The 72,089-nt window shown below is 42.2% G+C and overlaps 1 long non-coding RNA gene and 1 pseudogene across 2 annotated transcripts; both read left to right on the top strand.

The window, feature by feature from the left end:
• The first annotated feature begins 1,206 nt into the window (after window positions 1-1,206).
• Window positions 1,207-35,630, top strand: LOC135529091 (zinc finger CCCH domain-containing protein 11A-like; annotated as a pseudogene).
• A 1,674-nt stretch (window positions 35,631-37,304) lies between these two features.
• Window positions 37,305-47,399, top strand: LOC135539625 (uncharacterized). Of its 2 annotated transcripts, none has more exons than XR_010455650.1 (3): window positions 37,305-37,600; window positions 38,343-38,501; window positions 38,793-47,399. It is a non-coding gene; the product is annotated as an uncharacterized LOC135539625 (long non-coding RNA). The 2 variants fall into 2 exon arrangements; XR_010455649.1 differs by having other exon boundaries at window positions 38,388-38,501.
• The last annotated feature ends 24,690 nt before the right edge of the window (window positions 47,400-72,089 follow it).

Raw genomic sequence — 72,089 nt, forward strand, 5'->3', positions numbered from 1 at the left:
AAGCCATAAAATGAGCGTTATTCCCGTCAAGCTACAACCAGCACTGCAGCTGCAATGAATGAGTGTGGCAAAGGGTTCCCGTAAGCTTGCGTTGTTATTATTAGCGGAATGAATTGGTGCACAAGGCAGAAATAATGCAGTGCAACCTAAGCCAATAGCTGGAAGCCTGTCCCCTTTTCTCAGCGGAGGGAGGGAGAGCAGAGGGACGGACGGTGAGCCGGGTGAGAGGCAGCCTCGCCACTGCTTCCTTCCCTCCCCTCAGACTGACCATCAGATGCAGGTCATTAGTCCAGTAAAAAAAAACAAATGATTATGCTCACTCAGCTGCGCCTCAAGTAATACAACATATTATCTATTACCAGTGTGATCATATTCAATTTTTTTTATTTTTTTTATATATAATTTCAAAATGGTCTGAGAACAGCAATATTGGCAAGGCAATTCAATCATAGCCAACATGCAGTGGTAATATATGTGGCCTGCACAAATATCGCTACAGAACTGTTTTTGAGTCATTGAAATTTGGAGCCTTTGGAATTTTTGCATATTGTTCCATGTACATTTAGTAATTTGACGGATAGTCTCTAACGAGCCCTATAGGGATATCCTCCATTAACCCACATTTACCACCAACATTACGATTGGGCCCCTTGCAGCTGCATTCCGAATTGATGATTACCTGTGTGTTGCAGGCTGTGGGCATGTGGGCAGGTTTGAAACAAACCCAACCTTCATCTACATTGTGTCACGACCATAAGTCTCACAAAACTCTGTTTTGGAAGAGACTGACTTCATCACCAAAATGATCCTATTTACACTTTGTAGTAAATTTCGACAGTAAAAAAAAAAAATCTGACTCATACTGATACCAAATGTGTTGTTTTCTAAATGAGGAGTTGTGTTTACGGGGCAGTTACTCTTTAAGTGAGCTTTTACAATGTTGCTTCATGTTTTACAATGTCTGCCTCTTTGGCTCTTGTAGAAAAATAGGAAGGAGATCGCGCGTCACTTTAAGACTCCGAATTCTCACTGTGCCTTCCAACGCAAGAAACCCTGCTCCATAGATGGCGTATACATCCCGCCCGACAAAAGTGAGTAGTCTCTCTGAAGAGACAGATTGTGACCAAACCACCATTAGCTTACTGATCTTCATCTCCTTAAGTAAGAGGAAGAGAGGCTCCACGGGAAGTGCCAGTTCTAATAAAAATGGCTGCCTTAACAGCAGCTGCCTCCCCTGGACCCTCTGTGGACGAAGCTCCGCTTGAGAAGGCTCAAGATGGAGCCCAGAAGAAATCCCCCTGGGCAAGTTATTGAAGGTACATGTCTGCAGAGAAACATCTCTCAAAGCTCTCTCCTGAATTTGTTTAGCGAAAACCCATGCAAAGTAGCCTGGTCCCAGATCTCTTTGTGCTTTTGCCTGCTCAATTGTCATTGTCAAGCCAAATAGTCTGGCCTTTCAGCAATCACCCACATGAAACACTATTATTTTATGAGCTCGAGAAGAACAGAGGACTTGAGCCTGATTGGATAACCCCCACAGCTAAGCAATCACAAGGGTTATACAAATACTGGAATTGTACCGTTTCTTTTCTTCCCTTTTCTCTATTTTAGCTCCGTGCTAAAACACATACAAGCTCAGATTCCAATCCCGTTTCATGCTAACAGTTCCTAGCATCAGAGCATGGATTTTTTTTTTCTTCATTACTCAGCCAACTAGCCTTGGAAATCCCTCCAAACCAACCTAAAACTACAGGACCCTGTGTCCCTGGAGGAGTTTAAAAGACAAATAGATGAACAGGTTGTTGAGGCATGTAGCTGTTTCTAGTTGTCATTAGTCATTTTGCTTGAATGTGTGTCTGATACTGTAATGGCAATGTGATTTATTCCAGGCTCTAATAATGCTTGATGTATTTGCACTCAGATGTTTTTCTTGCTCGTACATGTTTGTTACTGTATCCTCGTTTGTTACTGTATCCTCGTCTGGCTGATGTCATGTGTCTGTTTGTCTGAAACGTACGTGTTGATGCTCTTGGTCCATGGTCTCTCTTGAAAAGGAGATTTTTTCTTATCTCAACAAGACTAACCTGGTAAAATAAATAAAAGAGATTGCACTGCTGTCTGGTTGCTAAGCAATTGTTTTTTGTTTGTCCTGATGTAACCCCTCTTGCTGCTAGCGCATGTCAAACTTCTCCAACTAAATACACTGCAATTTCAACCGCAAAACTTCTTAGCTGTGATTTTAAACGACAAAATGCAAAATGCTTTGCCTAGCAAAGGTATTACTGTTTGTTGTTGACTTCAAATTCAAAATTGACTTCAACACATGCTTTCATGGAATTTTGTTCATCAAACAATCAGTGACCTTGCACAACATCAGTCTGCATACTGTACTGTTGAGAAGAGCTTGCAAGTAATTATACAATGGGTGGGTCTAATCCTGAATTGTATGAACCTTGCTGTCTATCTCTGACATTTGCAACATTGTTTTGATATTCAAATTCGATCTCCAGCTGTCCCATAGTAATGAACGTGTCGGGAGACAGAAAGGCTACATAGGGCAATGTCCGTAATCACTGCCCTGGGACATTGGGATATTTTTTTAGACCAGAAGACAGTGCCTCTTACTGGCCCTCCAACACCACTTCCAGCAGCATGTGTTCTCCCAGCAGATCAACCCAGCTTAGATTCAGAGGTAAGCCAGCAGTGGAATGCAGGGTGGTATGCTGCTGTGTTGATAACATTTGTTATTGTTATCTCCAGGTGTCCTTGATCTCTTGTCAAGGACCAGATGTTCCCAGGAGTTCACCCACTGTCCCTGGGCCTGGCCACCAGCTCTAGCCCCCTGAGAGAGCAGCTCCAAGCAGTCTCTGTCACCCAGCCTGCCTCCACCACAGCAGACCCAGAGACCTGCATAGTCCCACAGAGGTAACATTGGCCAACTGCTACTGTTACAACCAATAACTGTATCACCTGTCATATGGTTAAACATAGCATGAACCCAAACTTGCATGGCTAAATGAGGTTCAATTTACTATCTAGTTCCTCTCGCTCCTCTCCAGCCCTGTGGTGATGTCTCGCTCAGCCATGGGAGCCGCCCTCGACCACCTCCTCCACCATGGATGACTTTGACGAGCTGATGAAGGAGTTCATAGGCTACTATCGTGAGCTGTGAGCTGGACCCCAGCAAGGGATTTAACGACCACCTGCTGGAGCTGAATGAGGTGATTGGCAGCAAGACTGGCCACCTGATACTCTGTTCACGACCTTGAACCGACCCTTGTTCTAGAGTAAAGCCTATGTTCATCATCACCCTCAGATACGCAAAAAGTTATACAGCTGCCCCATCGAGAGCATCTTGCCTGGCTGCATCACCGCATGGTATAGCAACTGCTTGGAATCCGACCACAAGGTGCTACTGAGGGTAGTGTGTTCAGCCCAGTACATCACTGGGGCCTTGCTTCCTGCCATCCAGGACCTCTATACCAGGTGGTGTCATAGGAAGGCCCACATTCTTTTGAAAAACTCCAGCCATCCAAGCCACAGACTGTTTTCTCTGCTACCGCATGGAAAGCGGTACGAATGCACCAGGTCTGGAATCAACAGGACACTGAACAGCTTACACCCCCAAGCCATAAGACTTATAAAGAAGACTGCTAAATAGCTGATTCTATGCACACACTCTGGACTCTACCTACACAATCACAAATGCTTACACTGACACACACACACACACACACACACACACACACGCACACGCACACAGCACATTATTTTCTATTCCCTGTACAGTGGCAAGACAAAGCATGTGAACCCTTTGGAATTACCTGGATTTCGGCATAAATTGGTCATCAAATTTGATCTGATTTTCATCTTTAACAAAAATAGACGGGGGAGGAGGGGGAGGAATGAGCCAATTGTAAGCTGTGGATGATTAGATGGCCATGATGGTATGAGGGCCAGATTAGGAATTTAGCCAGGACACCAGGGTTAACACCCCTACTCTTACGATAAGTGCCATAGGATCTTTACATTTACATTTACATTTAAGTCATTTAGCAGACGCTCTTATCCAGAGCGACTTACAAATTGGTGAATTCACCTTCTGACATCCAGTGGAACAGCCACTTTACAATAGTGCATCTAGTGACCACAGAGAGTCAGGTCACCAGTTTAATGTCCCATCTGAAAGACGGCACTCTACTCAGGGCAATGTAGAGTGGAATTACCTGGATTTCTGCATAAATTGGTCATCAAATTTGATCTGATTTTCATCTGTTACAATAATAGACAAACATAGTGTGCTTAAACTAATAACGCACAAATGAGGGTACTTTTCTTGTCTATATTGAATACATAATTTAAGCATTCACAGTGTAGGTTGGAAAAAGTATGTGAACCCCTAGGCTAATGACTTCTCCAAAAGGTAATTGGAGTCAGGAGTCAGCTCACCTGGAGTCCAATCAATGAGATAAGATTGGAGATTTTGGTTAGAGCTGCCTCGCCCTATAAAAAACACTCTCAAAATTTGAGTTTGCTAAGAAGCATTGCCTGATCCATGCCTCGATCTAAAGAGATCTCAGAAGACCTAAGATTAAGAATTGTTTACTTGCATAAAACTGTAAAGGGTTACAAAAGTATTTCTAAAAGCCTTCATGTGCATCAGTCCAAGGAAAGACAACTTGTCTATAAATGGAGAAAGTTCAGCACTGTTGCTACTCTCCCTAGGAGTGGCCGTCCTGCAAAGATGACTGCAAGAGCACAGCGCAGAATGCTAAGAGGTTAAGAAGAATTCTAGAGTGTCAGCTGAAGACGTACAGAAATCTCTGGAACATGCTAACATCTCTGTTGACGAGTCTACGATACGTAAAACACAAAACAAGAATGGTGTTCATGGGAGGACACCACGGAAGAAGCCAATGCAGTCCAAAAACAACTTTGCTGCACGTCTGAAGTTCGCAAAAGAGCACCTGGATGTTTCACAGCGCTACTGGCAAAATATTCTGTGGACAGATGAAACTACAGTTGAGTTGTTTGGAAAGAACACACAACACTATGTGTGGAGAAAAAAAGGCACAGCACACCAACATCAAAACCTCATCCCAACTGTAAAGTATGGTGGAGGGAGCATCATGGTTTGGGGCTGCTTTGCTGCCTCAGGGCCTGGACAACTTGCTATCATTGACGGAAAAATGAATTCCTGAGTTTATCAAGACATTTTGCATGAGAATGTAAGGCTATCTGTCCGCCAATTGAAGCTCAACAGTAGTTGGGTGATGCAACAGGACAATGACTCAAAACACGGAAGTAAATCAACAACAGAATAGCTTCAAAGGAAGAAATACGCCTTCTGGAGTGGCCCAGTCAGAGTCCTGACCTCAACCCAATTGAGATGCTGTGGCATGCCCTCAAAAGAGCAGTTCACACCAGACATCCCAAGAATATTGCTGAACTGAAACAGTTTTGTAAAGGAATGGTTCACGACCTTGAACCAACCTGGTTGAGGTTATTGCTGCCAAAGGAGGGTCAGCCATTTATTAAATCCAAGGGTTCACATACTTTTCCCACCATGCACTGTGAATGTTTACACAGTGTGTTCAATAAAGACATGAAAACGTATAATTGTTTGTGCGTTATTAGTTTAAGCAGATTGTGACCAATTTATGCAGAAATCCAAGTATTTCCAACTTTTTCTTGCCACTGTATACATAGCCATGCTATTTTTACTTGTTATTTTTTATTAGTTTTTCACTGTGTATTTATTCCTCGTGTCACTATTTGTATTTTTTTATTCTCTTTATTAACGCTGCATTGTTGGGAAAGGATCCATAAGTATGTATTTCACGGTTTGTCTACACCTGTTGTCTATGAAGCATGTGACAAATATTTGTTTATTTATTGGACCAGTAGGATTTCAAGTGACCACAACTAATCATCAACCCTCAGTCAACCACCAGAACTAAAAAAAAACAGTGGAACTTCAACTTACTGTACCGCCAGTGCGACATGCAAGGCATCACCTGTCACTGCCATAGAGGAGGGTTGATTTGACACATTTCCTCATTTATTTTTTGGGGAAAATATGATTTTATGTTACTGAAAATCCCCAACCACCTCCATCATCTATCTGCGCGTGCCATCTGAGTAGAGACTGGGGTTGCTACAACATGTCAACAGAGGACTCTGGAGGGCTTATTTTCTATTCTAATTTTCTATTATTTTCAATTTCTTCAATAAATAATGTAATCTTATTTATATTTTATTGTTTTTACTCTGTCCTTCTCTTTTCACTGTTTCTCATGGTAAAACAATCCCTTGTGTCTTTTAACATCTGCACATTTTATGATTATTTGATAGTGAAATACTTGGGTAATGATATTTCTTTAATGGAAATGAACAGAATTGTAGTTTTTTCAAACATCCTCAGGTAATTCCCCATCTTGCGTTGTGAAGGGCTTGTGGTTCAGTCATGTATCATTGTTGATGCAGAAAGAGTGAATCTGTATACTGTCTATGACACCTTTAAACAATGACTAACAGGGCAAAGCAGGGTGTCACAAACTGCCTTCTGTATCTACCTTGTGCCGCAGTCTGACTGACACCAAACAATTGTTTAGAGGAACTCTAGTTCTCAACCGATATAATGGTAAACATAGATTGGTTGTGGGAACTTTCATTTAAAATTCCAATTAAATTCTTGAATTCAAATCAAACCAATTTGTATTTGTCACATGCGCCGAATACAACAGGTGTAGCTTACTTACAGGCCCTAAACCAACAATACAGTTTCAAAAAGAAGAAAAATAAATAACAACAATACAAGAAATAAAGTAACAAATAATTAAGTAGCAGCAGTAAAATAACAATAGTGAGGCTATATACAGGTGGGTACAGGTACAGAGTCAATGTGTGGGGGCACCGGTTAGTTGAGGTAATTGAGGTCATTTGTACACCATATATAGACTTAAACTGACTATGCATAGATAATTAACAGAGAAGAGCAGCAGCGTAAAAGGGGAAGGGGGGGCAATGCAAATAGTCTGGGTAGCCATTTAATTAGCTGTTCAGGAGTCTTATGGCTTGGGGGTAGAAGATGTTGAGAAGCCTTTTTGTCCTAGACTTGGCGCTCCAGTAACACTTGCTGTGCGTAGCAGAGAGAACAGCGTATGACTGGGGTGGCTGGAGGGTTTGACAATTTTTAGGGCCTTCCTCTGACACCACCTGGTATAGAGGTCCTGGATGGCAGGAAGCTTGGCCCCAGTGATGTATTTGGCCGTACGCACTACCCTCTGTAGTGCCTTGCGGTTGGAGTCTGAGCAGTTGCCATACCAACAGTGATGCAATCAGTCAGGATGCTCTCGATGGTGCAGCTGTAGAGCCGGAAAGCGGTACTCAGTGATGTGTTGTGTTGGATTTGCCCCAAACATAACGCTTTGTATTCTGGACATACAACTAATTTATTTGCCACGTTTTTAGCAGTTTTACTTTATTTCCTTATTGCAAACAGGATGCTTATTTGGAATATTTGTATTCTGTTCAAGCTTACTTCTTTTCACTGTCATTTAGGTTAGTAATGTGGAGTAACTACAATGTTGTTGATCCATCTTCAGTTTTCTCCTATCGCAGCCATTAAACTCTGTAACTGTTTTAAAGTCACCATTGGTCTCATGGTGAAATCCCTGAGTGGTTGATATTTCTGTATAACAAAAAAATTGACGACAAAGTTGCCTTTTTTACAATGGGGGTCAATAGGAAATAATGTTGGTTTTCCCCAATTTGTGGGCGTGGTCGATGGTCGATGGGAATTCCTTATTATTACGTGAATACCGACTGGGACTATGGAATACACAGGCCCATTATTACATGTTCACCAATCTGTCATGGACGTATTTCACAATGGACCACAAAGCAATTCAAAATCCTTTGAGAACGTAGAACTCAACTCTGTTCAGTTCTTTTGCCTCCACAGTGAAGAAATGGAATCCATTCACACCAGAGAAATGGCCATGGCTCACTTGTTTCCTTGTTGCCAGCCCAGGAAGAGTCCTGTTGGCTCTGAAGGGAACATTGATTGGAAGTGAATCCAATCAACAAGCCGGAACATAACTAACCATGGAGATGGCTGCTATTTCTTCTTCAACACCACATGTGCTAAAGTAGGGGCCATGAGAAATAAGGGCATTCACAGTGTTCTATTGTAATAGTATCACACAGTGACACAGTCACAGTTTTGGAGGTATGCACAGTTTTGGAGGTATGCACATGAGGTATATGTCAGTATTCTGTATTGACTTTGTTGTGTCTGTGTCTCCTGGTGCAGGGCGACAGCTGCCCCTTCAGACACTGTGAAGCCGCCAAGGGCAGTAATTTCGTCTGCAGCCTGTGGCAGGAGAGACGCTGCTCCCAAACAGGTCTCCATGTTCTGCCACATGCAGATCAAGGTAAGGATAGGGCACACTCTCTCTTTCAGGGACCATCTTTGTTAATCATTTCCTTTGTAAACCCAAACAAATAAGCATTTCAGTAATATCCCATTAAAGCTTTGCCAACTTGAGGCTGTGCGTGTCTCAAGTGGTCATTATAGAGGGGAAGAGAAAGACCATGTCTTAAAACCAGGTTCGTGGGCTGTTGCTCTGTTCCGGAAATGTCGAGTGGGACATTTTGGGCTGTTTTGTCTTATTCAACAAAATTCTCCGATTTCTATCGTGGGTTTTAAGTAGGGTTGAAAAATTCCAGGAACTTTCAATACATTCCCTGGTTTTCCACAAATCCTGGTTGGAGGATTCCGAGTTTCCTGCTTATTCCCTCCTGATTCCGGGAATCCCCTAACTGCGATTTCGGGAAAACCATGGAATTTATTGAAAGTTCCGGAATATGAAAACCTTAGTTTTGAGTCATTACCATAAAAATATCTGTGTTTCATTGGATTTTTTTCTTAAATTCAGAATCCTTAATTGAAAAAAATAACAAATGGTAACCCACCTCTGTTTTGGTAAAAAGGTTGAGGGATGGGCCTGGAGAAATGTAACCACTCTCAAATTCATACAGGTTTGGATGCAAGGACAGACCAAAATAATAGTTTTAACCATGTTTTGAGTATATACAGTGTTTGTTTACATATACATGGTTTACAAACATTGGAGTAAAACAAGCTTATATTTTGGGTTCTGATGGGGCACGACAGTTGAACTAAGATCATGAGGCATTTATAAGTCACATTCTTCAACGATCAATGGGTATATATCATACATTTATAAGTCCAAAAATGTATGTAGCAAATAAGGATTCTAGCTTGAAATTAGCTGTCACAGTGTTGCTACATGTTCTGACCTGCCCTCGCTCTCCCTCTTTCCTTCTTGTAGAAAAATGCTATAGAAAGGAGATTGCATGTTACTTTGAGACCCAGCCTGCTGGCTGCCAGAAGCCGCACTGTGCCTTCCACCATGACAAACCCCACTTCATAGAAGGCCAATACATACCACCTTACAAAAGTGAGTAGTCGCTCTCAAGAGGCCGATCCTGACCAAGACACCATTAGCTTACTGATCTTTATCTCCTTAGCATCAAAGGAAGCATTGGAGTCAACATGGCGGCCAGCATCCCTATGGGAAGCTTTTGACAGCTTGTGGAGACCATGCCCTTGACGATTACAGGCTGTTTTGTGGGCAAAAGGGGTTGCAACTCAATATTAGGGAGGTGTTCCTAATGTTTTGTACACTCAGTTTCGTACATTCAGGATTGAGATAAATAACATATTTGGGCTCACTTATGAACCTTCATCAGAACCAGAGATGATCTGTAGTTACTGAACTGGATGGTTTTATCACTCAGATTTGGCCCTAAAAGAAAAGGAGGAGCCTCATGAGAATCCTGTTCCTCTTGTCTCTGCCCCATTCCCCAGCCCAGCCAATCCACAGCTCCGTGGGGTCATCAAGGCGGAGACTCAGGTGAATGTTCCCAGACCCACAAACCTGCCTGTGGTCATCAACCGAGCAGATGATGTTGAGGACGAAGATGGTAAGAAACACACCAAGACACTTTGATTCCTATGTAGTGTACTTACTGTTATGTGAAGTTTATTTAAAGAGCAATTTATAAAGGTCACAGAACACTTTACATGACTGAAATGGAAGACCAAACAATGTAGAGAGAAATATAATATAAACAACAATTAAAAGCCACATATTAATTAAGTAGCATATAGTCCATAGTGCAGGAAGGAGCTGTAAAGCGGAAAGATACCCAGCACAAAGCTACAGCTCAAAGATCCCCAGCTCAAAGATCCCCAGCTCAAAGATCCCCAGCTCAAAGATCCCCAGCACAAAGCTACAGCTCAAAGATACCCAGCACAAAGCTACAGCTCAAAGATACCCAGCACAAAGCTACAGCTCAAAGATCCCCAGCTCAAAGATACCCAGCACAAAGATCCCCAGCTCAAAGATACCCAGCACAAAGCTACAGCTCAAAGATACCCAGCACAAATATACCCAGCTCAAGGAACAATGGAGCAACCCTTCAAGGTGATTTGAGCGCTAGGTTAAAATTATATAGGGAGGTATTAATCATATTGATATTGTTTGGAACTACTTCATTTTTCAATTCATTTAGGAAATACCATTTGACCGCTTCATTTTTCAGTAACTCAGTGACAAAACAGGGTTGTATTTAAAAGACCTTAGAGCCATCCCCTTAAAGCTTTTCTGACTCGAGGCTGTGTGTCTCAAGTGGCCAATATAGAAACCTGGGTCAGAGACTGTACCCCTGCCTTTGGACCAGTCGGGTGGAACACATCCCAAATACATTCATTAACGTCATGCAATTTCTCTCAAAAAGTTCCTTAGTCATTCTAATTCTACATTTCTTTGCTTGTTGTTCTGTTTAGCTTTGGGTGGCTCATATAATCCACATTGAAACTTTATCTTAACAGTCGACACATTTTTTTCAGTATGTTGAATAAAATGTATTATTGTCTTTTAACTCTAACTAACCTCTCCCTCAGTTGAGATCAACAGCGAAGACTAGGGCACCTGAAGTTATCTGCATAAAAACATTGGAGGAGATCAGGCAGGAGAAGGTGGCTAAGTCCTAGGCACAGGGTCAGGGAATGACCCTCTCACTTGATTCACTGATACAACCACCTCTACCAATGCCCCAAAGAAAGGCACCACCAGCAAACTTGCAAAAAGCCTCCATGTGAAGACCTCTGTGATCTTCCTTGCCAAGAAGCTGGATGAGGACCAGAGGCCCATCCCCAGCCTCATGAAGGCCAAGCAGCCGGCTGTGGAAGCAATTCCAGGTAACTCCCAGGGACCCACCCACCTAAACATGCCCAGCCGGAGGGCCCTTCATGTGGGAGGAGTGAAGGTGAAAACCCTGGAGGAGATCCACAGGGAGAAGGCTGCCAGGATGCAGGCCCAGGGACAGGAGGCGTCCAATGGGAAAATCCTAGGCTCTGCCTCAGACTCCGGAAAGGGAGGTGCCAAGAAGCATCAACAAACTTCTCATGGTCATTTTTGCACTACGGCCAAAAACGAATGAATGATGATGAATTACATTTGATATTTGCTTATGGGTACTTTAGATAGAGAGAAAAACCCACACCAATCTCTTTTATAATTTCTTTAAAAAATAAAAGCTAATTTACCATCATTTCTGAAAATATATAAAGTGAGCTCAAAAAGTATTGGAACGTTGATGTTGTTTTTGTTGTTTTGGCCTTGTACTCTCGAACTTTGGATTTGAAATCATACAATGACTATGAGATTAAAGTGCAGACTTTTACGTTATTTTGAAGGAATTTTCAACAATATTGGGTGAACTGTTTAGACATTACAGCCCTTTTTGTACATAGTCCCCCATTTTAGGGGACCAAAAGTATTGGGGCAAATGGGGGGGTCTGATATTTGTGGGTCTAACTTTCTCACTCATCATTATGAGATGCTGGACCACGTTGACTCCAGTTGGTGGTGGACCATTCTTGATACACACGGAAAACTGTTGAGCATGAAAAACCCAGCAGCTCAAACCGGGGCATCTGGCACCTATTACCGTACCCCGTTCAAAGGCACTTAAATCTTTGGTCTTGTCCATTCACCCTCTGTCTCAAGGCTTAAAAATCCTTCTTTAACCTGTTATCTCCCCTCATCTACAATGATTGAAGTGGATTTAACAAGTGACGTCAATAAGGTATCATAGCTTTTACGTAGATTCACCTGGTCAGTCTATATCATGGAAAGAGCAGATGTTCCCTTTGTTTTCCACACTGTGACGTAATGCCCTTTCAGTGTAAGAGATGTTTGGAAAGACAGACTGAAATTCCAACCCGTTTTTGGTGAGATTGAGTTTTGGACTGCACGGTGATGTCACCAGGCGATAAATGAGTTAATTGACCAAAAAGAAAGACTTCCAAACCTCTGTCAATATCAGCTAGTTTTTAATTTCCCCCTCACCACTCAGACCACTCCCAGACAGTCTTAGCAAAATTATTAGGAAGATGTTTTTGTTTCTTTTTGACAATTTGAATTGACAACATTCTCAGGAAGATACTTCATTGTTACCCAGAAATGGTTTGATATAACGATGATAACAATGGCTGCGTTGGACCCGTAATCACTGAATCTGTGGTCCTGTTGTCTTTAGGCCTGCCTTGCTAACTGACGGAGTGATGCTGTATCTGGGGCCAGTGTGAAGGTGAAGACCTACGAGAAGATCATGCGTGAGAAGAGGCTTCGCAGGCCACAGCTGCCGGAGAGAGCAGGCCTCTATCAGCCAACCAGAGGGCTCCACTGAGGCAGAATCTGCACAGAAACAGCCCACAGACCCCGCCCTCCAGAAGGAGAAGAGTGTGCCCTCTGTCATAGTGACGGTCAACCCACCGGCCACGTACTTGCCCCCCTCATCACACTGGAGGCACCAGCCCCGGCACCCAAGGTCCCCCTCTGTCAGCACATCACTCTCAAACCCAAGGTAGCCCCCCCCCCCCCCCTGTTCTCTGCGCCTCCCCCAAGCAGGGCTCTCCACTGAGGCAGGCAGAGGCAGACCCACCATCCCTCAGCCCCAGGAGCTCCAGCACTGCCCCAGGCAAGAGGAAGAGAGGCTCCACGGGAAGTGCCAGTCCCCCCAAAAAGGCTGCCTTAACAGCAGCAGCCTCCCCTGGACCCTCTGTGGACAAGGCTCCGGTTGAGAAGGCTCCAGATGGAGCCCAGAATAAATCTCCTGGGCAAGCTACTAAAGCTAAAGGTATATGTCTGCAGAGAAATAGTCTCAAAACGTTCCTGTACTTGTTTAACCCGTCCTAAAGTCCATGCCTCCGTGGAAATCTAATTAGCATAATCCAAAAATCCCCATAAAAATCTGTCATTTTAATCTAGAGAGAGAATTTTTATTGCAATGGATGTGTCTCAACCCACCACATCCACCTATGTAACATTTCCACATCTGCGGTGAAAGGTGACAGAGCTAGAGCGGTGTTTGTCAGACCATGAGACATCTGATGTGACAGGTGACAGAGCTAGAGCAGTGTTTGTCAGACCATGAGACATCTGCGGTGAAAGGTGACCGAGCTAGAGCGGTGTTTGTCAGACCATGAGACATCTGCGGTGAAAGGTGACAGAGCTACTGTAGAGCAGTGTTTGTCAGACCATGAGACATCCCAAAAATCGGTCTTCTCACAAAATCGTCTGTAGCGTCCGAACAGTTTGGTCTACAAACTATTGATCTACGACCCCCATACGCATCTTGGTACTCGTCTGAAGTTAGTACAGCAAATCTGCCAACTTCTGTCTGTAGCGTCCAAACAGTTTGGGCTACACACTAATTCAGTGCATTTGGAAAGTATTCAGACCCCATGACATTTTTCCACATTTTGTTACGTTACAGCCTTCTTCTAAAATTGATTAAATCGAATTTTTCCCTCATCAATCTACATAACATACCCCATAATGACGAAGCAAAAACATTATTTTTTATTTTTCTGAAACTTAAATATCACATTTATATAAGTATTCAGTCCCTTTGCTCCGTTCATCTTTCTCTTGATCCTGACTAGTCTCCCAGTCCCTGCCGCTGAAAAACATCCCCACAGCATGATGCTGCCACTACCGTGCTTCACCGTAGGGATGGGGTCAGGTTTCCTCCAGACGTGACGCTTGGCATTCAGGCCAAAGAGTTCAATCTTGTTTTTATCAGACCAGAAAATCTAATTTCTCATGGTCTGAGAGTCCTTTAGGTGACTTTTGGCAAACTCCAAGTAGGCTGTCATTTGCCTTTAACTAAGGAGTGGGGGGCTTCCGTCTGACCACACTTCCATAAAGGCCGGATTGGTGGAGTGCTGCAGAGACCGTTGATCTTCTAGAAGGTTCTCCCATCTCCACAGAGGAACTCTGGAGCGCTGTCAGAGTCACTATCGGGTTGTTGGTCACCTCAATGACCAAGGCCCTGAAAATAGCTGTGCAGCAATCGCTGTAAAAGGTGCTTCAACAAAGTACAGAGTGAAGGGTCAGAATACTTATGTAAATGTGATATTTCAGTTTCCGCTTTGTCATTATGGGGTATTGTGTGTAGATTGATGAGGGGGGGAAAAACTACTTAATCAATTTTAGAATAAGACTGTAACATAACAAAACCTGGAAAAAGTCAAGGGGTCTGAATACTTTCCGAATGCACTGTATGTATATATATATATATATATATATATATATATATATATATATATATATATATATATATATATATATATATATATATATATTTTTTAAAGTTGGGGCATGGATCAGAAAACCAGTCCGTATCTTGTGTGACCACCATATGCCTCATGCAGCGTGACACATTTCCTCCGAGTAGATCAGGCTGTTGATTGTGGCCTGTGGAATTTTGTCACACTTCAATGGCTGTGGGAAGTTGCTGGATATTGGCGGGAATTGGAACATGCTGTCATACACGTCGATCCAGAGCATTCCAAACATGCTCAATGGGGGACAAGTCTAGTGAGTATGGAGGCCAAAAAAGAACTGGGACAATTCCTGGTAGCTGAAAATATCTAAAGATCCCTGCGACATGGGGCCATGCATTATCATGATGAAACATGAGGTGACGGCGGTGGATGAGTGGTATGACAATGGGCCTCAGGATCTCTTCACGGTATCTCTGCGCGTTAAAATTGACATCGATAAAATGCAATCGTGTTTGTTGTCTGTAGCTTATCCCTGCCCATACCATAACAGACCACCACCATGGGGTACTCTGTTCATGATGTTGACATCAGCAAACCACTCGCCTACTCGACGCCACATATGCTGTTTCCCATCTGCCCGTGACATTTGAAACCGGGATTAATCCGCTAAGAGCACACTTCTCCATTTGCCCACTGAAGTCGGTTATGACACCAAACTGCTGTCCGATCAAGACCCCTGTGAGGACAAGAAGCACGCCGTTGAGCTTCCCTGAGATGGTTTCTGACAGTTTGTCCAGAAGTTCTTCAGTTGTGCATACCCACAATTTCATCAGCTGTCCAAGTGGCTGGTCTCAGACCATCTTGCAGGTGAAGAAGCCAGATGTGGAGGTCCATGGCTGGCGTGGTTACACATGGTTGTGAGGCAGGTTGGATGTACTGCCAAATTCTCTAAATAGATGTTGGAGGCGGCTTATGGTAGAGAAATTAACAGTCAATTCTCTGGCAACAGCTCATGTGCACATTCCTGAAGTCAGCATGCCAATTGTACACTCCATCAAAACTTGAGACATCTGGCATTGTGTTGGATAACAAAACTGCACATTTTAGAGTGGGCTTTTATTGTCCCCAGCACAAGGTGCACCTGTGTAAATATAATGTTGTTTAATCAGCTTCTTGATATGCCACACCTGTCAGGTGGATAGATTATCTTGGAAATGCTCAGTAACAGGGATGTAACAAATTTATGCACAATATTTGAGAGAAATACTATTTTTGTGCGTATGGAACATTTCTGTGAGTGTGGGTGTGATATAATTATACGTACCTTCTGAATAATAACAATGGAATAATAATACAGAATCATAATGTGAACCACTCATTACAGGTGGCTTGAAGCCGCGGCCACATCTCAGTGTGAATTATTTGTATATTTCCCCGTTCAGGTGTGAACGCGATGTCTAATGTATTTGTTCATGTCAGAATGTTGCAGATGTTACTGGGTGTTATTTAGTCAGTAACAAACATGTTTAAAACTGTGTTATTTGTATGTTTAGACCACTTGGATATTAGCCATTAGGCTTTTTGCTAACTAGCTTGCTAGAAGGCTCCTCACTTGCACAAGGTGACTTTTTGATCAGAGTGGGCCCAAGAGAGACGCCGCCCATAGCTCCTGTGTGTGTTGGTGAATGGGAGCTACGGAACACTTTTGGGAAATGTGAATGTTGTTCTAATCTAAAGCACTGAATCCCAGGATTCCCATGTTTTCTCTGTTATTAGGACGAGTTTACATTCTGATAGGAATAATTGACATATGTAATAAATATAGGAACCGTATATACAATGATCATTCATGGTGATAATAAATCCTCCCATACGTGGTGCATTTAAAAAGGTTAACGGTTTGTCTTGGCATTTCAGTGTCAATTTAAAAAAGAGAGAAAATAAAAAAGGGTTAATTGAGCCATTGTAATGTGTAAATTAGACTACTGGTTTATTGAACAGTTGTAAGAGCTATGTAATTTGATAGAAGATATTTTGTGCATTTGTGAAACATTCTATTTTGAACTTATGTAAATGGTTGATGATTTCATATGAAAAACACTCCTTACAAGTGACTTGAAGACGAAGCTCCATCTCTGTGTGATTTATTTCTATATCTCTCCCTTTCACCCCCAAGCCAACTCACATTTGGCTTATGTCATGGCCGCCATCTTTTCTTGAGGAGCAAGACTAAAAACGAGGTTAAATCAGCAGGTGCAGTTCCCCCTTTAATCATTATTGTGGCAAATATTAAACTAACCCCAGAACAATGACTAGGGGCAACGTCACCCTACACTGAGAAAGAGGTGGACTGTCTACCTTGGAGTATTGCTCCATTATTACAATTTCTGTGGATGGGCCCACACCTTGTGTGGGTTAAATCATCCAACTGTAAAAATGTGTATGCAAACCTCTCTGTTGCCCATTTTGCCAAACTATTAGCCTCCATCTCTTGCATATGAATCATTGGTGACTGCTCTTACTGTCATACTGCGCTTCTGTCAGGTCCACAGATGATGTGCTAGGCTCTTTTAGAGAGGCCCTGATTGGATCCTGAACGGGTAATGAGCACTGGGTGCTAATTAGCTAGTAGCGGGGTGTTTCCAGATATGTCGACTAAAACCCATCACTAGACCAGTGTAGTGAGGGGGAGAGTAGCCACTAATGAGCCCTCAGTGGTGTTGTTACTGTTACCAAAGTCACAGCTCCATGTTATGCTCCACACATACTCTCATATGAGCGTGCATGTACACACACACACACACACACACACACACACACACACTGGAACACATTCACAATTACACACATTTACCATTGAACACACACACACGCACACACACAGACACACTGGAACACATTCACAATTACACACCTTTACCATTGAACACACACACACACACACACTGGAACACATTCACAATTACACACACACACACACACACACACACACACACACACACACACACACACACACACACACACAGGAACATGTTCACAATTACGCACACACACGTATACACACACAAGCTCATAACTGATTCTCTCCTCAGCATTTTCTGTGATGAGTGCCTAATTAATCTCTATTCACCAGCTCTTCATCATATCTGTAACAGGCAATCAGTGGAGTCGGATATGATACGCTTGATGTATGATGCATCGGTTAGCTCTTTGTGTCCATGCTATAGCAAAGCAAGGAGGAAAAGGGCCTCTCTCTTTGATCAATAACAGCCAATTCCCATGTTTTTTCTCTCATCTGCTCATTTAAAGGACCTCTGTTTTTAACAAGGGCAGATAGACTCCTTGGAAGGACAGAGAAACATTTGTGTTTACCACCTCCCCTTTTAGATTGATCACCGTGAGGCTTGAATGATTCTTGTGTCACTCTGCAAGCCATTACCTGTGCGTGTGTGTGTGTGTGTGTGTGTGTGTGTGTGTGTGTGTGTGTGTGTGTGTGTGTGTGTGTGTGTGTGTGTGTGTGTGTGTGTGTGTGTAGATAGGTAGGTAGGTAGGTAGAGTCCAGAGTGTGTGCATAGAGTCAGCTATTTAGCAGTCTTGTTTATAAGTCTTATGGCTTGGGGGTGTGTGTGAGTGAGTGTGTATGTTTGCCTGTATGTGTGTATTTGCCTGTGTTCACAAAGATAATAAAACAAGTGGGGACATTATCTAGTCCCTGGAAGGAAAAATATTATTTTAGGTTTTAGGGTTAGAATTAGAATTAGGGTTGAGGTTAGGGTTAGGTTAAGGGTTAGAGGTTTGGGAAAATGTGATTTTGAATGAGAATTAACTGCTTGTTCTCCACAAGGATAGTAAAACAAGTGTGTGTGTGTGTGTGTGTGTGTGTGTGTGTGTGTGTGTGTGTGTGTGTGTGTGGTGTGTGTGTGTGTGTGTGTGTGTGTGTGTGCCAGTTTGTTGGTCGGTGTGAGTATTCACTCTGACGATGGTTACTCTGACAGAGCTCCGGAGTTTCTCTGTGGAGATGGAAGAACCTTCCAGAAGGACAACCATCTCTGCAGCACTTCACCAATCAGGCATTCATAGTGGAGTGGCCAGACGGAAGCCACTCCTCAGTAAAAGGCACATGTCAGCCCACTTGGAGTTTGCCAAAGTGCACCTAAATGACTCTCAGACCATGAAAAACAAGATTCTCTGGTCTGACAAATACAAGATTGCACTATTTGGCCTGAATGCCAAGCATTCAGAGGAAACGTCTGGAGGAAACGTGGCACCATCCCTACGGTTAAAGCATGGTGGTGCAGCATCTTGCTATGGGGATGTTTTTCAGCGGCAGGGACTGGGAGACTAGTCCGTGTCGAGGGAAAGATGAACAGCGCAAAGTACAGAGGGATCCTTAACGAAAACCTGCTCCAGAGCACTTAGGACCTCAGACTGGGGCGAAAGGGTTCACATTCCAACAGGACAACGACCCTAAGCACACAGCCAAGATAACGCAGGAGTGGCTTCAGGACAAGTTACTGAATGTCCGTGAGTGGCCCAATTAGAGCCCGGACTAGAACCCGATCTAACATCTCTGGAGAGACCTGAAAATAGCTGTGCAGGATCGCTCCCAAATCCAACCTGACAGAGCTTGAGAGGATCTCCAGAGAAGAATGGAGAATCTCCCCAAATACAGGTGTGGATGTTCCGTCCACTCATCTTTGAATGAACCTGTTTATGCTGTCACGACTCCCAGCGAAGGTGGCTCCCCTGCCTGTTCGGGCGGTGCTCGGCGGTCGTCGTCGCCGGTCTACTAGCCGCCACCGATCCCTTTTTCCTTTTCTGTTCGTTTAGTCTTATTAGTTGCACCTGTTCCTTTTTGTGTTTCTTGATTTTTGTCTATTTAAGCCTGTTAGGCCCGCTTAGGTTTGTGCGGGATTATTTTTGTTCTCTGTCGGTTGTGGATGTGTTCTCGTTGTTGTTTTCTCCGGACTGTTTGTCCTGTGTTTGGGCTGGTCAGTGTTATGTGCGCTGTAATTTGGCGTGACCGTTTTGTGCCGGAGAATACATTTTACTAATCACTGAACCCTCTGCTCCCTGCGCCTGACTCTTACCCACCACTCCTAGTAACCTGTGACATATGCTTTGTCATTATGGGGTATTGGGTATAGATTGAGGATCACCACTTTATTTTAAGAATGTGAAATGTCAGAATAATAGAATGTGAAATGTCAGAATAATAGTAGAGAGAATGATTTATTTCAGCTTTTTTCATCACATTCCCAGTGGGTCAGAAGTTTACATACACTCAATTAGTATTTGGTAGCATTGCCTTTAAATGGTTTAACTTGGGTCAAACGTAGCCTTCCACAAGCTTCCCACAATAAGTTGGGTGAAATTTGGCCCATTCCTTCTGATAGAGGGGGTGTAACGGAGTCAGGTTTATGGGCCTTCTTGCTCGCCCATGCCTTTTCAGTTCTGCCCACAAATTTTCTATAGGATTTGAGGCTTTGTGATGGCCACTCCAATACCTTCACTTTGTCGTCCTTAATTAAGCAATTTTGCCACAACTTTGGAAGTATGCTTGGGGTCATTGTCCATTTGGAAGACCCATTTGTGACCAAACATTAACTTCCTGACTGATGTCTTGAGATGTTGCTTCAATATATCCACATAATTGCCCTACCTCATGATGCCATCTATTTTGTGAAGTGCACCAGTCCCTCCTGCAGCAAAGCACCCCCACAACATGATGCTGTCACCCCTGTGCTTCACGGTTGGGATGGTGTTCTTCGGATTTGCAAGCCTCCCATTTTTACGATGGTCATTTTGGCCAAACAGTTATATTTTTGTTTCATCAGACCAGAGGACATTTCTCCAAAAGGTACGATCTTTGTCCCCATGTGCAGTTGCAAACCGTAGTCTAGCTTTCTTATGGCGGTTTTGGATCAGTGGCTTCTTCCTTGCTGTGCGGCCTTTCAGTTTATGTCGATATAGGACTCGTTTTACTGTGGATATAGATATTTTTGTACCTGTTTCCTCGCGCATCTTCACAAAGTCTTTTGCTGTTGTTCTGGGATTGAATTGCACTTTTTGCACCAAAGCACGTTCATCTCTAGGAGACAGAACGTGTCTCCTTCCTGAGTGGTATGACGGCTGCATGGTCCCATGGTGGTTATACTTGTGTACTATTGTTTGTACAGATGAGCGTGGAACCTTCAGGCGTTTGGAAATTGACCCCAAGGATGAACCAGACTTGTGGAGGCCTACAATTTTCTTTCTTCTGAGGTCTTGGCTGATTTCATTTGATTTTCCCATGATGTCAAGCAAAGAGGCACTGAGTTTGAAGGTAGGCCTTGAAATACATCCACAGGTACATCTCCAATAGGCTAATTGACATAATTTGAGTCAGTCAGAAGCTTCTAAAGTCATGACATAATTTTCTGGAATTTTACAAGCTGTTTAAAGGCACAATCAACTTCGTGTATGTAAACTTCTGACCCACTGGAATTGTGATCCAGTGAATTATAAGTGAAATTATCTGTTTGTAAACAATTGCACAAAGTAGATGCACAAAGTAGATGTCCTAACCGACTAAAACTATAGTTTGTTAACAAGAAATGTGTGGAGTGGTTGAAAAATGAGCTTTCATGATTCCAACCTAAGTATATGTAAACTTCCGACTTCAACTGTATGTGTGCAGTTGCTGACACCTTGTTTGAAGGTAAACAAAAAGATCAAAAGATGAAAAAGATCAAATAGATCCCACTGCCAGATTCCACCGCAATGAGGAGAACTGAAATATTACGTGAAGATTTACCTTCACGACTTGATGAGGTCATTCAGAATGCACCAGGCATTTCATTATCTGTGGATGAAAATCAACAGATAACACACAACTTCTGCTGTTGATAGATTTTTCGAACAAAACAAAGAAGGAATTCTGTGAGGAAATGTTGTGCTTAACAAATCTAGAAGATCTGGTCTCCATCACCACAGATGGAGCTCCAGCAATGATAGGAAGAGGGAAGGGACTGGTTGAACGTTTGAAAGAGAACCAAGCTAACCTGACATCATATCACGGCATCATCCATCAATCTGTCCTGTGTACCAGTCTGGGGAAAAGAGTATTCTGACAACGAGGATGAAACTGATCAACTTTGTAAGAGCAACATCATCCCTACAACATAGGCATCCTGACAGAGGACAATGCCAGTTGTGATGACTTACTACTGCACACAATGACAGATGGCTCAGCAAAGGCCATTTTTTTGTAACACTTTTGGGCCATTCAGGAGGAAAGCAAAGCTTTCTTATCAGAGCAAAAGAGTGACGAGCAATTCAGTTTTCTGAGTTTTTGGAAGATGAGGAGGAGATGGAAACAGTAGCATTTTTGACAGACATTAAATCACACCTTCATCTACTGAATGTTAAGCTGCAGGTGAAGGGACAACATGGTGTGTGATATGAAAACAGCAGTCCGGGCTTTCCCGAGGAAAATTGAGCTTTTAAAGAATGATTTTCATGGAGGACTTGTCCACTTCCCCAATCTTCTGGTGCAAACGCAGGGAGACAAAGGTGTTCCCAGCCATTTTGTTTCCATCCAGAAGCTGATGGATAACTTCAAGGCTTTGATGACTTCACTGCTGGAAGAGAACTGCTGCTGCTCATCCAGAACACCTTCTTGGTCACAAATGTGACAAAGTTGTCAGAAGAAGCAAAACAGATCTTCAGATGGGTAGATGTTGCATCACTGCAAATGGAGTTGATTGAGCTTCAAGAAAATGTGTCTTTGAAGGAGCAGGCTGGTGACTGTGACCCTGGCACTTTCTGGGGAAAGGTGGTGCCTGCAGATGATGTCCCTGTTCTCAAGAAACTGGCACTATACTGTACATGCTGACCATGTTTGTCTCCACATCCGCCTTCTACATAATGAACTTTACTAAAAACAAATACCGCACCAGGTTCACCAATGAACACCTGCACCAGTGTCTCAGGGCCAAATTTCAAGGCATTGGTAGGAGACAGTAATTTCTCTCATTAATGCAGGACAGGGCCCAGTGTGACTTATACATGAATATTGCATTGCCCACAGTGACGTTCTGTGCATTCACATTATTATTATTCTTTGGTCCCAAGAAAACATGCATTTTATTTTATTTAAAAAAATATATATTTTATTTCATGGCCCGTGTACTGTACAATGGTGCACAGTGCACTTTTAGCATAGACAATTATGCAACCACTTTTGTTCTTCAGCAATGTTGATGCAATGTTGCACATTAACATTTGAAAGAAGTTGTCCTTAATTCAAATTCTTGGTCTAATTTAATGTATTTAATGTACATTTTATATAATAACGTGTTTCCTAAGTCATAGACGACTGTGTTTGTTACTACGCTGTACCACAGCGCCGATAAAGGACACTATCCATCTGAACCGTTGCCACCTAGGAAATGTGTGACCTTCTCAAATAGTAGTTGAGTACCCCTGGTCTATGTCATGGAAAGAGCAGACGTTCCTAATGTTTTGTACACTCAGTGTATAGACTGTATAGATTGTTGGGGAAGTCAGCCGGGGTCTCGATTTCTTGTTGAGAGTTTGAATAGTAGAATACACAAGGTGCAATTTCAAAATTTGGTTGTGCATCAGCAGTTTTTCTGTGTTATGTCAATCACTGACAGTTACTCAATTAGCCATGTCGGCTAACATTTTTTTAGATTGATAAATTAGTCGAGCCAGCTATCTGAACGTGGTCGAAACACCGACCGGGGGCCCCCAATGATTTTGTTAGTCACTCTCACTTAGATATCAAATTCATAAATGCAATCACTTCTCTTGACCCTCTGGCAAAATTAGTAGAATTGAAGAAAAGTTGCTCTAAAACGGCAAAATTAAAATAAAAAAAAATAGAAATATCCACTGTCAAGAGGGATGCCGCTAAAAGGATTTCTGGCCCCCACCCCTATCAGCATCGCCCATTCCTGAAGAGTGATCACATCTGGCATAAGTTACTTCACAACTCCATTTATCCTGGATTTGAGGCTCTGCATCCAGATGGGACAGGCAGACATTCTTTCTGTAGTGGAAGAGAAAGGTTGAGTTTTGCAGTAGTATTTGTGCTCTCTTCAATGGGCTTTGTGTGCTCTCTGCATGGCACCTGGCTCCCACCCCACTCTCCTTCCTACAGCCAAAGGTATGAATGGCAGTCCCCTCTGCAGTCCCCTCTGAATGGCAGTCCCCTCTGAATGGCAGTCCCCTCTGAATGGCAGTCCCCTCTGCAGTCCCCTCTGAATGGCAGTCCCCTCTGCAGTCCCCTCTGATTGGCAGTCCCCTCAGTTGGAAGAGTGTGTGGAGCACTCAGCGAGATGCCTGTGAGTAAACCTTGTGTCTTGTGTTTGTGTTTGTGTCTCCTCAATGTAGTTCCTGGATATACTTTTTTTGTATTATGTGTCGCAGTGATGAAATCTCTTTGTGTGAGGCCCGGATTTGTTGAGTATGAATTCATTCCCAAGTACCATTCTCTGTGTGTGTGTGTGTGTGTGTGTGTGTTTGTGTGTGTGTGTGTGTCTGTTTGTGTGTGTGTGTGTGTGTGTGTGTGTGTGTGTGTGTGTGTGTGTGTGTGTGTGTGTGTGTGTGTCTGTGTCTGTGTCTGTGTGTGTGTGTGTGTGTGTGTGTGCGTTCGTTCGTTCGTGCAGGTGTGTGTGTGTACATGCTGGCGTGTTTGTCTCACTGTGTCTCCCACTCCACAGCTGGCAGTGTTGGCTTCCCTGTGCTCTCAGCCAGGTGTGAGTGTTCTCTCCACTGGGCTCCATGCTGACACGAGGGAAAGAGGATTGTGGTACATGCAGGAGAACAGGAACAGCCCTGCTATAACATTCCAGATACTTTCAAAGCTTCCATCGATCTATGACTGTTGATAGTACAGTAACCCCATTCTGTCCCATTTAAGTTAACTCAAATCCAATGTATTTATGAAGCCTTTCTTCCATCAGCTGATGTCTCAAAGTGCTGTTCAGAAACCCGGCCTAAAACCCCAAACAGCAAGCATCGCAGGTGTAGATGCACGTTGACTAGGAAAAACTCCCTAGAAAGGCCAGAACTTAGGAAGAAACCTAGAGAGGAACCAGGCTATGAGGGGTGGCCAGTCTTCTTCTGGCTGTGCCGGAACTAACAGTAAATAACTGTTAAAACTATGCAGTTTTGATAACTAAGAGTAAATAACTGTTAGAACTATTATGCTGGTTTATAAATGGCACATTTAGTATATCATACATATTGTATATGTGCTTTATCATTATTCAAAGTTAATATATGTCTGTGGGGACTCGTGGCAAGTTGGACTTCCCTGTTTTATTATACTTCAATTAATTTAAGTTAAACCCTTTCCTCATCAAGACATGGTTTCAGAAGTGGGATCTGAACCAACAGCTCCATTCAGAGACCAGAACATAATGGGGTTCTGTGTCCTTAGTTTACTTCAATTACCTTATGTTAAACCCTTTCCTCATCAAGACATGGTTTCAAAAGTGGGGTCTGAACCCACAGCTCCATACTTCAAAAAACTTCACTTTCTTGTTGCTTAGTGCATGACATTCCATTTGCAACTCTTTGAAGCGCCCTCTAGTTGATGGGTGACTCATCACGGTACTATGGCATCGGCTTTAAATGATCTAATCCAACTTCAGATCCATAGAGAACAAGACACTGCCAGTTATCTTCATCCTGCTTTCTGATGATGCGTTACTCACCACTCTATTTTGACTCCTGCGTCAGAGGCAATTTAAATCAAACATATCAAATGTCTGAATTAGAAAGACATCCAGTAATTGCCAGTATCATTAAGTCTCTGTTTTCTCTCATCATAGTGATTACTGATTGCACTTCTCTAACACGTTCCTCTGGAGGGCACAAGTGATATTTAGTTAGAACCACGTTTTTTTTTCCATTGAACACAATGCTGACGCTTTCCAATTACGTCTTGCTTTCCTCCTGTGGTTTGTGGAGAATGACGCTTCGAAGTGGAGGCCAAAAAACCCAGTTTTCCTCTGGTAAACAGACGCACATTCCACTCTCATTAATGCAGCGTGGCCTACTTGCGGGTGTGCGACTGGCGGCCATCTTGCCAAGGACATTTGGTGTAGAGAAAGTGGCCGACTGCATCCCCATGAGTGTATGGTGCACACCACGGCTCCTCAGCACCCGCTAATTATTCTTCACACCTAAATTGAGAAAAAGTGAGGGAGGGAAAGGAGGATGAGAAAGAGGAGAGGAAGTATTAACGACAGGAGCTTGCTTTTACAAGAACAATGAATCACAAGAAACACCAGCTGTCCTGTGTTGTCCTTCTGTTCATTTTGATCATTACTGACAGAACAACTGTGTATATAATATACTGGTTAGAGTAACATTATAATATAGACCAAAAGCAATTCTAACAGAGCAGATCTGAGATTAGTAACGTGGTGTTTGTGTAATACAAATATTTTGGGATGCATTTTTTTATGTATATAGTACCAGTCAAATGCATTAAGAAGAAAATAAATTCCCCAAATTAACTTTTAACAAGGCATACCTGTTCATTAATTTATGTATGTGGGGACTTCATGACTACCTCATGAAGATGGTTGAGAGAATGGCAAGAGTGTGCAAAGCTGTCATCAAGGCAAAGGGTGGCTACTTTGAAGAATCTCAAATATAAAATATATTTTGATTTGTTTTAACACTTTTTTTGGTTACTACATGATTCCAAATGTGCTATTTCGTGGTTTTGATGTCTTCAATATTATTCTACAATTCTACAAATAAAGAAAAACCCTTGAAAGAGTAGGTCTGTCCAAACTTTTGACTGGTACTGTATATATACCTTAAACATATTGCCAAGCGTTTCTGTGAACCATCGGTGCATGACGCATTTTGGATGCTTTATGTACTCGCTTATATCACACCACCGTGAATTTGATGAATTCATGGCTCACTATAACATTGTGCTAGAGAGCTATGAGTTGAAAGTTTGATATCAGCGAGGGACAGCTACCCCAAGTTTGCTACACAAGTGCTGCTGGTTACAGGTGCGTTGTTTAGTTGTCCACGCCAGTCATAACAAGTGTGTTGTTATGACTGGAAGTGGTTTGGTTACAGTATAACCCTGCTGGGAAACTTGGACCCTGTATGTCGAAACAGATGGAGACATTCCATACACAATCAATCTATCATGTGTATCTGGTGGCAAGACATGGTCTCCAAACTGGTTGCTGCAGAGAAGGTACCAGCACTAGCATTGAGACTTAGTCACAGCTCTGATGGACTGGCCAACATAGGCCAAGGATATTTTTTGGTGAGCTTCAGCAGGAGCACCGGAAGACAGGCGCTAGAAAAACGACCTTAAACACAACCTCAAGCAATATCCAACCCAGCCAACTCACAGACATCTCCTCCTCCTGATCCTCCTGCCACTCAAAAACCCAGTAGGCAGGAGAGAACAACCGATTCACTGCAGGCAGAGCAAAAAGTCATTCACAGGACCACCAAACACCAACGGAAGCACAAAGTCTGAACTTCAAACATCTGAATCTTGAGACATTCAAGAACTCACAATAAACCGAAGTGACTGCACAAGTCATCATTGTCGAAACCGACGGACTACCAGAGAGAGATTTTAGTTATGGCTGGGTGTAATTTGGTTATGGCTGGCAGTTTTGTTATGACTATCTGTAGTTTGGTTATGACTATCTGTAGTTTGGTTATGACTGATTGTATTTTTGTTTTGACTGATTGTATTTTTGTTATGACTGACTGTAGTTTTGTTATAACTATTTGTAGTTTTGTTATGACTAGAAGTAGTTTGGTTATGACTGGCTGTATTTTTGTTATGACTGACTGTAGTTTTGTTATGACTATCTGTAGTTTTGTTATGACTGACTGTCGCTTTGTTATGACTATCTGTAGTTTTGTTATGACTATAGGTATTTTGGTTACGACTGGCTGTATCTTTGTTATGACAATCTGTATTTTTGTAATGAGTGGCTGTGTCGTTTTTAAAGCATCTCCCAATCCCACCCTCTACTATGTCATGTAGTCAGTCAATTTTGGGCTCCCGATTGGCTCTCAGCAGCCTAAGGCACTGCATCTCAGTGCTAGTTGTGAATCCAGGCTGTATCACAACTGGCCGTGATTGGGAATCCCATAGAGCAGTGCACAATTGGCCCAGCGTCCTCCGGGTTTGGCAGGTGTAAGCCGTCATTGTACAAAATAATTTGTTCTTAACTGACTTGCCTAGTTAAATAAATAAAAAGCATTTTTTTAAATCTATCTTGTTGTAGAACCTCTCTTTCTCCATACCATCATTGAACAAAATACGGTTTGTCACCTCGGTAGGGGAAATGTCAAGTGTGTCTCTGTGAATGTCATCAGGTTTAAGAGCCCACAGCTTCACTTGTGTACATCTGAATGTCATATTAGCTTGGTCTTTGTCACCCTCAATACTAAATTGAGGGGCCATTGAGCCACAGAGCCACTGTATTGATAAAATAGACATGGAGCGGGGATCAAATGATGCTACATCTCTCCTCATATACATGTTGAGCTTGTTCTCTCTCTGCTCTCTCTGTATTTATTTCTCTCTCTCTCTTCTCTGTCTATCAGACACACTGCTCACCCTTGGCAGAGGTCCTGAAACTCCACCCAGCTGAGAGACCGCCAAGGAGAAAATTCAATTTGGAGATTCCCATCCCAGAAGCATACCTACTCTTCCCTGTCCTTTTTTTAACACCTTTTGTTTCGTTACAAAGTGTGATTGAAGAAGATTTAATAGTATTTTTCTGTCATTGATCAAATGTATGGAAGGGATTTTATTTGTCATCCACTTAAACACAATACCCCATTATGACAAAGTAAAAACATGTTTTTGGAAATATATGCACATTTATTGAAAATGAAATACATGAATATCTCATTCACACAAGTATTCACACCCCTGTCAATACTTTATAGAAACACCTTTGGCAGCGATTACAGCTGTGAGTATTTCTGGGTAAGTCTCTAAGAGAAATCCATACCTGCATTGTGCAACATTTGCCCATTATTCTTTTCAAAATTCTTCAAGCAAATGGGTTTGTGATCATTTTTAGAGTACCAATTTCAGGTCTTGCCATAGATTTTCAAGTATATTTAAATCAAAACTGTAACTCGGCCAATCAGGAACATTCACTGTTTTCTTGGTACGCAACTCCAGCGTAGATTTGGGCTTGTGTTTAAAAGGATGGGTGGATATGATTGTAAATCTCATATTTAAAAGTTTATATTCTGTTTAAAAGGGTGGGTGGATATGATTGAAAATCTCATATTTAAAAGTTTATATTCTGTTAACTCATATCCAAATAATGTTGTTGACTCTTCCTACTCATATTTGTTGCTCAAACTTGTATCTCAAACAGACCATTTCCGCATAGAACATGTCACCTTCCTGAGGAGGATGTGCTGGCCAATCAGCGGTCTAGAGGAGGATGAGCTGGCCAATCAGTGGTCAAGAGAAGGATGAGTTGGCCAATCAGCGGTCTACTTGCATTCATTTTTATAAGACCGGTATACGATTCCAACACAGATAAACTGCTTTTTGAACATACTTTATTACCATTTTTTGGAAGGAAAACTATTTAACTTATATTGGAAGTATTTATCGGTCATATTTCATATACATCTGGGCAGTTACTTTAACCTCTTGATACTCCCCACCCCGGATCCGGGATCGTGAATAAAGCCTCAGGCTAATTAGCATAACGCAACGTTAACGATTTCTGAAAATCGCAAATAAAATGAAATTAATGCACCTGCTCTCAAGCTTAGCCTTTTCTTAACAACACTGTCATCTCAGATTTTCAAAATATGCTTTTGAACCATAGCAAATCACTAATTTGTGTAAGAGTATGCTAAGCTAGCTTAGCATTTTGAGTAGCATGTAGCACGCAACATTTTCACAAAAACCAGATAACCAAATAAATAAAATCATTTACCTTTGAAGAGCTTCGGATGTTTTCAATGAGGAGACTATCAGTTGCATAGCAAATGTTCAGTTTTTCCTGAAAGAATCTTTGTGTAGGAGAAATCGCTCCGTTTTGTACATCACATTTGGCTACCGAAACGAACCAAAAATTCAGTCACCAAAACGTCAAACTTTTTCCGAATTAACTCCATAATATCGACCGAAACATGGCAAACGTTGTTTAGAATCAATCCTCAAGGTGTTTTTTCACATATCTCTTCATTGATATGCAGTTCGTGGAAGCCTGCTTTCCCCTCAGAATCGCATGGAAAAATACCAGCAGCTGAAAAAGACGCACCAATTTTGACGGAGGACACCGGGCGGACACCTGGAAAATGTAGTCTCTTATGGTCAATCTTCCAATGATATGCCTACAAATACGTCACAATGCTGCAGACACCTTGGGGAAACGACAGAAAGGGCAGGCTCATTCCTCTCGCATTCACAGCCATATAAGGAGACAATGGAAAACGGAGCCTCAAAAATCCTGCTGGTTTCTGGTTGCCGTTTCATCTTGGTTTTGTCTGTAGCTCCCGTTCTAGGGCACCCACAGACAATATCTTTGCAGTTCTGGAAAATTCAGAGTGTTTTCTTTCCAAAGCTATCAATTATATGCATAGTCGAGCATCTTTTTGTGACAAAATATATTGTTTGCATCCTGGATGCTGATTGGTTGATATGCAGGAGTTGTGGGACAACAACTCCCGCAAAATACCATGACATGTTAATGTGCTAATTCCACTGTCCTGCAGCCCAGGAAGGAAAATCATAAACTTTATCTCCCTCTGGGAAAAAGCGTCTACACATTTTTCCATGCCATTATTTTGTTCGCTGCAGTTGGGGTTTGTGTAAACCTACCTTTCTCCCTCTACAACCTGTGCAACAATGTATCATTACAAATGTGCCAGTAGGCTAGCTAGCTCAAGAATAAATGTGAAACTAATAATTCACCATGGAAACCGGAAACCACTTCACATACTTTTACCAAACCTACACTGTGAATGTTTAAATGATGTATTCAATAAAGACAAGAAAAATACAATAATTTGTGTGTTATTAGTTTAAGCACATTGTGTATGTCTATTGTTGTGGCTAAGATGAAGATCAGATCAAATTTTAGGACAAATTTATGCAGAAATTCAGATAATTCCGAAGGGTTCACATACTTTTTCTTGCCACTGTACATTTTCTTGCCATTGTAACATCTCTCTGTATTTTGATACTTTGTGCATGGCAATTGATCAGCATTAAAAACTGTGTGGACAGGTCCTCCTGAGTGCCACAGCGGTCGAAGACACTGCATTGCTGTGCAAGCTGCATTGCTACAGATGCTGGATCGATACCCGTGCCGGCTGCCACCAGAAGCGACTCGTGGTTTCTCTCCCTCAAAAACAGAAAAAAATAATTCTAAATAACAAACTGGCTTTATTTTCAAATTAGTGAAAATGTCTCACCCTATGTTCAAGAATGGCCTGAAAACAAAATAATCTCCAAAATATAATTTTTTCAATCAAAGTGATAATTATTATTATTATTATTAATTCAATTAGAATTATATATATAAAGCACCTTAGATATTCTCACAGATCAGATTTGCACTTTGAAAATGCCCCTTAGATATTAATTTAGAATCCTCCTCCTCTTATGCTCTTAGTACTGTAGCCTACTCCCGACCATCACATTGTACAGCGCCATATTTTCCGTTCCATCCTCATGGAAACTCTGAGGGTTACGTTTTTCATTTTTATTGGAATAGAAACACCATAACATTAACCTTTCTCGGGCAGGCGTTCCACTAGCGGCACCCCTCGACAACATTCTGCTGAAAAGGCAGCGAGCGAAATTCATTTTTTATATGTAACTTTCACACATTAACAAGTCCAATACAGCAAATGAAAGATAAACATATTGTTAATCTACCCATCATGTCCGATACAGCGAAAGCACAACATATGATTATGTTAGGTCATAGCCAAGTAAAAAAACACACAGCCATTTTCCAGCCAAAGACAGGAGTCACAAAAAGCAGAAATATAGATAAAATTAATCACTAACCTTTGATGATCTTCATCAGATGACACTGATATGACATCATGTTACACAATACATGTATGTTTTGTTCGACAATTGTCACACTCTGACCATGATTTGCATTGTTTGTTTCTATGCTTTGTTTGGTCAGGGTGTGATATGTGTGGGCATTCTATGTTGCATGTCTTGTTTGTCTGTTTCTATGTGATTTGGCATGATATTGTTCTCAATCAGTGGCAGGTGTTTGTCGTTGTCTCTGATTGGGAACCATATTTAGGTAGCCTGTTTTGTATTGTGGTTCGTGGGTTATTGTCCATGTGATGTAGCATGTTAGCACTCATTTTCTATAGCGGTCACGTTAGTTTTGTTTTGTGTACTTCATGTTTTTCCATCTTTTCATTAAATCATGCATTCACACCACGCTGCGCTTTGGTCTCCTCAATATGACGATCGTGACAACAATGTGCATATTTATATCCACAAATCTCAGTTTACATTGGCGCATTATGTGCAGTAATGTTTCGATTCCAAAACATCTGGTGATTTTGCAGAAATACTCATAATAAGCATTGATAAAATATACAACTGTTATTCACAGAATTAAACATAGACTCCTTAAAACCTGTTAAAGATAGGGCTGTCTGCTGCCCCCTTTGGAGTAATTGCGTGCCCATATTAAACAGAAAACAAATCTTTCAAAAATTGCTAATATATGCATATAAAAAATATTGTTGAATAGAAAATACTCTAAAGTTTCTAAAACCGTTGAAATTATGTCTGTATGTAAAGCAGAACTCTCAGGGCAGTCATTCTCCCAAACTCTCTCTTGTCATCATAAAAGTTGGCCCAACTTTGACGTCATCGCCCCCACCCTTCCCAAGCGCCTACAGACCTGGGAACAGTGTCTATGTCTTCAGCGCAATGTCTGCTTTCAATGGCGGCCCGAAACCTTTCGGTCACGCGAAAAAAAAGGTCACATTCATGCGCGCTCTTCTTCGGTGTTCTCTCTTTTCCAAGTATGATTGAACGACACGTGTGTTTCTGTTCATCCTGAGAATTGTTGTGCACCTTTATAACATGCTAAAGCTTGGTTATGAACATAGTTTGACAAGTTTAGTCGACATATAATATGTAAATTCGACGTTTTGGTGCGCATCCACTTGACTTTTGGCTGCATTTCAACCGAAATATGCCGTGCTTGATAACAGACACAGACTTCACAACTAAACAATGTTTTTGGTGAGTATAATTCCTTCCAGGTCTTCTGATGGAAGAACAGCAAAGGTAAGGGAATATTTATGTGTTAAATTTGGGTTTCTGTGGACTCCAAGATAGAGGAGCCATCATGCTAATTTCTGAGCGGCGACTCATATTATAGCCTAGTGAACGAATTCTGTAACGTTAAATATAAATGTAACACAGCGATTGCATTTAGAAGAAGTGTATCTTTCTATATATATGTAGAACATGCATATTTAGTTAAAGTTTATGATGTGTATTGCTTGTTATCTGACGTTATCTGCCGGAGCTATTGTCATTTCTCTGGACATTTGAGTAGCATTTTTTGAACAATGCGTAATTGTAAACAGAGATTTATGGATATATATAGCATATTATTGAAAAAAACATAAATGTACTGTGTAACATGTTATATTACTGTCATCTGATGAAGATTTCAAAAGGTTAGTGATTTATTTTTCTTTTAATCCTGCGTTTGTTGATTGCATATTTTGTTCAACTTGGCTATGCAAATTAGCTGTGTCTTTGGTGGTGGTTTGACATAAATATGTGCTATGTTTTCGCCGTAAAACATTTTAGAAATCTGACTTGCTGGGTAGATAAACAAGGTGTTTATCTTTCATTTAAGCTATTGGACTTGTTAATGTGTGGAGGTTAAATATTTTTAAGAATATTTTTTGCGTTCCATGCGCCACATTCCAGCTGAGGGGGTTAGGGAACGTTCCCAAGTGGGGATCAACATCCACAAAAGGTTTTAATGCAACCGCTGTGTCAGATCTCAATTTCTTTTTAAGGAAAAAGCATAATCTGAGAACTGCGCTCTGAGCCCAATCCAGCCAGCGAAATATCTGCCATTCTGGAGACAACAGAAGTTAGAAATAACACCATAAATATTCACTTACCTTTGATGATCTTCATCAGAAGGAGCTCCCAGGAATCCCAGTTTGACAATAAATGACTGATTTGGTCCATAAAGTTCAATAAAGTCCATCATTTATGTCCAAATAGCCACTTGTTGTTAGCATGTTCAGCCCAGTAATCCATCTTCATGAGGCGCAGGCACAGGTCGTAGAAACAAGTCAAACGATGTATGCAATCAATCTTTAGGATGTTTTTACATAAAACATCAATAATGTTCCAACCGGAGAATTCCTATGTCTGAAGAAAAGCAATGGAACGAGAGCTACCTCTGTCGGGGGCGCCCTTTCACGAGCCTGAGACACTCTGCCAGACCACTGACTCAAACATGTCTCATGAACCCCTCCTTTATAGTAGAATCCTCATTAAAATTTCTAAAGACGGTTGACATCTAGCGGAAGGGGTGCGTCACCCTAGGAGGGGTGCGTCACTTGAGTGGGTTGAGTCACTAAACTTCCTGTCTGGGTTGGCGCCCCTCCTTGGGTTGTGCCGTGGCGGAGATCTTTGAGGGCTATACTCGGCCTTGTCTCAGGATGGTAAGTTGGTGGTTGAAGATATCCCTCTAATGGTGTGGGGGCTGTGCTTTGGCAAAGTGGGTGGGGTTATTATATCCTTCCCGTTTGGCCCTGTCCGGGGGTGTCATCGGATGGGGCCACAGTGTCTCCTGACCCCTCCTGTCTCAGCTCCACCTCCAGTTTCAACTGTTCTGCCTGTGATTATTATTATTTGACCATGCTGGTCATTTATGAACATTTGAACATCTTGGCCATGTTCTGTTATAATCTCCACTCGGCACAGCCAGAAGAGGACTGTCCACCCCACATAGCCAGGTTCCTCTCTAGGTTTTTTCCTAGGTTTTGGCCTTTCTAGGGAGTTTTTCCTAGCCACCGTGCTTCTACACCTGCATTGCTTGCTGTTTGGGGTTTTAGGCTGGGTTTCTGTACAGCACTTTGAGATATCAGCTGATGTACGAAGGGATATATAAATAAATTCGATTTGATTTGATTTCGTCAACAATGCTACTGCCATCCTAAATGACCCATTATGCAAAATAAGAAATGTTCTTACCAGCCTGACATCAGCATTTGGTCAGGTCTTTGTGCCATACAAGATCAATGCCTTTTATTGAGTACCTGATGTTAGGGAAAGGTAGGCTGGTGTTCTGTCAATATATTCCCTCCAAAAGGCACAGGTTTGGGGTCAAGTTCTTTGTCATGTGCGACATGAAGAAACGATTTGTCCAGGACATTATAGTTTACACGGGGTCCTCCACTGACATCCGACATTATGAGGGGCTTGGGCTGTCTGGGTCCGTGGTGATGACCATGCTGGCTCCTCATCTCAGCAAGAGACACACTGTATGTGGAAAATTGTTACAGCAGTCCCACACTCTTCCAGCATCTGCTCTCCAACAGCACAGGGGTCTGTGGCACAGTCAGGTCGAACAGGAAGGGGATGCCGGCATTCGGATGCAGGAAGATGCAGAGAGGGGAGGTGGAGTTCCAGGAGAACGGTCAACAGCTGGCAGTAAAGTGGCATGACAAACAATACGTCCATGTCCTCTCCACTGTCCAGACAGCAACCATGTTGGCCACAGGGAAGGTGGACCACCTGAGGGGAGAGAGAAAAATCAAGCCAGACTGTGTGCTTGACTATAACCTCAAAATGGGGGCCGTGGATAAGGCGGACAAGATAAACAGCATTGTGGAATGCACTCAGAAAACAACCAAATGGTATAAGAAGATATTTTCCATCTGATCAACACTGCTACCCTTAATGGCCACATTGTTCACCGCCAACCAACAGGTGAGATGATTACTGAACAAGGTATTTTTTGTAATTGAACAGTTCATACAAAAATAGAAACATTTAACGTATTAAGGCACTTACTTTCATAGAAACGCAGCCAGGATTTGAACCAGGGTGTCTGTAGTGACACCTCTGGCACTGAGAGTCTGTGCCTTAGACCGCTGCGCGGTCTAAGGCACAGTGCTAATAGAAAAATGTAGCTAGCTACATAAACACGATTGAATATAACACCATAAAGCTTATGAATTGAGTAACATTACCTCGCGTGTCCTCGGTTATAAGGAATATCCACAAATATACTATGCTCCATACATAGTAAGCTAGAGTAAAAACAACATAACACGACATACAGAAACTATTATAACATAATAGAGCACTTACTTTGATAGAAACACACACATTTCCAAAGTTATTATTGGTAACGAAGACAACAATGACAGACAACAATGCGGGCAACAGACGGAAAATGTAAAGACGTGTGTGCAGAATCCTCAAAGTTGGAAGACGCTGATTTAACCCTTCACTGTCATTTTGGACTAATCTCCCATTTATTTTTTCCTCCTGTTCTGACGGGACATGCGCAAATGTCTGCAGGCTTGAACTGAGCAAACGCAGTTTGCGAAGTGCTTGGGGAATTTTGTCTGGGTCAGAAATGTTTAAAAAAAATGTATTGTCCGCAAAAGTAAAAATGACAACTTTTATGTGAATGAACGAGGAGGCGGAACACACCTCAATTCAAACTGTTCTTAGAAAATAAAAACTCATCATTTGAAACAAAATCATTTGAAATTGAAAAGTTGAAAACAGCCTATAAATAAAAACAGGCTAAGTGCCTTGGTTTGAGGGCAGCCTTGGATTAAATGTACTGTTAGGTATCAATCACATTCTGGAATGAAGAACGTTCTAACATCACGTGCATAAAAAAACTCACGCTGGGGCGACCGTTAGAGATATTTGGAACTCACGCATGAAAAGGTTAAATTCTCTAGTAATGCCAATATTGAAGACTATAAAATGCTTCTCAAAGATGCCCTCTGGTGGTCAAACTAGCACTAACTAGTATTAATGGTAAAAATGGCTGACTTTTAAATAACGTGCCATAGAATTCTGCAGCAGCCCACAAGGTGTGCTGCAGCATGATGCAACTTTTAAAGGAGGAACCACTGTAGCTTGCTTCGTCCCGCAACAAGCCATTGTTTACAGACGGCTCATTAGGGGTACAAAGCAATGTTAAGCCAGATAGTTGAGCTGGCCAGTTGCATTCTGCTGTTACTGTTGATTCTGGATGTGCTAAGACATGCATGGCATGATGATAACTCTCTTATGTGTGCCAGTTGGTCATTGTAGTGGAACTTTTAGTGTCCTCTCTGTCTCTGCAAAAGCGTGACTACGTATTGTTTCTTGTTATTGCCTTAGGCTGTTCTGTGACGGCTCTCAGGAAGCAGACTGATAGAAGAACAGAAAGAAGGGAACATTTTGTTACTTTGGCTCATTGCCTAGAAACTTTGTGTGCAGGGTCATGATGAGCCAATTGCACCCTGAGAGCAGAGACACCTCATTTGTGTATGAGTATAAAGAGTACTGAGGGGAGAGCAAACCTTCAGAGCTTCTGACAGACTTAAGACTTGAGTATTACGTTTGTTGCAACCTCTCCAGCTGTGACAATACAGATCTGTTCATTTAACTTTGACTTGGAGTCCTTAGTGGTAATTTCCGTGACAATTTGGCTTCACGAAACAGAATGATTGATTCGACATGTGGAGCTTGGCAGTGATGGTCTGTTAGGTAACACCGGTGGCGCATTCCATGTGAAGGCGTGCAAGTGAAATAACCAGACCTCATACCAGACCTCCACTGTGGGCTGCACGGGAGGAAAAACATCATCTACAAAACCTGGAAGGAGTGACAACTGAATTTCAGTAAGTCAAGTTAAATGAATTTTGAACAATAAGAACTGTTTGAAAAGCTCAGAAAAGGATCCAGTGTCCCAAGAGGGGACGAGGCGGGGATAGAGAGAACCCGTCGGTAACGTTGTCTGTAGATATTCAGGGAATACTAATGTAGTTCTGGGAACTATATGGAAGTTCTGTGAACTCCATTTAGGATTTAGAGAATAGTAAGTGATTGAGTGGAATGATTTTTGTATGATTGACTAATTTACTGAAAAGGGGAAATTAGTTCCCAGAATGATTAAGGTATGAGTGGGATAAGTTGTTAGATAAATTAATAAGGTATAATTAAAAGTAATAATGGGGAAAGGGAACAGTAAAAAGAGATATGAAGACCCAGATTTGGCACCAAAACGACCCAGTAAATTGATGGCAAAGAAATTTGGTAAGGAGGTACTGTGCCAGACAAAAGTTTGGACAGCATGGACTAACCCTGCAAAATATGCTGTGAAGTTTGAAGAAGAGGTGAGAGCAATCATTGCCATGTATGACCACACCACCCGTGAAATTGAGGAAATACTCTGTTGGAGTTTGCACTTTTAAGTCTTTATTGAAGACTCATCTCTTCAGTAGGTCCTATGATTGAGTGTAGTCTGGCCCAGGAGTGTGAAGGTGAACGGAAAGGCACTGGAGCAACGAACCGCCCTTGCTGTCTCTGCCTGGCCGGTTCCCCTCTCTTCACTGGGATTCTCTGCCTCTAACCCTATTACAGGGGCTGAGTCACTGGCTTACTTGCACTCTTCCATGCCGTCCCTAGGAGGGGTGCGTCACTTGAGTGGGTTGAGTCACTGACGTGATCTTCCTGTTTGGACCCTTGGGTTGTGCCGTGGCGGAGATCTTTGTGGGCTATACTTGGCCTTGTCTCAGGATGGTAAGTTGATTGTTGACGATATCCCTCTAGTCGTGTGGGGGCTGTGCTTTGGCAAAGTGGGTGGGGTTATATCCTGCCTGTTTGGCCCTGTCCGGGGGTATTGTCGGACGGGGCCACAGTGTCTCCCGACCCCTCCTGTCTCAGCCTCCAGTATCTATGCTGAAGTAGTTGATGTGTTGGGGGGCTAGGTTCAGTTTGTTATATCTGGAGTATTTCTCCTGTCTTATCTGGTGTCCTGTGTGAATTTAAGTATGCTCTCTCTAATTCTTTCTTTATTTCTCTCTCTCTGAGGACCTGAGCCCTGGGACCATGCCTCAGGACTACCTAGCCTGATGACTCCTTGCTGTCCCCAGTCCACCTGGCCGTGCTGCTGCTCCAGTTTCAACTGTTCTGCCTACGGCTATGGAACACTGACCTGTTCACCGGACGAGCTACCTGTCCCAGACCTGCTGTTTTCAACTCTCTAGAGACAGCAGGAGCGGTAGAGATACTCTCAATGATCGGCTATAAAATGCCAACTGACATTTACTCCTGAGGTGCTGACCTGTTGCACCCTCGACAACCACTTTGATTATTATTATTTGACCCTGCTGGTCATCTATGAACATTTGAACATCTTGGCCATGTTCTGTTATAATCTCCACCCGGCACAGCCAGAAGAGGACTGGCCACCCCTCATAGCCTGGTTCCTTCCTAGGTTCTGGATTTTCTAGGGAGTTTTTCCTAGCCACCGTGCTTCTGCACCTGCGTTGCTTGCTGTTTGGGATTTTAGGCTGGGTTTCTGTACAGCACTTTGAGATATCAGCTGATGTAAAAGGGCTTTATAAATCAATTTGATTTGAAGTTCAAGTGGAATCAGTGTAAGGGAGGTGATGCCAACCGTGCTGACCAACTCACTGCTGTGTTTGATAATGTAATGACAACATACTCAAATCACACAGACTGGAAGAAAATACATTCCACCATGACGAAGGACAATGAGAGTTTTGAGGACTATCAGGAACGAATGGAGAAAATCTTCCTCCAGCACTCTGGTCTGACCCCTGACCAAGAATCATACAGTGCCTTGTATTCATCCCCTTGGCTTTTTTCCTAGTTTGTTGTTTTACAACCTGTAATATTTTTATTTGGATTTCATGTAATGGAAATACAAAAATTAATCCAAATTGGTGAAGTGAATTTTTTTAAATGACTTGTTTAAAAATAAGTATTTAAAAAAAAAACGGAAAAGTGGTGCATGCATACCTATTCACTCCCTTCGCTATGAAGCCCCTAAATAAGATCTGGTGCAACCAATTACCTTCAAACGTCACATAGTTAAATAAAGTCCACCTGTGTGCAATCTAAGTGTCATATAATCTGTCACATAATCTCAGTATATTTACACCAGTTCTGAAAGGCCCCAGAGTCTGCAATACCACTAAGCAAAGGGCACCACCAAGCAAGCGGCACCGTGAAGACCAAGGAGCTCTCCAAACAGGTCAGAGACAAAGTTGTGGAGAAGTACAGATCAGGGTTGGGTTACAAACCTGCCAAGAGAGGGCCGCCCACCAAAACTCACAGACCAGGCAACGAGGTCATTAATCAGAGAGGCAACAAACAGACCAAACATAACCCTGAAGGAGCTGCAAAGTTCCACAGGTGAGATTGGAGTATCTGTCCATAGGACTATTTTAAGTCGCACACTCCACAGAGCTGGGCTTTACGGAAGAGCGGCCAGAAAAAAAGCTATTTCATTAAAAAAAATTAAAAATAAGCAAACACGTTGGGTGTTCGCCAAAAGGCATGTGGGAGACTCCCCAAACATATGGAAGAAGGTACTCTGGTCAGATGAGACTAAAATGTTGCTTTTTGGCCATTAAGGAAAACGCTATGTCTGGCTATGTTTTTCATCGGCAGGGACAGGGAAACTATTAAGAATTGAAGGAATGATGGATGTCGCTAAATACAGGGAAATTCTTGAGGGAAACCCTTTTCAGTCTTCCAGAGATTTGAGACTGGGACAGAAGTTCACCTTCCTGCAGGACATTGACCCTAAGCATACTGCTAAAGAAACATGAGTGGTTTAATGGGAAACATTTAAATGTCTTAGAATGGCCTAGTCAAAGCCCAGACTTCAATCCAATTGATGACTTAAAGATTGTTGTACACCAGCGGAACCCATCTAACTTGAAGGAGCTGGAGCAGTTTTGCCTTGAAGAATGGGCAAAAATTGCTAGATGTACCAAGCTTATAGCGACATGCCCCAAGAGACTTGCAGCTGTAATTGCTGCAAAAGGTGGCTCTTAAAGTATTGACTTTTGATGTGGGTGAATAGTTATGCACGCTCAAGTTTTCAGTTTATTTCTTGTTTGTTTCACAATTTGTATTTTATTTTGCATCTTCAAGGTGGTAGACATGTTGTGTCAATTAAATGATACAAACCCCCTAAAACTCCATTTTAATTCCAGGTTGTAAGGCAACAAAATAGGGAAAATGCTAAGTGTGTGAATACTTTCGCAAGCCACTGTATGGCAGCCTGCTGTGGCATTCTGTGGTTTCTGGCCTGCGACAAGACCTGAAGACAGCTGTGACAAATACATGCATTGGGTGTTGGGTAGGAGAAAAATACCCTTGCTGATTGTCAAATCTCGCATCACCCATGCAGAAAAACAGATTAGGTAGAAGAACTCCAAGGCTGGTGCTAAAGCTGCATAGTTGATGCTTTTCGATAGAGGAGGAAGAAGAGGATACCATGGAGGTCACGGCCTTAGAGGAGAAAGGGGACGAGGCAGAGGGCGAGGAGCTCAAGGCATCTCTGGAGGGAGAGACTGAAACTGCTACAACTGTAGCAAGCCGGAACATTTCGTAAGGGACTGTGCAGGTGACGGACATGACCAGGGGGAATGGCCAGGCCCACCTGAAGATGTAAGGGTTGGAAAGCCCTTTGGTGGGCAAAGAACATAGGATGAGGTGTAAAATAGAAGAAGACTCAGATGATGAAGAACCACAAGGAGCATGCCAGATGCTGAAACTTACCACCTTTTTGATTGAAACTCCTCTGATAGAAATACTCGGCCAGAATAAATATTGAAATACTCAGCCTGAAGATTTGATTCCTAGTAGACACCGGGGCTGCAATCTTGGTGTTGAAACAATCTGGCCTGAAAGTAATCCCCTCAACAATAAAAACTACTCCACACTGTTGGAGCATCAGGAATTCCCTCTGAAGAATGCCTCACTTACCCCCTACATGTTAAATAGAAAGATACACACATACGTGTCCCAGGGTTATTATGCCTGGCATTTGAACATTCCTGAGGTGGAAGGTGAACTACGAGAGAGATCACTTACCTCCCCACACCACTGTGCATGGGAGGTCCAGGAACATCTTCACTGCACAGCAGTTCTCCCCTCGTGTGAAGAAGACCCTGAATATCAACAAAGATGGACAAAGCAGAAATGCAGAGTGGAAGTGACAATTGATGGAATATACTACGGTGAGGAATTTACAGCAGCCCGGAGGTCTGCTGTCTGATGCACGGATTACACTGTATGAAGTGACAGGTAATGTCTCACACTGTAGTATGTAAAAACAAACAAATAAAACAATCGAGAATGAAGAGATGTTGGCCCTTGGATGAAGACTGTGATGACAGCCACTGATTGGATAGTCTGGGAAGGTGATGGGAAGTGGTCACCATCAACAGAAACCTTTTCCTCCCATTTTCTGGGCTACCACTTGAGCGATACCAAAGAAATAACCTATTCCTGCCGAGAGTATGATGGTCGTGTCCCAAGATAACTCCCACATACCATGGCTGGATGAAGTGGCAGAACAGCTCTGGGCTGTCTCCAAGACCGATATTGGGAAGATGAGAAGTGCCAACCCGGTGAAAGTTGAAATTGACATTTTTATTCATAGAATTGCAGGGGAAGAGTACAATACCTTTTCATTGTGCAGCTCCCGTTGCCCTGCGCGCTTGTTCGTTGAGCTGTAGATCCACTCGGGTGTCCCCAAAAGTTTTCAAAAGCACCATTGCTTGTAAGTGCCCAGCCGTGTCTCATTGCTGCCTTGGTTAGACAACTCAAGCTTGCAAAGCCAGTGTGGCTCCAAACACCAAATCTATCACTTGCAAATAATAGGCATTCCCAGCAGTGCAGTTTGCAGTGCTTCTCGGAGCCCATGAGCCATTGTTGTACAGTCTATCTGTGCGTTTTAATTCCACCGATAAGTAATTTTCTATCGACATGGAGGCTAATGCTGAAAGCCGAGTCTGTCCAGTAGCATTTCTGGAATACGTTTTGATTCGCTTTAAGGCCGAGAATGACCGCTCGACAGAAGCCGTGGACACAGGGATAAGTCACTGTCACACATGCCAATGTGTAAAGTTGCCCCATGTCCTCATTCAGATTTTTCTGCTTAAGGAAATCAAGGAGATCAGGGGGACTTTTTCCTTCAAAATCAGTCATAGGATACATTACAGTCAGTTCTGTTTTGTTTTGTGTCTAGCTTGGATAGGTCGAACAGTGTTCCGTGACTCTCTGTTAAGCTGGAGAAGGCTGTTTGCGGAAATTTTTACCGGTAGGTCTGAAAGTGCTGGGGGTCCAGGAGGGTGAGAAACATTCATTTTTCGTGGTTTTGAAACCTGTGTCGTATCTGGCAAAGAATGTTGTCCAGAATATTGCTGTGGAGTTGTTGGTAGTATGTGTGAGGGTCTCCTTGTGATGGGCCTCTGCGTGTGCTGGGTGAACTTGAGATGCGCGCTGTGTCATCGTAGATTTGACTGAACCTGCGCCTCTCTCGCTCAATTGTAATAATAGGCATTCCCAGCAGTGCAGTTTGCTGTGCTTCTCGGAGCCTGTGAGCCATTGATAGCGCTCGTAGTTGGAACTTTGAAAGAGGTGAACGAACCCCTTACCCACCTGTTAGAGGCTTTGTAGCGTCGGCGTCGGGCGACCTCTCCTGACAATGTCTAACTTTTCTTGAAAAGTTTGTCTTGAGAATGGCGTTATAATTATATCCTCGACCAAATCAATATCTGCGCTTTTAACGGACCTCTGAGACTATCACAGTGCAGGTGCATTTATACAGAAACTTGATTACACACAGGTGGATTGTATTTATCATCATTAGTCATTTAGGTCAACATTGGATCATTCAGAGATCCTCACTGAACTTCTGGAGAGAGTTTGCAGCACTGAAAGTAAAGGGGCTGAATAATTTTGCACGCCCAATTTTTCAGTTTTTGATTTGTTAAAAAAGTTTGAAATATCCAATAAATGTCGTTCCACTTCATGATTGTGTCCCACTTGTTGTTGATTCTTCACAAAAACAGTTTTATATCTTTATGTTTGAAGCCTGAAATGAAGCAGAAAAGGGTATTATTCCCATCCATCAGGCCCTGGTTGAAAATGGGACTTTGATCCCATGCCCAAATCCTCGCCGAAACACCCCTATTTTATCTGTTAGGATGCAATCTGGTGAATATTGTTTCGTGCAAGATCTTAGAATAGTTAATGATGCTTTTTACGCAAGAGCACCCCTGGTCCTGAACACAGTTACTATTCTTCCCCATGTTCCCGCAGGGAGCTGTTGTTTTTCGGCGAATGCTTTTTTCAGCATCCCTGTTGACCCTGGATCACAGGATTGGTTCCCTTTTACATTTCTTGGGAAAAAATGGACTTGTGATGCCACAAGGCTGAGTTGAATCACCTGCCATTTTTGCCCAGGAAATGGTGAGGAACCTGGAAGGTTTTATTCGCCCCAGAGGTAGTTATGCGGTTCAATACGTTGATGACCTGTTGGTCTGTTCCTCATCTGAGGAGATTTGTCACGAAGATACTAAGGCACTGTTGATTTTCTGAGCTGAGAATGGTCACCAAGTGTCCCCCTCTAAGATGCAGTTGTGTAGAAGTTCTGTTAAATATTTGGGTCATGACCCAGCTATCATCCAGAAGCAGTGGCGTGCCGTGGGCCTGGGGGCTGGGCCTTCAGTGAGGTCCTACACAGTCCCACCCGAATTAATCCACCTCTTATTACCAACATTATGATGCCATGGCTCTAGACACTATACATTTAGACAGAAACGCAGTATAAAACCAGACGTTGCGTCCCCTTGAAATTGACATTTTTATTCATAGAATTGCAGGGGAAGAGTACAATACCTTTTCATTGTGCAGCTCCCGTTGCCCTGCGCGCTTGTTCGTTGAGCTGTAGATCCACTCGGGTGTCCCCAAAAGTTTTCAAAAGCACCATTGCTTGTAAGTGCCCAGCCGTGACTCATTGCTGCCTTGGTTAGACAACTCAAGCTTGCAAAGCCAGTGTGGCTCCAAACACCAAATCTATCAGTGTTTGCAGTGCTTCTCGGAGCCCATGAGCCATTGTTGTACAGTCTATCTGTGCGTTTTAATTCCACCGATAAGTAATTTTCTATCGACATGGAGGCTAATGCTGAAAGCCGAGTCTGTCCAGTAGCATTTCTGGAATACGTTTTGATTCGCTTTAAGGCCGAGAATGACCGCTCGACAGAAGCCGTGGACACAGGGATAAGTCACTGTCACACATGCCAATGTGTAAAGTTGCCCCATGTCCTCATTCAGATTTTTCTGCTTAAGGAAATCAAGGAGATCAGGGGGACTTTTCCCTTCAAAATCAGTCATAGGATACATTACAGTCAGTTCTGTTTTGTTTTGTTTTTAGCTTGGATAGGTCGAACAGTGTTCCGTGACTCTCTGTTAAGCTGGAGAAAGCTGTTTGCGGGAATTTTTCCGGTAGGTCTGAAAGTGCTGGGGGTCCAGGAGGGAGAGAAACATACATTTTTCGTGGTCTTGAAACCTGTGTCGTATCTGGCAAAGAATGTTGTCCAGAATATTGCTGTGGAGTTGTTGGTAGTATGTGTGAGGGTCTCCTTGTGATGGGCCTCTGCGTGCGCTGGGTGAACTTGAGATGTGCGCTGTGTCATCGTAGATTTGACTGAACCTGCGCCTCTCTCGCTCAATTGTAATAATAGGCATTCCCAGCAGTGCAGTTTGCTGTGCTTCTCGGAGCCTGTGAGCCATTGATAGCGCTCTTAGTTGGAACTTTGAAAGAGGCGAACGAACCCCTTTCCCGCCTGTGACAGGCTTTGTAGCGTCGGCGTCGGGCGACCTCTCCTGACAATGTCTAACTTTTCTTGAAAAGTTTGTCTTGAGAATGGCGTTATAATTATATCCTCGACCAAATCGATATCTTCTCCTCCTTCCGCTATTGTGGGTTAAAAAAACCAGCTTAGTAGTATGCAAATTAATTAGTTTATCAAATTCAGTTACCTAGTTCTGAGGTTTGCATAGACCTGCCCATATACAGTGCCTTGCGAAAGTATTCGGCCCCCTTGAACTTTGCGACCTTTTGCCAGGCTCAGAGGTCCGTTAAAAGCGCAGAGGCCTCCAGTGCGCCCTCCCAGTCCGGTGCGTCCTGTGCCTGCTCCTCACACTCGCCCTGAGGTGCGTGTCACCATTCCGGTGCCACCTTTGCCTGCTCCACGCATCAGGACTCCAGTGCGTCTTACCAGTCCAGAGCTTCAGGCGATGGTCCCCAGGCCAGAGCTTCAGGCGAAGGTCCCCAGTCCAGAGCTTCAGTCGACGGTCCCCAGTCCAGAGCTTCAGGCGACGGTCCTCAGTCCAGAGCTCTGGCGACGGTCCCCAGTCCAGAGCTTCTGGCGATGATTTCCAGTCCAGAGCTTCCGGCGATGGTTCACAGTCCGGAACCTCCAACAACGTTCCACAGTCCGGAACCTCCTGAGACGGTCCACGGGCAGTACTCCAAAAAGGGCTGTAAGGGGAGACGGATCTATAACAGTGTCATACAGTGCCTTGCGAAAGTATTCACAAAAAAATACAGTTTTATATCTGTATGTTTGAAGCCTGAAATGTGGCAAAAGGTCGCAAAGTTCAAGGGGGCCGAATACTTTCGCAAGGCACTGTAGGACCTGCCTCTCGATATCGTTAATCCAATCAAAAGACGTGCACGCACTATGCCTGCTAGCTGGCTCCTGTGTAACACTGGAGCCAGCCACCAGGCGTACAATAGCCAACTCTAAAGCTTATTGGTTGACACTAAATTTTCATTTCCATTCTCTTTAAGCTACAAGCACCCGCACTGTTGATTCTGAAGGCCTGAGGGCAGATTTTAGACCCCTGGCAACACATGATGGCTGAATATGATTGGATAAAAGATCTAACATAAAGACCATCCCTCCAAATCTCAACCTGGGGCTGGAAGCAGTGCAACCAAGAGGAAAGCTATGAAATGAAGAGTATAACTCTTTCTCTGGGGAATAATTTAATACATATTTGTGGGAAAATACATTTAAAAAAAATTCTATTCTGATGTTGTTTTGGCCAGCAGAGAAGGCCTTACTGGCCCTGACGGCCCACCACTGTCCAGAAGGTGAGGTCAGTACACGTGCATCTAAGCTGGGACCAAGAGACTGAAAAACAACTTCTATCCCAAGGCCATCAGACTGTTAAACAGCCATCACTAGCACATTAGAGGCTGCTGCCCTATTATACATAGATTTGAAATCACTGGCCACACTAGTCACTTTAATAATGTTGACATATTTTGCATTACTCATGTCATATGTATATACTGTATTCTACCCTTTCTTGTTCGGATGTTCTGTGTCTGCTCTCGGGGATGGGATTGATAGAAAAACAGAAAGAAGGGAGCACATTGATACTTTGGCCCAATGCCTAGAAACTATGTGTGCAAGGTCATGATCAGCGTATTGCATCTTGAGAGCAGAGATCTCTAGTTTGTGCATGAGTATAAAGAGTGCTGAAGGGAGAGCACCCCTGCAGGACTTGGGCTTTGAGTGTTACGTTTGTTGTAACCTCTTCGGTCGTGATAATAAAGATTTGTTAATATAACTTTGACTTGGAGTCCTTAGTGGTAATTTCCACGACATCCTATTTAACTAGCTAACTACCTAAAATAGCCACTGTGGTGCAAATGCTAATCGGTTTGCAGGCTAATCAAACCCCATGTTACGTTATAAGGACACATGCTAAGTTGATGGCATGATAGGTAACTAGCTATTAGATTATTGATTCCGAGGTCATTGTTTTGCAAGTTGAACAAGCTGGCTAGCTTGATGAATACCAGATACATCTATCTAGCTAGTAATCATGAATCTAAATGTTTGCTAAATCTAGCTAGTTATCTTGTGTCTACATTGCCATTGATGGGCTGGAAGCAGATTATGTGTGTACAGCTGTAGCAGTCAACAGACGATAACAAGCTATAGGACATGAATTAATGTTTCAACCTATTTTTCTGGAATTTGCCTTTCAGTATAAACCTGATCTCTGCCACCAGTACAAGGTGACGATCGAGGGTGAACAAGCAACACTTCAGGTATTTTGTCTTTGAACAGTGGTTTCTCAATTAAAAATGTTGAGTTTATGACACAACAGTTTGTGGGAGATGGTGGCAGATTGTGGTAAATTGCGTCATTCTCTCTTTGTGTCACACTATCACAAGGTGGAGTTAGAACGCTGATTATGCTTTTGGTTTCTCTCCCTCTAAAAACAGAAACAATTCTAAATAACAAACTGGCTTTATTTACCACAGAGTGAAAGAGCGATAGCCCGTCTATATAAGGTGAGTTCCTGAAACACAGCCCTTCTTTGCTGATGTGAAGAAGAAATTGAATGAGAGTCCAGCGAGGATATGGAAAAGAAATAGGTTGCCCATATTTTCAAGAACTGAGCTACTTATTTTATTTATAAAATGTACTAGTTGATTTAGGCAATTTAATACATTTGTTTAGACTTGGCCTATTTAGTAGGCTATCTTGCAGTATAAAGCTATATTTGTCAGCATTAAGCTGATTGACTCACTCATTCGTGGCTTTGGATCAAAATAAATAAGTACCAACATTCTTTCTGACGTCTTTAATAAAGCAACGTTTTGACCAAGTTCATCTGCTCATGTTGTGTGTGTATGTGTTCAATTATTTGTGACATTGTGGTTACAATGAAGAATGTAAACAAAATAAATCAAATAAATCCTATTCATTAATCAGGTGCGAGTTGCAAGCTTGCAAGAATTCCTTTTTTATATATACTTTTTTACTGTTGACATTACAAAACATACACATACAATCAACAGCTACATCACACCTGCCCAGACCCACCTGCTCACACCCCCATCTCCAGCACCCACATCACTCTCATCCACATGACCTCACACTCCACCACTTTATTTCTCTCCCACAAACATTCAACGTTTGGATAATAAAGCATTTAAAGGCTGACATTGGTTGATTTTCAGTTTTTAAATAGATGATTTTTCAAGATGATTGATGATAAAAGTATTGTCCAGACCATAGGGTATCTCACTGCACCCTTATATGCCATGCCTTGAAATATGCAGACAGTTCATTTCCGTTGTAATACTTCTGTCAGCCAACTTTCTAACTCCGCCCATACCTTTTAGACTTTACAACATTCCCAGATGGCATGGATTATTATAACCTAATTAAAAATGAACCTGATAATCTAATTTACTTTAGGCCTAGGACCTATGGGTTTAACCTTCTGAATGAATAATTATATTGACGAAAGGAGCCCCCTCTTAATGAGTTCCGAGAGCCTATCCGTTACCCAACAAAATAACATCAATTTATTTAGCCTAATTGTTTTTTGACTACATACAGTAGGCTATAATTTCTCTTTTCTTGCATTAATTAATTTGTCTCCATGTCTAGTCAACATTTGGCTAAAAAGAAACCATTCCATGAATTCAGAACATTATATTTTTATGTTCACAATACAGTGTGGCACATTGATAACTCAGATCGCTTTAAAGAGCCTAATAGACAGCAAATAAATAGACAACAAATAAATATACTAAAACAAAAACTTCAAAAACAGTCCTTTCATCTCATTTCATTGTTCAAATTGATGCAGGAAACGGATGTCATCCACCGTGCCTGGTCGCAGGCTCACAGCTGTCTTCTCTCTGAAACCACAAATCCATCTGTAGGTGATGCTTTATAGTTTGGAACCACACAATTACCAGGTGGATAGAAGGCTTCTTGAAGTGATTGAGGAAATCAAACAAGACTGACAAGTATTTTTTCACAATAGCTGGCCTTGTGTTATCTGCAGTTTTGAGCTGTACTGTCCCACTCCGTGGTGGATAACACCCACTCTTCGCTGTAAGGCACAAGTATGCTATTTTTTGAAAATCGACAGTCCACATGTCAAGTGTAATAGCGCCATTGTATTTACCCAAGTTCTCTCTCAACTCTGCGACCACCTGATTTTGTTTGCCTGATGCAGGAGAGAGACTCTCGGACTGAAACATTAAGACCTCCGTTAATTTACAAAAATATAGTCTAATTGCTTGTCTAGATGTGAAAAATCCCCCAATTTGTGCCACAGTTTAGACTATGGATAAATGCTGAAGTCAGTCAGAGTTGAGTCCTATTGTAAAGTGTAGCCTAACTGGCCAAAAAAGGGCAAACTTGCAATGTGTTCAAGGCTTAAGTCCTCCAAAGTATTTTTTAAACTCTATCACACACCTAATTTGCCCTAAAAAAATGCATCAACCCATACAAATATATGAATTTATAATCCATTATAATCCACATAATAACTAAAAAATGAAATTAGCTATAGCAAGAGGAGAGAGACTGCATGCTAAAGACAATCAGAAAGAATGTGGCTTTAACCCTGCATTAAAATATCTTATTTTGAATGAAAGCCAGGAATGAGTGAGTCCCATGCCTCTGTTCCTGCTTCTGTTGCCTATTTGAGGGTTTGTTTAATATCCTACTGGTTCTGTGATCACCAAGCCTCACCCAACCACAAAATGTCGGATAAATCAATTTCACAAGTCCGGCTGTTTTTAAACTTCGCTATGCTGTATTAAAGGCTTTACAATTGTTTTCAATAGAACAGACTCTCTGGTATTACTTATAATTTATGTAATGTTGTTTCACTGTTCCGAAAGGGCAGAAAAATAACATTGTAATCTAACAGCACCTGTTTGTCATGCAACAGTATCTCTTGCACATTTGACAATGATTTAAATTAAGCCTAATTCACATGATATGCCTAAAATACTTATATCCACTAGGCTAATAAATAATCACATTTTTCCTTTCGATTATTTCACTGACCTATATATCATGTTATTTCATGTTATCCGTTTCGAGCACATGCAGAAGCGATTTGAAGTTGTTGAACGGAAGTGACAAAATGTATTACAATTGAATATGAATGAACTGAATGATGAGGATGAAGAAGAAGAGCGTTTGAATTTAGAACAATGGTGTAAGAATTGCTCTTCCTCTGTCTTGCGTGCACACACAAAAAATATCACTTTTTTTGTTTCTACTTTGTCAGAAGAAGGTGTAACTGGATTGTGAAGCCCATTACTTACTAAAACTGCTGTTACACTGTAAGGTTTTTTTTATAAGATAAACTAAAAATGTTCTGTTATATTCAATTATATTCTTAAAATATACAGGTATGAGTTGACTGAATATACGCGAGGGATGTCTGCTAAATGAACAAGTTGATGGCATAGCCATAAAGCCTCGGCTACTAAGCACAGATAAATATTACTGAGACTTAAGCTAAGTGTTTTATTTCTTACATTTACGTGTGGAATGTTACAGAATAGATAAATAGATAGATGGATAAATAGAGAGTCAGGTGGGGAATGGAGTGAAAGTGCACTGTACTGTAAGTACTCAACAACGCTGTGGTATCTCTTGCACTTTTGTGCCAGGTGTAAATGGTTTAGCAGCCTTTCCAATAAATTGGAATACAAAAGAAGCCATCTACCCTTGATGGGCTTACATGTATTCATGGATGTTTGCGAGGCGTGTTACTTCACCTATCTCTATGCATAGCCCACCACATGTTTTCTAACCACATCTGAATGGATCCATAATGAATTACTATAGGTATAAATATCTCGGAAATATTGGAATAAAGTAGGCTAATGCAATTGAAGGCAACACACTGTTGCTTACTGAAACACCCAAAGTCATCCAATTTGTTATAATAGGAATTGAAGCAATAACCAACCTGCGTGCGGTCAACTATTTCAGCATCATTATGTGCTGCTTTGAGACAAGCATGGGGATTGGTCTTGATAAGCCAATCAGATTTTTATTTTCACTGAATCTCCATTTGGATATTGGCCAGCCTACAATTAGGCTGTGTAAATGTTAGGATTATTTTGCTCATCACTCACAGTCGCTTAGTAGCCTAGGCCTACTCCTGACCGGCCACGTAGTACAGTGCCATATTTTCCTAACGGAAACCCTAAGGCCTACATAGGCTACTGTGAAATGCATTTTACATTTTTGTGGAATTGAAAAACCATAATATTAATACATTTAAATAAGATATATTTCGAACAATATAAACAGCTCAACAAATACAATCATTATTTACAAACAAACCCATTCTGATCCTCACAGGACAGTCATGATAATGTCATCACACAGCTTACATGTCATCCATGTCATTAATCATATAGTCTGTTCTAACCCAAAAAATATTGTAAAGTGTCTTTTACAGACAATATTAAAAACAGTCAAATACATTTGTGAATTCAATCGCTTTAGCCAACATGTTGAGTGTTTTTTCATCGTTTACTTACTCAAGGCTTCCTTTGTTATTTCATTTTATAACTGAAACGCTTGACTGTATTTAATGACATGGATGATTGAATTTAAGTGAGACCATCCTACTACTCTTCTCAAATCACTGTATCCTACTACTCTCATCACCAATGGGAATCATTGACACGGCTGGCTAGCCTATATTACAAGGAGCATCTTCCAGAGTGAACAACAGTAGAAGACAGGAAAGGGTAGACCCCTTTTTGACAGTCTGAGCCTTACAAGTGTACCGCTGAAAGGCCAACCCATCACCCTTCTTAAGGAGGGCTGGTTCTGACAGAGATACACAGCAAACGAAAGGATGGAAACGTAAATACATTCCTGATTTCTTACTCCAAGTGGGCGGTGGTTTGTGTACAATGTATATGATTACTGTGAGAGTAGTTTCTAAAATGTGTCAACGATAAGTATCTATTTTTCTCTCTCCATGTTGTTGTGTAACAAGCCACCATATGTTGTGTCAGTCCGCTAGGGACCTTTTCTCACGTATGTGTGTATGTTTATTCTGTGTTATTATTTAGTTAGCTAGTAAATAAATAATTAAACCAATTTGTGGAGTACTGAATCATAAGTAAGGCTGGGGTTTTTGCAGATCCAAGAAGGTTACAACTGTTCAGAATGATGATACTATAAGAGGTTATGATTTAATATGTTGACTGATATAACAGAACTCATATTGCAGGCGAAAACCTGAGGGAAATCCAATCAGGAAGTGCCTCTTATTTTGAAACCTCTCTGTTCCTATGCATGCCTATCCTCCATTTAAAGGGATATCAACCTTTTTCTATGGCTTCCCTAAGGTGTCAACAGTCTTTAGACATAGTTTCAGGCTTTTATTTTGAAAAATGAGCGTGAAAGATTGCATTGCGTAAGTGAATAGGTGGGGGCTCTCAGACTGAGTTTTGCGCTACAGAGTAAAGCGGCCATTGTTTCTCCCAGTGTTTTTGAAAGACCTACACACCCGTTTGATATATTATTGAATATATATTTTAAAAACAACCTGATGATTGATTATAAAAAAACGTTTGACATGTTTCTGTGGACATTATGGATATTATTTGGAAATAATGTCTGCGTTGTCGTGACCGCTCTTTCCTGTGGATTTCTGAACATAACGCGACAAACAAACGGAGGTATTTTGGGTATAAAATAATCTTTATGGAACAAAAGGAACATTTGATGTGTAACTGGGAATCTTGTGAGTGAAAACATCCGAAGATCATCAAAGGTAAACAATTAATTTGATTGCTTTTCTGATTTTCGTGACCTAGCTACTTAATGCTTAGTGTACATAATGTTATGATATGCTATCGATAAACTTACACAAACGCTTGGATTGCTTTCGCTGTAAAGCATAATTTCAAAATCTGAGACGACAGGTGGATTAACAAAAGGCTAAGCTGTGTTTTGCAATATTGCACTTGTGATTTCATGAATATGAATATTTTTTTGTAATATTATTTGACTGTTGCGCTATGCTATTCAGCGGTTGCTGACGAAAATGATCCCGCTAACGGGATGGGTAGCGTCAAGGAGTTTTGTTACATTATTAATTTAATTGGGTAACAATTAAACATAGTTAGTTGATTCAATAAACGACAGTCATCAGATGAATGAAAGTTAAGTCACGAGAACATGCACATATTAATTAGTGATTGATTGATATACTGTATATTTAAGAAGGCCTTTATGCCAATAAGTAAGTGACGTTAAAACAGCTACAGTAAACAGGACTCTTAGGCCTACAGCTCCATGTCAATTTAACCTCTCTAGCGGGTGTGGTAACGCTACCGTCCCACCTGGCCAACATCCAGTGAAATTGCAGAGCGCCAAATTCAAAAACATAAATACTCAATATAAAAATTCATGAAACATACAAGTGTTATACATCGGTTTAAAGATTAACGTCTTGTTAATCCAACCACCGTGTCAGATTTGAAAAAGGCTTTACGGTGAAAGCAAACAATGCGATAATCTGACAACAGCGCCCAGCAGACAAATCATTACAAACAGTTAGCAGCCAAGACGAGGAGTAACAAATGTCAGAAATAACGATAAAATGTATCACTTAACTTTGATGATCTTCATATGGTTGCACTCCGAAGACTCCATGTTACACAATAAATGTTTGTTTTGTTCGATAATGTCCCTCTTTATGTCTTAAAACCTGGTGCGTTTTGTTCAGTAATCCATTGGAACAAAGCGCGGTCACAACAGACAGATGACAAAATCAAAAAAGTACCATAAAAATTCGTAGAAACATGTCAAACGATGTTTATAATCAATCCTCAGGTTGTTTTTGTCATAAATAATCGATCATATTTCAACTTCCTCAATAGAAAAAGAGAAACAAGAAAGGCGTGCTCCCAGTCACGCGCTGGACTCATGTCTGGAAATTTCCACTGTCCTTTCATTGAAAGTGCTATTTCTCCCTCATTTTAATTTTCAGAGTAAAAGCCTGAAACCATGCCTAAAGACTGGCCACATGTAGTGGAAGCAATAGAGATTGTGAACTAGGTCATACGTCTTTGTATGGTAGATAGGCTTTCAATGGAAAAACAGGCATTTCAAAATAATAGCACTTCCAGGATGGATTTTCCTCAGGTCTTCGCCTGCTATATCAGTTCTGCTATACTCACAGACATTATTTTAACAGTTTTGGAAACTTTAGAGTGTTTTCTATCCAAATCTACCATTATATGCATATCCTAGCTTCTGGGCCTGAGTAGCAGGCAGTTTACTTTGGGCACGCTTTTCATCCAAAATTCCAAATGCTGCCCCCTACCCTAGTGAGGTTAAAACCTTGAACCGACTTTTCCTAAATATTTGTATTTTACATTCTAGCAGTAGGCCTACATTGAGACAAATGTCATAAAAGACTAAAACTTTATATTTTGATAATTTCATCCTCAACGCACCATATGCATATTAACAGTAAAAGAGCCGGGACTCGATGAGTAGCTTACCAATAGCCACCAGTCTAATAAATCAATTTAATATACACAATCACAAAGAAATCTATTCATATTATGTTTAGGGAGGTCACAACATAAACATGGTACGAAGACAATTTATTTCAATTGAACCGAATAGCATGTTTTAAGATGTATTTATCTGTGCTATAGTAGCTGAGGCTATGGCTGTGCCATGTCAATGAAATTAACTTGTTAATTTAGCAGACATGCTTATATTCCCTAGCCCTTTACAATAGGAATATTTTTATTTTTTAAATCTTTATTTAACTAGGCAAGTCAGTTAAGAACAATTCTTATTTTCAATGATGGCCTTGGAACAGTGGGTTAACTGTCTTGTTCAGGGGCAGAATGACGGATTTGTACCTTGTTAGCTCGGGGATTTGAACTTGCAACTTTTCGGTTACTAGTCCAACACTGTAACCACTAGGTTACACTGCCGCCCCATATTCCAATATGATGGAATATAAAATAATAAAATATAAAGGATATTTTCCTCAAATCAGTATTTGCTGATCATCATCAGTAGGTATGGGGCTGTAGTTACATTTTACATTTTGAAAGAAAGATCATCTGTAAAATGTTTTGTGTTGTTTGGCAAAACTAGGTTCAGTAATAACCTTGAAATAGGCTCTTTCGGGTAGCATATAGCAATCAAAATATCTTGTCTGCATGGACCTGGAATTATTTGGAAAATGAAGCAAACACCAACAAGCTTCATAAAGACGCCCTCAAAGATGCCCTATGGGGGTCGAACGAGCATTAATGGCAACAATAGCTGGCAGTAAAATACTATGATGTCATGCAGTCCAACATGCCATACCATTCCACAGCATCGAGGAAGCTGTGCTGTGGTATGATGCAACTTTTAAAAGTTGTACTGTACTTTGTACACTGTACTTTGAGCTTATTGCTTGAACTTGAGGTTCACTTAATGTAATTGTTGTTATGCAAGTTTTGAATGTCTTGTCTATTTTAGTCTGCTTTCCTATTTTACAGCTTTAATTGTCTGGAGACTGGTGTTGTTGTGGCCAAGTTTTCTCTGATATGGAGCCAGGTTTCAGCTGCTGTGCAATGCTGATGTCCTTCCTCCCAGAGATGTGAAAGCATCCTCCAGACTGGACATAACCCGGCAAACATATATTTTTGAGAAGATCATGACTTTTGCAATGAAAACTTTTTTAACAAATCAAAAACTGAAAAATTGGGCGTGCAAAATTATTCAGCCCCCTTCAGTTAATACTTTGTAGTGCCACCTTTTGCTGCGATTACAGCTGTAAGTCGCTTGGGGTATGTCTCTATCAGTTTTGCACATCGAGAGACTGCAATTCTTTCCCATTCCTCCTTGCAAAACAGCTCGAGCTCAGTGAGGTTGGATGGAGAGCATTTGTGAACAGCAGTTTTCAGTTCTTTCCACAGATTCTCGATTGGATTCAGGTCTGGACTTTGACTTGGCCATTCTAACATCTGGATATGTTTATTTTTGAACCATTCCATTGTAGATTTTGCTTTATGTTTTGGATCATTGTCTTGTTGGAAGACAAATCTCCGTCCCAGTCTCAGGTCTTTTGCAGACTCCATCAGGTTTTCTTCCAGAATGGTCCTGTATTTGGCTCCATCCATCTTCCCATTAATTTTAACCATCTTCCCTGTCCCTGCTGAAGAAAAGCAGGCCCAAACCATGATGCTGCCACCACCATGTTTGACAGTGGGGATGGTGTGTTCAGGGTTATGATCTGTGTTGCTTTTACACCAAACATAACGTTTTGCATTGTTGCCAAAAAGTTCAATTTTGGTTTCATCTGACAAGTGCACCTTCTTCCACATGTTTGGTGTGTCTCCCAGGTGGCTTGTGTCAAACTTTACTACACTTTTTATGGATATCTTTTAAACTACACTTTTTATGGATATCTTTAAGAAATGGCTTTCTTCTTGCCAATCTTCCATAAAGGCCATATTTGTGCAATATACAACTGATTGTTGTCCTATGGACAGAGTCTCCCACCTCAGCTGTAGATCTCTGCAGTTCATCCAGAGTGATCATGGGCCTCTTGGCTGCATCTCTGATCAGTCTTCTCCTTGTATGAGCTGAAAGTTTAGAGGGACGGCCAGGTCTTGGTAGATTTGCAGTGGTCTGATACTCCACTTCCATTTCAATATTATCGCTTGCACAGTGCTCCTTGGGATGTTTAAAGCTTGGGAAATCTTTTTGTATCCAAATCCGGCTTTAAACTTCTTCACAACAGTATCTCGGACCTGCCTGGTGTGTTCCTTGTTCTTCATGATGCTCTCTGCGCTTTTAACGGACCTCTGAGACTATCACAGTGCAGGTGCATTTATACGGAGACCTGATTACACACAGGTGGATTGTATTTATCATCATTAGTCATTTAGGTCAACATTGGATCATTCAGAGATCCTCACTGAACTTCTGGAGAGAATTTGCTGCACTGAAAGTAAAGGGGCTGAATAATTTTGCACGCCCAATTTTTCAGTTTTTGATTTGTTAAAAAAGTTTGAAATATCCAATAAATGTCGTTCCACTTCATGATTGTGTCCCACTTGTTGATGATTCTTCACAAAAAAATACAGTTTTATATCTTTGTGTTTTAAGCCTGAAATATGGCAAAAGGTCGCAAAGTTCAAGGGGGCCGAATACTTTCGCAAGGCACTGTATTTTATTGTTGAAATCTCTTATGACTGAAAAGAGCTCCTGGACATCAGCACAGCGATTACTCACCTCGAATTGGACAAATAATTTTTCTTTAATGAGTCGGATGGAAAGGATTTACTCCAAACACCTGAACAGGCCCACAACCCCGTCATTTGCTAGAGAAAGAAACTGACATTTAGCAGAAAGAGATCGGGGTGCCTTGTGAGGATCAGGCGACGAGTGCCAATCTGCCTTTGCCATCCGTACTGTTAGCCAACGATCAATCGCTGGAAAAGGAATGGGACGAAATGAAAGCACGCATATCCTACCAACGTGACATTAACCTCTTCATACATACCAACACATGGGTGTGATCATTCTACAGTGGTCCCTGTAGCGTACGAACAAACCAGTGTGATTAGAACGCTTAGAATGCTTATTTAGGATGGCCAGTTTCAAATGACGCAACAATCAGCATTTGAGTTGGCCACACTGTTTTTTCAGAAACATTTTGCACAAACACAGTCCTTACAAAGTTATGTCCAGAATGTGAGCAGTCTATTTTTGGATGCAATGTTCAGACATTCACAGTATCTACAGCATTACACGATTATCCAAACCGGAAAGATGTAGGCTACATTTGTCCTAGCGCTAACTGAGGAAAGATTGACGTAACACAAGCGGTCATATTTTTATAACTCTCGGCTGACAGAAACTACAAAATGAATTAGCTATTAGCAATTACTATTTATAATTAATCACATCACGGGTGAGCTCACCATTGATCAAAATAATTGAGTACAACACTTTCTAGAAATCGAAAGTAATCCGAAGATGGGTAGTTTCTGCTCGCAGATTTGCTTTTACATCTCACAGAAAGCAAAGATAATAAGAGAAGACTAGATGAGTTTGTTCTGACTATAGTATAGTATGCATGTTGAAGGGGGTGTGTCGTCTACCATCGCTCTCAACCCACCATTCACTTCCGGAAGTTCTCAAAAAATGACTGAACCCTTACTCACCTCATTTTATTATAGCATCTTTGGTCCGATAGACGATTATGTGAAACCCAGAATGCATTGCATGCCAAAAAACATGGCTCCACACATAGCTGGAACGAGCTTAGGCTCAGCATAATCAGTACAACCTTCAAAAAAGTATTTTACATACACAATATGTGGTCATTACAGTCTATGCAAGAATCAGAATGCATGATTTGTAACCAGTACTTGAAAATATGTGAATAAAACAGTAAATATATAAATAATTACCACACAAAACATTTTCTGATAGTGATTTGTTGATACAAGTGGCGCATGCCTGCAGTCAATGAAGTAACCTCTCACTCCCACTCTGAGCCATGCGGGGTTATTGTTTATGTACGTTTATGTATGTAACTAGTCAGATAAGCTGAAGGATTAGCAATGTCTTTCAAAAGGAGACAATTCACAAATGTGGAAATTCTGGAGATTTAACAGAACATTCTGACAATGAGTCTGAGTATGAAAGTCAGTGAGGAGCTACGCACAACCTTGTAGGCAGTGAGAACCCTGAATCTGAGGACCTCCTGTCCACTGATGAAGTCCCAGGTCTCATTGAAGATGCTGGTGGTGATGGAGGCAGATCAGCAGTAGATGAAGTACAGGAGTCCTGTGTTAGCTGGAAGGCTGACAGCCATTTCACCCTTCCTGGCCCTGCTGTTTGCTTTGATGAGTCCCAGTCTGGAGTGCTATGTCCCTTGCCATTTCTATCAGAGGCAGAGTGCTTCAACTTGTTTCTGATAGAGGAGCTGGTGGGAGACATAGTAGAGGAGACTAATCGCTATGCCTTGGATCACCAGGAGAAGAGAGAGCTGAGAGTGAGGGGGAAACTCTCTAAATGGGTGACAACCACAGTTAGTGAAATGTATGCCTTCCTGGTGACAGTCCTTCTCATGGGGATTGTAAAGAAGAACTCCCTAAGAGAATACTGGAGCACAGATCTTATGCTTGCAACCCCCTTCTTTGCCACCCTCTTTTCCCAAGACCGCTTCCTAGTTCTGCTGCGATGCCTGCATTTCGTCAACAATGCTACTTTCATCCTAAATTACCCGTTATACAAAATAAGAAATGTTCTTACCAGCCTGACATCAGCATTTGGTTGGTCTATGTGCCATACAAGGATCTATCCATTGATGAGTTCTTGATGTTATGAAAAGGTAGGCTGGCGTTCCGTCAATATATTCCCTCCAAAAGGCGCAGGTTTGGGGTCAAGTTCTTTGTCATGTGCGACATGAAGACACGATTTGTCCAGGACATTATAGTTTACACAGGGTTCACCACTGACATCCAACATTATAAGGGGCTTGGGGTGTCTGGGTCCCTGGTGTTGACCATGCGGGCTCCTCATCTCAGCAATGGACACACTTTGTATGTGGACAATTGTTACAGCAGTCCCACAATCTTCCAGCATCTGCTCTCCAACAGCACAGGGGCCTGTGGCACAGTCAGGTCGAACAGGAAGGGGATGCCGGCATTCGGATGCAGAGATTGGAGATGGAGTTCAAGTTGAACGGTCAACAGCTGGCAGTAAAGTGGCATGACAAACAATACGTCCATGTCCTCTCCACTGTCCAGACAGCAACCATGTCGGCCACAGGAAAGGGGGTCCACCTGACGAGAGAGAGAAAAATCAAACCAGACTGTGTGCCTGACTATAACCTCAAAATGGGGGCAGGTGATAAGGCTGACATGATAAACAGCTTTGTGGAATGCACTCGGACAACAACCAAGTGGAATAAGAAGATACTTTCCATCTGATCGACACTGCTACCCTTAATGGCCACATAGTTCATCGCCAACTAACAGGTGAGATGATTACTGAACAAGGTGTTTTCTGTAATTGGACATACAGTTCACTTACAAATCAAATACATTTCCATTATGCAATTAAAGCGACAATATCTCACCCACCTAGCCACTGCCTCATCATCCTCTCCCTTCCCTCATCCTCCCTACTCCCTCATATGTAAAGTAATTACCTACCAAAAGTAGAGAGAACCTCATGAGAGAGCTGCTGGAGGAGCACCACACCTCTCGGCGCTCGTCTACTGGGGGTCGTCCTGCTGCGGACAATCCCCTATGCCTCATTTCATGGCATTTTCCCTGCAAAGTCCCTCATACTGCTGCTCAAGATAGTCACACACGGAGGCACTGCATTGTCTATCTGTCTGGCACCAGGAGAAGTCAGCAGAGGAAGTTGACAAAATACATGTGTTTAGCTTGTGATACACCTCTATGTATTTCACCTTGCATTGGGGAGTATCATATGCTCAAGCACTATTGAGCACACCTGAAGCAATTAGTGACTGACCTGACAGGTGACCTGCAATGATATGGGGGGGGTTGAGTTGTTGTTCAGTCACTGCATGAAAATGAAGTATGGGTTATGCAAATTCAGTTCTTTTCCTCTAGTAAAACAAGTTGTTGTTGTTGTTAAAACAACCACTACCAATACTGCAATACAATAGAAGACTATTAAATATTGGCCTATGTGTTTTCTTGCTGTGTTTTCATCCAGTACTACTGTTAAAGGAGTGTACGGTAGAATACAAAATATGGCCTCAATCTTCAGCTCCAATGAGCTCCAGTTCCAGTTAGAATATTGGCAAATACTGTTTGTGTGTGTGTGGTTTCTGAAAGTACAGAATAAAGAGGAATTATTAGTAATTCGAATACAATATCAGGATATACCAATAAAACAATATTACAAAGAAGTAACATAACAAACACTGCTATAAAAACTAGTATATTGCATTGACAAAATCATACGTTTGAGTTATAACTGTAAGAAACAGTAACTTTTGAGCTCCATAAGGGGGCAGGCCAGAACATAGCTATGCTAAAGAGGTCAAAGGAAAACCAACCACGGTCAGATCATTTTTATTTATTTACTGTAACCTTTATTTAACTAGGCATGCCATTTAAGAACAAATTATTATTTACAATGACGGTCTACACCGGCCAAAATCAGACAACGCTAGGCCAGTTGTGCGACGCCTTATGGGACCCCCAATCACGACCGGTTGTGATAGAGCCTGGATTCGAACCAGGGTGTCTGTAGTGAAGCCCTTAACACTGAGATGCAGTGCCATAGACCGCTGTGCCACTTAGGAGTCATAAGGCCAGGGTAGCTTCAAAATACAACACAAGCTAATACTTCTCTGACGCAACTAGTATTGTTATACAGAGCTAATAGAAGAATGTAGCTAGCTAGATAAGCACGATTGAATATAACATCGTAAAGGTTATGAAATGAGTAACGTTATCTCGCGTGTCCGCGGTTATAAGGAATATACACAAATGTATTATGCTCCCTACATACAGTAAGCTACAGTAGAAACAGCATACAGAAACTATTATAACGTAATAAGGCACTTACTTTAAGTTATTATTAGTAATTAAAATAACAATGACTGCGATGTGGACAACAGACGGAAAATGTGAACACATGTGTGCAGATCCTGTTCTGATGGGAGATGCGCAAATGTCTGCAGACTTGAACTGCACAAACAATTGGGAAGTGCTTGGAGAATTTTGTCTGGGTGAAAAATGTCTAAAAATGTACCTCCAGTGAAGATCCATGGCCCGGAGCCTGCAATGATGATCCATGGCACGAAGCCTCCAGTGATGATCCCTGGAACGAAGCCTCCGCTGATGATCCATGGCACGAAGCCTCCAGTGATAATCCATGGCACGAAGCCTCCAGTGATGATCCATGGCACGAAGCCTCCAGTGATGATCCATGGCACGAAGCCTCCAGTGATGAACCATGGCCCGGAGCCTGCAATGATGATCCATGCACGAAGCCCCCCCAAAAAAAGAAAACACTCCCTCCACACACACAGCCATACTGTCACGCCCTGACCGTAGAGATCCTTTTATTCTCTATGTTTGTTTGGTCAGGGATGTGACGGGTGGGAACCTCTATGTTCTTTGTTTTTATGTATGGTTCTCAACCAGGGACAGCTGTCTATCGCTGTCTCTGATTGGGAATCATACTTAGGCAGCATTTTATCCTTTTTGTATTTGTCTTTGTTAGGGGCATTATAGCCTAAGTACGCTTCCCGGTCGTTTCCTTGTTCTTTGTTTTGATGGCGACATTTATCAAATAAAGAAATGTACGCTCACCATGCTGCACCTTGGTTCGGTCATTTCCACCACGACAGCGATCGTGACACATACACACAAAATCTTATTTTCCCTCACCTGAACTCTAACTCCTAACCACAAACCCAATCCTAAACTTAACACCTAAGCTTAAAATATACTTTTTCCTTGTGAGGTCTTCTGGTCCCCACAAGGATAGTAAAACGACAGCTGTGTCTGTCTTGTGACAGGTCCATCTCTCCTCTTTAAGATGTGAGGAGAGATTGACTCCAGGGGGAAGACACCTCATACAGCATATTGATGTACCAGTTTTTTTCACACACACACACACACACACACACACACACACACACACACACACACACACACACACACAGAGAGAGAGAGAGTACTCTTTGATGTACAGTCTAAAAAGAAGAGGCAGCAGTATATACACGCAGTAAATGAATCCAATCTTCCACATATTCTATTTTCCCATCCCTTCATCCCAGCACTGTAGCAAACTGCTGCACACAGCCTTCTTTTTATGGGGGGTAAAACAACTTCTGTATTATGCTGATCAGAAATGATGTATGGCAGGCGCAACTAGCAGGGAATTATAATCACATGCCCCGGGCATTTAATACTTTTCTCCCTTTCAATTGGGAAGTCAATTACATACAGGTTAAAGACTTCATTAAAGCAGTGTTTCCTGAACTGCTCCTTGCTCCCTGTCAAAATAACTTATGACGCATTGATTGATTGATTGATTTGAAATGGAGACCAACAAAGTGCCAGTACTAAACTAGTGGAGCATGCATCTATTTTTGCATATTATGTATTCTTGGCCGGAGAACTGACAATTTGTCATTGTGAACTCCTAAGGCTGTTTATTCTAACCAAACCTATGCTCAGGTTATTGTGATTATCTGAATGCTAACTAAAACAATTCATCATAGCATGAATGATGCTGATAATGGTCAGTGGTGATGATTATTGTATTCATGAGATTCTGATCTGTGTTGTAAGTGTGTAATCGGAGACGGAGGCTCATTGGCCATGCATGGTAGATAGAAGGATAGAAACGGACTCATTAAAAAAAATTCACACGTGGCAAGGCATACTGGGAGCTGCTACCGGCAGCAACCATTGATCACTGACACAATCTATGTAGAGGGGGGCTTAATGAATGCACAGAACAAAGTAGTGGAGATCACAGAAAGAGAGAGAGAGGGGGGGTATGGAGAGAGGCTGTGGTTATTAAAGAGAGGGATGAAATGCTATTGTTCCGGGTCCTCATGGGAGTTTTTCTCTCTTTGTGAAGATATGCCAGAGTGCTCAGCCAAGCCTTGGGCTGTGGGGGAAAGTGTGTGTGTGTGTGTGTCTGTTTCTCTCTCTCTGTCTGTGTGTGTATGTGTTGATCTGTCTGCATTTGTGTGTGTGTCAGTAGACCACCTTAATTAGACTTGAGAATTGCACAAAGTGAGCGCATGAGCCAAGCCAAGCTGAACCAGACTGGGGCTCGCTCTGCCCAACGCGCTTTGCGCTTAAGCTTCAACTAATTGGGCCAAAGGCGAGTCAAAAGCCCTTCTCCAGCTGTGTCAAGCGAGCACTAGACTGGAGAAAGCTTTCTCCCTCTCTTTCCTATTTATCTATTTATTTATTTGAGGCTTCCATTGGATCGATACCACTTTATATTCCTCCATTTTACATTATTTTCATTCGGTATGCATGGCTTTTTTTATTGCCTCGATCAGAAAAAAAACGGTAAATGCCAGATGTTGCATTGGTGCTCATTTCTCTCCATTCTCTAGGTGTAAAGTGTTGTCTGGAGAGCGGATCTACAGTATAAAGCTGTGCACGCTGCTCTTTCTAAGTGGGAGGACCACAGAGTCGTTTTGGAGACAAGCGTTTCTACCAGTCAATTTAAAGAAAGGGATTGAACAACGAGAGGCTATACCCCTGAGTCGCTCAGCATGATTCCAGTGTACAGGACGCAACATAATTGCATGGCTACTTTGCATCTTTCTCTGTACTGCATGTCTCTCAATTATCCATGATAGAGGTGAAGGAGATGCTTGTTTGAGAGGTTTTTTTGTTGTCGCATGCACCAGCGCATTGAAATGTGTTGTTTCACAGGGTCAATCATAGTAGGGTTAAGTGCCTTGCTCAGCAACACAATGGCAGATTTTTCACTTTGTCTGGTCAGGTATTTGAACCAGCGATCTTTCAGTTACTGGCCCCAACTCTCGAACCGCTAGGCTCCCTGCCACCGTATCTGGTACCATACCATGCAATGTATTGTCATTGTCAGGTTCTAATTCTCAGAGTAATAACTCGACGGACACTATGAAAGCTTAAACCAAGTTTATTCATCCCAGAGGGTCAATACAGCCGCATTTAGACAATGACATTGTTCACACAAGCATCGATATTTAACCCTTTCTCTATGCTGAGTCTCCTCCTATACATCTGAAAAAGCATGGTATCTTTATTGCTTAAGCAGGAAACTAAGTAATACGGGCCATAAACTTGTATTTCTCCCTTAACATGACCTGACCTGATCTCGACCCCACTTCATCACTAATCCATGGCTCTCTCCCCTTATCAATACCTGCCACGTGATCACTTTCCCTACACTCAATACATTCCAAGCTTAATTGCCCCCACCATATACTTTCCTCCTACAGATAGCCAACGGGCTACACCAGAGGTTAATGGTTAAGGCACCCCTCCGTTCACTATTACAACTAATGATTAATAAGGATTTAAAGTTCATAAATCCAAACCTATCAATATATTCGGAAAGTATTCACACCCCTTGACTTGTTCCACATTTTGCTACTTGGCAGCCTTATTCTACAATGGATTAAATTAACATTTTATACTCATCAATCTATACACAATACCCCAAAATGACCAAGTGAAATTAAATTTTTAACCATTATTAAAATAAAACACTGAAATACCTTATTTACATAACTATTCAGACCCTTTGCTATGAGACTCAAAATTGAGCTCAGGTGCATCCTGTTTCCATTGATCATCCTTGAGATGTTTCTACAACTTGTTTGGAGTCCACTTGTGGTAATTTAAATTGATTGGACATGATTTGGAAATGCAGACACCTGTCTATATAAGGTTCCACAGTTGACAGTGCATGGTCAAAGCAAAAACCAAGCCAGGAGCTCCGAGACAGGATTGTGTTGAGGCACAGATCTGGGGAAGGGTCCCAAAACATGTCTGTAGCCTGGAAGGTTCCCAAGAACACAGTGGCCTCCATCACTCTTAAATGGAGGAAGTTTGGAACCACCAAGACTGAGCATTCGGAGGAGAAGGGCCTTGGTCAGGGAGGTGACCAAGTACCCAATGGTCAATCTGACAGAGTTCCTCTGTGGAGATGCGAGAGCCTTCCAGAAGGACAACCATCTCTTTTTTAAACTCTGTTAATTCAGTTGTACACACATAATAAGACAACATAATACAAAGAATATAAATGATCTAATATGCTCAACTATTAAATTTAAAAAATAAAACAATAATAAATAAATAACTATAAGGATACCGTAATTTAGACAAGTTAAACACACTGGGCAGAAGGGTACAAAGGTTAAAGGGCAATCTGTCGTTAATACAGGAACAGAGCGGTCACCTCACCATTGTTCCTGAAAACAGACAAGGGATAGAGGCAGAGAAATGCAACCACTCACAGCCAGTCATGGCCACAGACTGACCATCTAACTGACCAATATTGAAGTTTTACAATGCTTGTTTTTTTTTACACTTACATTGTTTACAAACAGGGCAAAACAAGCTAACATTTTAGGCTTTGACAGGGCAAGAGGAATAAAACATCCTCAAGTCACATTCAATAAGAATAAATCGGCACATCACCAAACTCAATGTCCTCCCAAAAAAACGCTAAGAAATGCTGCTCCAACCTGTAAATCACGGGGCTGTCAAATACTGTCACGTCCTGACCATAGAGAGCCCTTATTTTCTATGGTAGAGTAGGTCAGGGCGTGACTGGGGGTTAGTCTAGTTTATATTTTCTATGTGGGGTTCTAGTTTTGCTTTTCTATGTTGGTGATTTTGTATGATTCCCAATTAGAGGCAGCTGGTAATCGTTGTCGCTAATTGGGAATCATATTTAGGTAGCTTGTTTCAACCTGTGTTTTGTGGGATATTGTTTATGTGTAGTTGTATGTCAGCACACCATTGTCGTCATGTTTCGTTCTTTCTTTATTGTTTTGTTTGTTTCACTAAATAAAGATGTGGAACCCAGATCACGCTGCACGTTGGTCCGAGTATGCTTCAAACAATCATGACAGAATATCCCACCACAACAGGACAAAGCAGCGTGCCCAGGAGGAGAGGGTAACATGGACTTGGGAGGAGATTCTGGATGGGAAGGGATCCTGGACTTGGGAGGAAATCCTGGCAGGAAAGGATCGCCTTCCTTGGCAAGAGACGTAAGGAGAGAAGGGAGGACAGCGACGACGCCGGGGTTCGCGGCCACAGAGAAAGCCCAAAAGACAGCCCGGAAAAATTATTTGGGGTGGCACATGGGGTGTTCGGCGGAACCGAGGAATGAACCAGAGCCAGTCTGGGAGAAGAGGGAGAAACTGGAGGAGAGTGAAAGGAGAGAGTCTGAGACCGTCAGAGAGTGGATGGAGGTATTGGAGGAGAAAGAGCAGAGAGAGATATTAAGTTGGTGGAAGATGCACGACAGTTGCAGTAAGGAGCGTGTAATTAGGTAATGCCACCTGAGTCCGCTCCTCGTACTCGTCCTGAGAAGTGTGTTAACGTTCCGATACAATTGATGCCGGCTATACGCACCAGGTCTCCAGTGTGCCTTCACAGCCCAGTACGTCCTGTGCCAGCTCCTCGCACTTGCCGGGCGAGGTGTGTCAACGAACCGGTACCATTGATGCCCGCTATACACACCAGGTCTCCAGTACGTCTCCACAGCCCGGTACATCCTGTGCCTGCTCCTCGCACTCTCCCTCAAGTGCGCCTTCCCAGTCAGGTACGTCTTGTGCCTGCTCCTCCCACTCTCCCTCAAGTGTGCCTTCCAGTCAGAAATGTCCTGTGCCTGCTCCCCGCACTTGCCCTGAAGTGCGTGTCACCAGTCTGGCGCCACCTGTGCCGGCTCCATGCACTAGGCCTCCTGTGCGCCTTCCCAGTCCGGTGTGTCCTGTGCCTGCTCCTCACACTCGCCCTTTTTTAAATTTTACCTTTATTTTACTAAGCTAGTCAGTTAAGAACAAATTCTTATTTTCAATGACGGCCTAGGAACAGTGGGTTAACTGCCTGTTCAGGGGCAGAACAACAGATTTGTACCTTGTCAGCTCTGGGATTTGAACTTGCAACCTTTCGGTTACTAGTCCAACGCTCTAACCACTAGGCTACCCTGCCGCCCTGAGGTGCATGTCACCATTCCGGTGCCACCTTTGCCTGCCCCACGCATCAGGCCTCCAGTGCGTCTTACCAGTCCCGAGCTTCAGGCGACGGTCCCCAGGCCAGAGCTTCAGGCGAAGGTCCCCAGTCCAGAGCTTCAGTCAACGGTCCCCAGTCCAGAGCTTCAGGCGACGGTCCTCAGTCCAGAGGTCTGGTGAAGGTCCCCAGTCCAGAGCTTCTGGCGATGATTTCCAGTCCAGAGCTTCCGGCCACGGGTCACAGTCCAGGACCTACAACAACTTTCCACAGTCCGGAACCTCCTGAGAAGGTCCACAGTCCGGAACCTCCTGAGTCGGTCCACGGTCCGGAACCTCCTGAGACGGTCCACGGGCAGTACTCCAAAAAGGTCTGTAAGGGGAGACGGATCTATAACAGTGTCATATATATCAGAGAAATATTTAAATATTAATTCCCAGAAACCAGACCGTTTATTCTCAAAACATATGAAACAGTGTGGCTGGTTCCGTTTTACATCGAACACAAGTAGGATCAAAATCTGAGAGTATTCTTAGTTAAGCCTTGGACCAGTGGATACGATGAACCACCTTGAATTGAATAATGGCGTGTCTGCACCCTTTGCAGCACAGATTCCTGGGTGTCATCCTCAAGTTCCTCCCCCAAATCTTTTCCCCATCGAGTCTTTAAATGCAACAATGAAGGGTTCTTGGGAGGAAATCATTAATAAGTCATTAATAATTACATATATATCTGAAATTGCACCCTTAGGATGCTTGTTTCGCTCAAAAATGCTCTCTATAGCCGTACTAGCAGGCCTATTGGGAAATTCAAATGCAGTAGGTCTAACAAATCTCCTAGTCTGGAGATAGTGGAAGAAGTGGGAATGGGGGAGGTTGAACTTTTCCTGTAGCTGAGCAAAAGAGGCACATGTATCATCAAAGAATAATTTGGCTAGTGAAGAGAGGCCTAGTGAGTGCCAGATGCCAAAAGCCCCATCATTTAAAGGTGGAGGAAATATTGATTGGATCTGATAGAGAAAAGCCTCTAAGGCTAAAGGCTAAACGGAACTGATTCCACATTATAAGAGATTGCTTTACAATTGGGTTGACACACCATTTGCCTTGGAACATTGGGAGAGATGAGCACAACGCAGAGGAAAGTGCAGCAGGTTTACATGATTCAGACTTGATCTGGACCCAGAGTGGTCTTGGGTGAGTAGAATCAGTCTGTAGCTAATACAAAGGGCTCTGAAATTTGCAGCTCAATAATATGTCGGAACATTTCGTAGAGCTAAACCACCGAATGCCTTAAGCTTCTATAAATGTTTCCTACCAATACATGGTAACTTGTCATCCCAAATCAAATACATGACTGTTTGATCCTGTGAATTAAAATAAGATTTTGGAATAAAAATGGGTACACTTTTAAATAAATATAACAATTTGGGAAACACATTCATTTGAATGACATTAGCCCTTCCAATAAGAGAAAGGGGTGGAGACTTCCAAAATGTAAAATATTGTTTCAAACAATCTGCTAGAGCAACAATATTTTCCTTAACAAATTTCAATATTTCAATAATCCTAAACTGATAGCTTGTGAAAGAGCACTTTAAAGCAGCCTGATTTACAGGAAAAAGCTCACTCTTGCCTAGATTCAGCTTGTACCCTGATATTGCTCCAAACTGCTTAAGAATAGATAATGCATGTGGTAATGAGGTATCGGGGTTGGAGATAAACAAAAGGACGTTGTCCGCATATAGCGATACTTTCTGCTCTAAGCCCTGAGTATACCTTGAGTACCATCATTAGAGCGCATTGCGACAGCGAGAGGCTCGATTGCCAAAGCAAACAACATGGGGGAGAGTGGACAACCCTGCCTGGATCCGCAGTTCAAGGGAACATAATCAGAGGAGAAGTTGTTAGTCCTTACCGAAGCCATGGGAGAGAAATAAATATCTTAATCCACACAATGAATTTGGGTTCAAAGCCAAATCTATAAAGAGCAGCTGTTAGGGAGTCCCACTCAACGCGGTCAAAAGCTTTTTCCGCATCGAGAAAGACCACACCTACGAAACCACCTCCGGGTCCCCAGATGCTGGGGAATACAGTATATTCATCAGGCATCTAATATTGAAAAACAAATGGCAGTTTCTCATAATGCCAGTCTGGACGAGTGTATTACTTGGTGCAGCGAGCCCTCCATACGGATGGCTAAGAACTTGGCTAGGATTTTGTAGTCACAATTTTAAAGCAAGATTAGGGGATAAGATCCACTTTCTAAATAATTGAGACAGGAATGGGCAAAACAGACAGGAAAACAGCTTGTAAAATTTGTTTGGAAAACCATCCGTACCCGGTGATTTACCACCTTAAATTGCAAACACTGCAGATGCAATCTCCTGAGACGTAAATAATTATTCTAAACTGTCATGAGAGTCTGTATCAATTGAAGGTTTACCAGTTACTATGAAGTATCGTCCCTTAGGATCAGCAATAACCTCAGAAGCTACAAAGGGAGTAGATGTATCAACCAAAATGGCAGCACCCCTTGATTTACTATGAAAGTTGGTGGAACAATTGACCAACCCAGTCCTTGCTGGTGCTTAAAGCTTAAAGGTCCTCAAGTGAAACCCTTTAAATGTGACAGCACCCTTTTACTTTTCACAGGGTTGTTAGCCCCTTAATGTTCCACGAAATGTACTTGATGGTATTATTTTGGCCACCCTGAGCACTCCCGTTATACAACCCATGGCATTAGAGCATAGAGTGGAAAAGCAATGAATACCCAAAAATCCCAGGATAACTTGTCTCAGAGTAATAATGTACGGTGTAAGATACTTGGAAAAAGAAACTGAAAAGACGACAGAAGGACAACATTAGAACTCAAAAATTAAATCTCTAGTAAAATGACTAAATAAATCTAGTTGGACGATGTGACAACGTACAGCCAAGACCAGAAATCTACGTCTGTGCAGCGTTGAAAGTTTGCTGGGTATAAATTATGTTTAAAAACCTTAGAGAGAAAAAAACTTGTAGCCTCGGAACAATTACTGTTTACATTGATACAGTGGGGGAGAAGTCCAGGTAGAAGCTCTGTCCTTAAAAGCCAGAGTGGTATTGCGGACTCGTCAGAGAATCTCCTTCTCATGGTAAAAGTGCACTCGAAGAATTATGTCATGGGGTCTCTCCCCATCCCAATTCTTTGGGCGCAGTGACCTGTGGGCACGATCAATAAGGGACTTGTCATCCATGGCAAGAACATCATTCAGCAGCCCGGAGATGAAATCCATGGCGCGAGGCACTTCCGCTCACTCATGGACTGACACCAGTTTCAGGTTATTGCGGCGAGAAAATTCCTCTAAGCTCACACAGCGCTCCTGTATCTTTTCAGAAACGCAGCCAGGCGTTTCAAGTCAGCCTCCAGAGAGGTAGTCAGGTCAGAGATACTGGTTCCAGAGGTCTCCAGAGCTTCAATGGTCATGGTGTGCAACTCTGTTGTTGTTTTGAGTGATGTGATAGCAGGCACCACGTCATTTTGCAGGATAGTTAAATCTGCTTTTAAAATATCAGAAACCTCGTATTCGGGCCTCAATAGTAGCATTTACCTCCGTTTTAATTTCAACTACATATCTCTCAGCGTAGTAGCTTGATGGTCTCGAGAATGTTCATTTCAGCGCCCCCAGGCAAAGCTGCACCCCCGGGCAAAGTGCGAGTCCACGAATTCTCAGACTCATGGGAGAACGGTGA

This window comes from Oncorhynchus masou, chromosome 5, assembly GCF_036934945.1.
Source record: "Oncorhynchus masou masou isolate Uvic2021 chromosome 5, UVic_Omas_1.1, whole genome shotgun sequence".
NCBI classification, from domain to species: Eukaryota; Metazoa; Chordata; class Actinopteri; order Salmoniformes; family Salmonidae; genus Oncorhynchus; species Oncorhynchus masou.